A 60,466-nucleotide genomic window follows, 5' to 3' on the forward strand; every position below is an offset into this window, starting at 1 on the left:
TTCTGTAGGTGCAGCCAGATATAGAAAAACTAAAAAAATCTCAGGAAAATGATTATCGTGGCCGACTGCAGTACTCAGTGGAATATAATTTTCCCAAGGAGGAGGTAAGGAGAATTCAATAGAATCTTACCAATTATGCCCATATCACAAAGCTTACATACATACAGAAAATATTATTTACCCCACCACAATAATGCCTCCCAATATGATCATAGGGAGGCACCCTCAATGCATGGAAGACGGTAGAATTTACCGAGGCATTGATTGTTATTGAACACATTGGATCAATAATGACCTTAGCACAACATAGGGGACAACTATACACAATAGATTGTGGTCTGAACAATTATTCATGACTAATATGGGCAATAAAAATCCAGTGTGTGTACAGAGCTTTGGTCTTTGTGTTTATTAATTTTATGGCAACCTGTTACCTATTGTAAAAATTCTATTGGGATCTCGTATGAATATGTAGGATGGGATTGCTGTAATGAAAGCTTAGGACAATCACCTGTGTTAATGGTCTTTTGCCAATTCCATTACAGATAACCGTTGCAGTGAAGCAAGCTGCCGCTCTCAAAGCCATGGATTTGGGAGGGACATCAGATCCTTATGTTGTAGTGTATCTAACCAATGATACCCGCAAGAAACACGAAACTAAAGTGTATCGCAAGACACTAAACCCTTCCTTTAATGAGACCTTCTCCTTTAAGGTATGTGATATGAACAGGGGGATTGTAGGATACAGATGTAAAGTGCTGAAAATACATTTTGAAATGTATATTAATAAAACTAAAATACCTTTTTTCTAGCCAAATAATGAGCATTGTAGAATACACCTAGACTTGGTTTTGGCAATTCAAAAGTTGACGTGCAACAACTGCTAAGAAAATCCATTTACAGCTGTGAGTGCGTTTGGTGGGCAATTCTATGCCTTGGAACCAAGTAATGAAATTAGCATTAAAGTGGAAAGTTCCAATAACTTTGGGATTCACAATGGCCAAAAAGTTTATTTTTGGCACAAAAACGTCACTTAATATTGTAGAACACACTTGGTTTTGGCAATCAATATAAATTTACACACCCAAAGCTTTTTGGTCCAGGGGTATGATTGTCGCTTTGGTTATGAGAGGTCCCGGGTTCATATCCCAAACAAGGGTGTTATTTAGCATTCAGCATTCTAACATGACTCTTGTTTGGATTTATTTGAGTATGTTCAGCTCTGCCCTAGAAATCAGCAAGGGTGCACAGGGTTTCTTCTCTTTGGTCTAGATTGATTATTCTTCAATCGGGTGCATAGGATCCCAACTTGGAGGCCTGTCAAAATATTTTATATGTGTGACCAGCAACTGATGAAAAATTCAGTTTACTCCTACTACGCTGACCAGATCCGTTCATATTTCCTAGTTCTAAAATACCCTTTGGTGGAATGAAATAGGTTAAGTTGACATTAGAATGCTGAGTTCCTCTACTTCTGAGCTCCAGCCTTACCTTTAGTCTAGCATGAATGTATGTATGTAAACTTCTCATTATGTGAATTATAAACCATAGAAGGTCAGATGGGCAATATTTTCCAGCCGATAGACACCCAACATTGTCTAACTCCCAGCATACCAATTAGCCTTGATCTACATAGACAACTTGGTCTAAAAATATATGTAATTTAAATGATTAGATTTTATTTGATAATTTTATTAGCATGTTGATGACAAGGTAAAGGAGATATGTTTACTAATTAATTAAGAGGATATAAATTTGTGAAGAATGATTTAGGCGGATAACACAGACGTGCTAGGTTTCAAACACCAAAATGGTAGCTTAGGTTTTTCAAGCAAAAGAGAGGTATTTTACTAAAGTGAAATTAAATAAGGAAAAGAGAAGAAATGCTTGTTTTAAATATCTAATTGTACAGGGGAACCTAAAGTGGACTCAAAAATTAAATATTTTGTTTTGTTTTATCTAAGCAGTACCTATTGGTATTGTGTTGGAGTCTAGAGACTTCTCTATATACAACCCCATAGCTGTCTATCCGTAATGTGAGATCCAAGGAACTGCTGCTTCAAATCTTAGAAGATATGGGGTGACATTTGATGATTTTACTATTGCGCCCATTAATGGAGGATGCCAAGCCATGCCTCCACCAAGATGGATACTCTGAGAGAAATACTGCTAATATATGTTCTTTAACTGCTTTTTTGACAGGTTACTTTGACAGTTTTTAATTATTTATAAAAAAGTAAAATATTATTTTATTGACAGAAGGACAAGGAGAAACTGTGAAAAAATATATCCTAAAATATATTTAAACCAAAAGCATTATATATGTTGGTTTTGATAATTTCCAGCGGTACTAAAGAGAATGAGAACTGTACACAGAAAGTTCTATGGAGAAGGGAAGGGGGATTACTAGCAAGAAGAACCCAACTGTTTTTTTCTCTTTAGGAAATTACAGCAGTCATCCTTGGTCTGGCATGGGTCACCATGGCAGAACATTGTCAGGAGAACACTGCACATAAGCTAGATTTCCATCCAAGGCAATCAGAAATGTTTGTGTTTACATGGTTTTAAAGACAATGCATTTCTAGTAGGATCAACAAGTATTTTATTTACTTGCAAAAAGTTCCTAATCTGAAAAAAAACTAATGTAAATGCCATATTTATGGACTGCAAAGCTGTAATGTATTACATATATGTTCTTGGGTTTCGATATACCATAAAGACTTGCAGCATACACATATACAGATACAGTATTTACTAATAATTGTGGTGAACCCTGAAAAAAAAACAATAATTGCAATATTTATTATATTTGAGATCACGCAGGTGAATTCCTTTAGCCATTTCCTGATCTTCAGACAATAGGTAAAGTTTCTTTTATACTAAATCATCTACAAACAAAAGATATTCTGTGTAGATATAGATGGATGGAAGAAGGAATGAAGGAAGTGCCTATACATTGTTAGATTTTAAGACAGATTTCTCTTTCCTGTAGAAGAATGTATTTATGTAACATAAAATGACAAATGTACTTTTCCCTGCAATGCAGAAATAAGAAATCACCCATAAACTTGGGTACGTCAGATTTTGAGGTTTATCTGTCAGTTGTGAAAACTATAAACTGGATACAACGAAAGGACAAAAGGAAACTAACAGGTGTCTAAATCTATTCACAAGTGCCCCAGGGGACCTTAATCTAGAAGGATCCTAACATACAATGAGAAGTCAATAGCTGGATCACTGGTTGTTAGTGGGGTTCCAGGCACTCATTATGCTAAAAGGCATTGGCAAACACCTCTAGGTTCTGCCATTTTATCCAGAAAGTAAAGATGTTTTTCCCAATTCTTATAGCGTAAGGAAGAGCACAAAATAAGTATTTTATTTACTCAAAGTACTGGTAATATTCACTTTTTTGTTCACAGTCCACATAGATCAGCCTACCGTTGTCTACAGTTGACCAACTTTGAACAATGTCAATATGACTATTCCAACAGCAAGCAAATTTCTTACTGGGTGCAAAGGATATTTGTAGAACTTCCACAGCCTCTACAAGTATAATAATGGAATTTTGCTGAAAGGGACATTTTTATTTGAGTGTGGGAGTTTTGTATATTGCTATGGTATTGGGCAAGATGGTGGCCAGCGATTAGAATAAATTAAACTTAAAGCAAAGCAATGGCACCAGATTATGTGATTACGCTCAACAATTCCTTGCTTGGGAGTAATGTCATGCAGAACTGAATTTTTACAGCTTTTATTGTACATACAATGTGCATGCTCAGCACATGTATAATGTATCCAAGGAGATTTTATATCATTTGGGAACTATTGTGCTACTTCTGCTATTTCCATTACAAGTGGTCTACCCTTTGGATTTTACATGCATTATATATTATGGAGAATGCTCAAAGAGGAGTGAGATTCTCTTGTATGTTTTTCTTTTATGGGTTGGTCAGAAACCATCAAGTATAGAGTCCTCAGGAAATCTAAGACCAGGGTGACATTATTATTGTATTGATATTAATTGCTACAATATCATATCGGAGGACAGCTGTATTGGTTGAAGTTGCCTCTGTGGATGAATACAGATATATAATACTACATTTATATAGTTTAGTGGTGGGTCAGCCTTTCTATATAAGGATCTTCTGCCAAATTGCTTTTACTAGAATGCATTGGTGTGATCATTCGGTCATTTTTACCCTTTGGATATGTGAATTAAAAGCATACATGTGCATTTTAGAACAGGGTGGTGTAGTAATCCCATTTTAGGAGTAGAGAAAACTTAACAAAATATTTTCTGTTTCAATCATTTTTATTACATTTAAAAAAAATGGTATGCAAATATTTCACATAATATACAAATGGAAAATAAACAAAACAATTATACAGCATGGGGGGGTATTTAATAGCGTGGATCTTCCTCCAGCCTGATAACACTTTTACCGACCTATTATGGAAGCCATGGGCCAGAAACACCATTTCCAAACAACATACACCAGACAAGACATTGCTTGCAATGGGGTTTTGTGTGACATGGAAAACCCAGTTGTGTATAGTTGTGAACAAGTATTCTGCACAAATAGCAGAAATACAATGCCTCACACTAACACTGCTAAATGTGTTTCCTTCCAGCTTCCCCAGTCTGATATAGCAGAAACAGATGCCGTGATGCAGGTCTTTGACTTCAACCGTTTTTCAAAACATGATGTGATTGGGGAGGTGCGCCTTCCACTGAGGGACATGGATTTGAATCATGTCATTGAAGAATGGAAAGAGCTGGGAGCTGCAGGAAAATCCGAGGTAATGACAAATGCAGCAACGCTGACTAATGTAGTGAATGTTATGTGACCAGCTAAACATTTCCCTTACCATTCTTCCATCTCTTACAGTATGAAAAACTTGGGGAGATTTGCTTCTCATTAAAATACATCCCTGTAACTTCAAAACTTGTAGTGGTCATTCTGGAGGCAAGAAAACTTAAGAGGATGGATAATGATGGATTCTCAGGTGACCGAATTATGAATTATTGACTTATGTGCTATTTCTAATGAAAGCATACTGGTATAAAATAAGTAGTATTAACCAACATTAACAAAGTGAACATGTTTTGCTTTCACAGACCCATATGTGAAGGTGCAGCTGGCTTTGAATAAGAAGAAATGGAAGAGAAAAAAGACAGGAGTAAAGAAGAATACATTAAATCCATATTTCAATGAGGAATTTACCTTTGATGTGTCACTGGAGCAAATTCAGGTATAATTGGCATATACATGTTACAAGAAGTAAAACACATATTTAATCTACTGCTAGAAACATCTGTCTGCTATATTTTTATAAATTATTGTTAGCAGTCAAGACTCTTTTTTTTTTAAAGTCATAAACATACATCTTTATTATTGTCATCCTGTATTTATATAGCTCTGCTATATTACGCAGCGCTTTACAAAGTCCATAGTCATGTCGCTAACTGTCCCGCACAATCTGATATCCCTACCATAGTCATATGTCACTACCACAGTCTAGTTTTGGGGGGAAACCAATTAACCTAACTGCATGTTTTTTGGAATGTGGGAGGAAACCCAGGGAGAACCTGCAAACTCCACGCAGGTAGTGTCCTGGCCGAGATTCGAACCTAGGACCCAGCACTGCAAGGGCCAGAATGCTTACCCCTGAGCCACCATGCTGCCTTTTACAATATACTCTATACCAATGGTCACCAACCGGTGGTCTGCGGCTCTGGCTGGTGCACCTCCACAGCAGGATAGGGACGCACCAGCCAGAGCCGTGGACCACGTCTCCCGTACGAATTGTAGGCTCAGGGCAGTGGGCAGGTTGTGACTCTGGACACAACCTACCCACTCTGCCATTGCAGGCTCAGACCCGCGATGGGAGAGTGGGCGGGTTCTGGCATCATGAAGTTTCTTCCCCTTTGAATGACACATGGCTCCCCATGCATGCATAGTCCGTAGGTCCGAAAATGTTGGTGACTACTGCTCTATACTGCACAATACAGTCGGATGTCAAATTCTATATGTACTATAACATTTTTTTTTTCTTCCTCAGAATGTGGATCTGATAATCTCAGTGTGGGACCACGATAAAGTTAATAAAAATGAACAGATTGGAAAGATATTTTTAGGCTGCCGAGCATCGGGGAATGCTTTGCGACACTGGTCAGACATGCTTGCACATCCTCGAAGACCCTTAGCACAATGGCACTCTCTTCAACCAGCAGAAGAAGTTGACAAGGTCCTGGCACTAAAATCTCATATAAAACTTCCCCTTCCAAGGAGATGATAGAGCTCCTGTAGTGGGGTTCCTGAGTCAGGGCCGCAATAGTAAATATCGGGGTCACCTACAACCTAATAAATGAGCCTTTTTGAGTAACATTTTTGCATCTGGTGTAGCCTATTTTTGTTGTGATAATTGTGCAGCAAGATTATGTCTAAACTGGATTATGTGCCATAGTACACTTTCATTTTGGCCAGTTTGCAGTAGGCTGCACCTTTCACTTTATGGCAGTTATTTTGCACAGATCCCTCCCCCCCCCAATCCTCCTAAAGTAGATAATTTTGGTAGCTGTTGCATTTCCTATTTGGTACACCCAGTGGCTACAGCAAGGCAGGTCAGTCCAGGTTCTTCTGCTTTCTAGCACAACCATTTCTGGGGGACATTGTATAACAAGAACTACTTCCATCCGTCCTAGTTACTGTGCAGCATAAAGAAAAAATCCAACTCCCCTCCAGTCACTTTCCACCGGTGTTCTTCCTTCTTCAGTCCTTCAGCATTAGGACTAAATGTCCACTCTGGTCGGAGTGCAAAAAGGTTTCCTGACCTTAAAATCTTGGACTGTATCAGAACTTCTTTTGGTGCTGCCACAATAAATCTACCTACCTCTTGTACAAAGTTTCTCCTTTTAAGGTGCAGTATGTGGTCAATGAACTCAATGTACCCCTGGACAGGATACAACAGTCACCCTTCACCCAACCCAGAAAACTTTCCACAAGGTCATTTTATCATTTCCACATTAATTATATATTCTTAATAAATATTTGCAGAGTGGCAACTTACTGGTATTTTGGCAGGGCAATATAAATAGACCAAGCTCTAATATGTAAGCAGAATGTATTTTCCTATTTAAACATTGTCGGTGATAAACCTGGTTTCTGATCCTCTCTTAACAATAACTGCTCAGTTACCTCAATAAGTTATTAACTATGGCGGCCCAATCAAGAACCTGTCATCATGCCAAAATAAAGAAGTTGTTACTGTATATGTTATATCTTGCACAAAGTCTGTCTGATATATATTTCCTGTATATTTCTTACTTATATCCCTACAAAATGCAAGTAATGCCATGTGGACAAATGTTTACAATTTATAACATAGAATGAAGAAAAAAATATATTCTGTGAGCTTTAAAAGAACAATATAAATTATGGTAATATGTATCACCCTATATCTAAATAAACCAGAGATTTCCATCAAGAATGTTTCCTGTTTAACGTTAATGTTCATATATTTGAATGTATAACTCATAATAATCTGTGGGAACAAAAAGGACATTTTCTAACAAATTTTGGATTTGATATATTCCTTACATTTTTAGGATATAAAACTGAACTAAACATATAGGAATAAACAGGAATAAAGATGAAGTAGGTGGCAGGAGCATCCAATCATATCATCTCCTAATCTATAGAAAATAAAAACATATTCCGATTTGGTGCTATGGACATTAACTATTTTCCTAACTAGCTTTATATAAAATCATATAGATCCAGAAACTGTTCTCAACACCGCATCAAATAGCGTCCTCCCGGTATCCATCTTCAGCACGATGTAGAGGGAGCGCCAGGCACCGACATCTTCTCTATTCTTCCGTGTTCTTCCTACGTCACCCGATCTTGTCGCACTGTGCGTGCGTGAGATCGCCAATTTTTTTGGTGCAGTACCACGCTTTTATTTAAAAAAGGGCGTTGCACTTAAAAAAACGCCAACAAACATTTTTACTTTAAATAAAAGGGTTGTCTACCCTTTAATGTAAAGTAAAAATTCTGAGTTTAGGTACGCTTTAACTATGTAGATTGGGGGAAGGGGGATGTTAGAAAGGGGACAATCGTGTAATGCAATGAGTGAATAGTAAGCAACACTTGTGATTTCTGGCCAGTTTAAGGGCACACAAAGCTTGTTTTTTTTACCATTTGTACCCTTGACTGTACAAGGATCTTGTTTTCTTTTTTGGGGGGATTTTGGAGATTATTTGCTAATCCTGGCATGGATCCACAAACTGGATAATTCCATCATTAAATTGCTGACTTGCTGGAGGAAGATGTGGATGATGCTTAAGTTTTCCTCCTTTCTGATCCTAAAGAAAATTGCATATTCACAATAAGAGAGAAGGATACAGCCAAGCAGCAGTTAGGGTACATCACAAGCTTGCAGTGTGTGCCTTCTATTGATTAAAAAGTGTATTGTAAATTACAGCTGGTGCCACAAAAAGAATGATAAGCTTCCTCTAAGCCTGATTGGACCTCTGAATTTATAGTATTTTGTGCACCTGTCTTAAACAGAATTTCCCTGCCACAGCAAAGCAAGGGCAGGCCATTTGATTATGGATAATTTAATAACAGGTAAGTATTCCATGTTCAGCTGTGGTTTCTTTTTAGAATAACATATTACAGGATTTTAAAATATATAATATTTTAAACATGAGCCCAAACCATGTCTGTGCAGATTCTACTACCAAATGTTTGGCAGCAAACCAGTCCTGTTGAACTTTCATGAAACTTTCTGCTGTGGACATATTAGCTGTTGCACATTTGGTTTGCATCGTGCCCCTATCTTACACAATACCATTGTCAGAAGCCAGTCAAAAACACACAATTTTGGTCTACTGGTGATGTCATCAATGAACACTGTGAAATAAAATGCCAAAAACATAAACCAAGATGTATTTCACCTTGCAATGGTAATACACAGTAAGTGGGTTTGGGCATTGCTATGGTAAATATATCTTCCTTATTACCTATAAAGCTGCAGTGATGAGTACTGCCATATCCTTGCAGTGTGACATGTTGGCTCCATTTGTTACACAAGCCGGAGTTGCCCCATATAGATGTAGGGGTAGACAGGGATATCAACTAATGCTGACAGGGACCAAGACATCATCAGAAGTGCTAGCTTTAGAGCAAACTTTAAAGAAGAATTTCTGTGCATCACAGTGGTATTTGGCAGAGTAGGCAGTGGGAGAAGTATTACATTTTCCCTTTTACAAAGGAAATATTTTCTGAGCACTACTTTCATAACGAAAGGATCACTGTTAAGGCCAATGGGGTCCCGGTACATCAATTCTTGATCCAGTTTTGATGTTGGAGTTGGGCTGTAAAGCTGATCTCCAAGCAAACAGCTAAATACTAAAATAATTTACATGTAGGATCTTTCTTTGACCAATCAATTGTATTTCCACCCAGTTCTGATATTTACACAGCTATGCTCCACAGCACAGTCCTATCTAGAAGGGAAGGGGGACCTAATTTTTCACACCTACAGGTTCATACAGATTCTTTTAACCCCCAGGGAGAGAGTATCACACTGATGACAATCTCTGAGTTTGTTCTTACTGCTTAAGAGTATTAAATTTAAAACTAAAGATTTGCTTAAGCAACCCTTGCTGCTGTTGAGATTTGTAGGATAAAAAAAACAAATCTGATCAAATAGGAAAATATTTTTATAAACTGAACTTACAATAATATACACATTACCAATATGTTTCACTATTACTTAAGTTCACTTTACAACAAATTAGGTTATACAATAACATTTCCCACCCCACATCTCATGAAGAGTCCTCTTCCTCTTTATCATCTGCTTTTGGTCTGATATTTTTCCGGCTTCTTTTCTTAACCATATGAAACCCCAAGGAGTCAGATCTTGCCTGTTCTCCATAACCCTCAGCTTCGTCCAGTCCTTCATCCCCCCATGACCCTGACACGTGTTGTTGTTCTGCCTGTGTCTCACTTTTCTCGCTATCTTTCTGACTCTTTTTTTGGGGCTTTGTGAAGAGGATTCTTCCTTCCCCAGAACTAGAAGAATCTTGGTTGTAGGGGAGAGGGTTGGTGGTATTCTTCAAGACATCCTTATCTTCCTTTTTATGCTTTAACTCTAATAAGAAGCTAAGTGCTGTGTTTCGGTTAGTACGGTCACTTGTATCTGGAACATCCTCCAGATTGTACTTCGTCCAGCGCTCAGGGTGGGCTAAATAATCAGGAAGACGTGAGGCGGGAGCTGAGCGCTTTTTAGTGGTAACATTTGTGCTGCCAGTATTGCTTTTCTCCTTTTGTTCGGGTAGATTAGAAGCTGGAACTTCAAGATCTAAGCTATCACTAGCCCCTTGCTTCCCTTTGATGGTAAACTGGGAAAGGGATGAACATTTCTGTACATCTAACAAACCTCCAAATATGCCATGGCTGCGCTGGGAGAAACCTACGTCTGTTCCTTTCAAGGTGAAAGGCTGCAAAGGAGATTCATGCCTATGATCCTGTGCATTGTCTTCATCGTCATTATCTTCTTCCTCAGCACTAACAGACTCTACCTCTGCATGATCTGATAAAGCAGGGTCCGAGTCACTAAGTGACAGGGTGCCGGGATCCTGGGGACTTTCAAAGGATAATGCGCTGAAGGGTTCAGGGGTATCATCTTTTTCTGGAGACTCAGACATGGCTCAGGAACTGGACGATGATAATGGTGCAGCTGCAGAAAATAATGTTTTCCACACGTTTAGGGATTCAGATACCTGGAGGAGAAGATAATTGTTAATAGAGTAAATGAAAATAAAAAAAGGTATAAGCTTTATGTGTTATGTGCTATAACACCTTGCTAACGGGAACTTTCCTTACACTGGCCATTGGGACAAAATAAGGGAAACATCTACAATGCACAGTAATGAAAATGCTTTTATGTCCAGAGGCAGGAGCAAGTAAATACATAACTGCAGTTTATTCTAAATTAACCCCTCCCCCCCATATTAATTAGAAAAAACTAAATCCAAGTTCTCCCTATTGCTCCATGCTCTGCCCAGAGTTCTACTTTAAGTTTGTCAGGTTTTTAATTTCTGTACCTCCGTTGGAGCAAGTATTTCCTCACTCCTTGCAATGATTACATTTGAAGGGAAATCTCACCAATGGAGTAACAGGTAGTTATAAAAATCTAAAAGTTTTTACTCCCCCTACTCAAAGTTTTGATGTGAAGAAAAAAAACAAGTGTTTGTACATTAACATTTACTAAATATACATTGAAGGAAACAGAACAAACTCAAAGACAGCATTTTGTTTCCTTTCTACCTTATCCTGTGCTTGTGTAAGCTCCCCTTTCTCAGGGTCCGTATATTCCACCAACACTCTCAACGACTTCACCCTGCAATGGAAACAGATCATACTTCTATCATGTAATTATAGCATTTGATACAATTTAATAGGATTTTATGTATAATGAGCATTTCTATTAATTTTCTTCGTAGCCCAGTGTGCAAAAATAAAGTAAACAAAATGAATCAATGAATACATGCTTTGCTTGAAAAATAAGGAACCAGGTTACTTTTTTGATCTGTGGATGCTAATCAATCCCACTAAAAAAAGAATGGGCACTGGGGATGTAGGTGTGCATAGGTCCTTTATCCAAGCTGACTTTCCTAGGTATGATGGGGAGCCTAGGCGATCAAGAATGAAGGGGAGAGCAGAGCCTCCCGGGATACCTACGTCATGCATCCCAGGAGGCTCTTGGTTGCTCTTTCTGCGCATGCCTGAGCATGAAAGGAGCCCTTCCATCAATAGGAAAAAAATTGCCAATCTCAAGCATGCGCAGTGAGGATGGCAAGTTTTTTTCCAATGTACATCACCCGATCTTGTGCCTGTGGAGTGCTAGATCTGGTGATGTAGGAAGAAGAACGTGCAAATAGGAGGAGAAGATGTTGGTGCTCCATCTGCGCTGGGCCAACGTGGGACCCGATGGAAGAATTCCACTGACAGAACTGATCTGCAGGAGTGAAGGCAAGTGTGATTTTCTTGTTTTGGGTTTCTTTCCACTTTAACATATAGTCCTGCAGCATTGGGGACCGCCCAGAAACTTTACAGAGTGTCACAACAATCAAAACTACTGCTGGCATGGATGCATTAAGTGAAACTAAATTTCCACTTTACAAAATTAAGGATTAGGCAGGTGGCTATTGCAGAAAGACAGGCGATGTCCCTTCTGCAAAAACCATCCTATCTGTCTGATGGCTGCATGTGCAGCGTCAGCTTTGGTTGCCAGGAAAACCTGGCAATCCCAACTTCTCTGAATGTGCTGGGATGAATTACATGATCCCGGCATGACTAATCAAGATAGGAAGAAGAAGAAAGGAAGATAGCGGCCCCCTGCGATGGAAATAGGACAGGTCAAGTGGCTTCAGTTCTACTTTATTGTCATCCAATAACCCCCCCAACACCACCTGATTTCTCATTAGGAAAAATCTACTATGCATTAAAATTAATTTATTTGCTGTGTTCACACAGAAAGGTGTCAATGCACTAGTAGGAACAATCTTGGTACTTTTTTGTTTTTACATTTAAAAGTGATTGCAATTTCTGGAAATGGAGCATTAAAAACTTATGTGTGTGTGGCCGGCAATAGAACTTCCCTACATCTTCATTTTTAGTAGCTTGATCACATTGCTAAAACAGTAAATAATGGCAGGAGAGTGTTGATGTATTGATTGGCCTCCTATAATTGCTGCTGGTTTGTATCCACAATCAATAGGATCTACACGCCACTGTTTCATTTATATCAAAGGGGGAGATTAGTTCTAATTAGGTCACCAACTAGTGGTCCGTGAGAAAATTTTGGTGGTCCACAGAAAAATTTGGACATTATTTCCAATTTTTATGTTTTATTATTAATAAAACAAAAATAATATTCTAATAAATTCTTATATTCTGAATGACCATTTTCGCCTTTATATTGCACTAAATTGTACTAGAGACGGAAATACAAGGGAGGACCAGCGTGATGTCAGCGTAGCCTTAGGCAACCATTGCAGAGCCGTACGCTTCAGTATTGTTTCCATCATTACAACAGTCACCCCGCTCCGCCAATACCGATTCTCATCCGATTGTTTTATTTTATTTATTTCTCAGATGATCTTTTAGGTCAGTATGACCTTGTGTATTTTCTTTAACTATTATATTTAATGGTATCAAATAGTTTGACTTTGATAACTATCATTTCTTGTTTGGTCATAGATTGGAATGAAATAAACTCATATTGAGTGAGAAAAAGCAAACAAATATTTTATATCGGAGCCCCCACAGTCCTTGTCAGGCACCATTAGGAAGATCATTATTTTACAAATGTATTTATGTTTTTATAAAAATTCATATTATGGTCATAATAATGGGATTTAAAATTATGAAGTTAGTGGTCCGCGAGGTTCAAAAGGTTGGAGACCGCTGTCCTAATGAATTATTACACCTGGCTGACTGAGCTACTAGGAATCAACGTGCAGAAAGAACATAAGCCAAGTGATCGGAGTTCATTTTCATATTCACTCTTTTTCCTTTGATCTTACTTGTTTTATTTAAGCAGAACATTGAATTGATCATCACTGTGGAGCAATGCTTCCTTCTTAGTAAAATATACAGATCATGTACAAGATCTATAATAAATAATGATTTGGTACATCCCGGTATTTGTATTAGGATGACTGCAATATAATAAATATGGCTGGGTTTACATGTGAATGTATCCAGTGTTGGTGCCCCAATGCCAGGGAGACACGTGATGCGTGCATTGTGGTGCAAAGGTAACAAAAAGAATAAAAAAAAAATGATTTGTAGTAAAGAAACCTGTGAACGTAGTATTTACTTGCCATTTTAAAGCTGGTGACAGGTCCTCTTTAATATATTGCACATGGCATTGGATTATTAAGCTGCTTTGATATAAATATGCCATGGCATCAAATGAGACTTAGAAGAATGACAGGCGCCCCTAATTCCTGCACTTTGTGCATTGTTTACTCCACATATATGATTAGGACAATCAGTTTCCTGTTTACACACTGATATCAGGATGCTGCAAAACTACTCCCACCCACGCTGCCTGTGCATGCTAGGCCTCATCAGCTTCTCTGCTATATAATACTGCAGACTCCTCACTGCCCGCCACTCTGAGCACCATTTTACGTACAAAGAAGACTTACAGGCTGCCCGCACTGATCTGGATGGCCTTCAGCTCTGCTATAATCGCCTCTCTCTGCTCAGCCTCCATACTGCGAGGTCAGAGGTCACCCATTCCCGGGACTCGGCCGCATCCTGCAACAAATAAACTACATCTCCCAGCAGGCAGCGCGACACCTCCATTCGCAGCATTGGCTGTGCCACCCGCTTGTAATGAGTGCGAGCGCCACCTGCTGGCTACGAGTAGCAATGTTTGTTGGTAAAAGCTCTATTAATAGGTTCTTGCATTTGATATTTGTCATTGAATGACTAAACATATTTACGGATACAACATTTCATGTGATTACCTTCTTCAAGCAGGGAAAAGCATTTAAAACTTTCTAAAAAACTTGCATCTGTAAATATGTATATACTATGTTGGCGCTATAAAAAAACCTGTTTAATAATAATTAATAATATAATTTAATAATATTAAATTGGAGGTATCACTCTTGTTTTTGTGAATGTCTATGGCTACTAATAAATAGTATTGGGGGGAGGGGGTTAGGTATTTCTACATTAGAATAACATTTCTTTATGGGTTGTTATGTTTTATGGTGTATTTTGTTTTTCAAAAACGCTAGGCCTTGCTTTTCTGTTTATAAAATGCATATTTATATTATCTTAATGTGTATTACTTGTTCACAGAGTGGTTTTAATTCTTGTTTTTTAGGAGGAAGTACCTACAGACGTGACGCTGAAGGACGACAGCCCAACCACCATGTGGAGCTTTCTGACTGTGTGTCCTGCTCATCCCCCACAAGTCTTCATTTTTACAGGTTTATTAAAAGTCCAAAACTCAGAGAGAGAGCAGCAGTCAATAGATCAAAGTCCACTTCTGTATTCTCATATAATTACATGGATAATTTCTCCATGCCAGAGTAATTTTCTCTGAAAAAGTCAAAATTATTGCGGCCCCTTTAAATTTGACTTCCTCAGAGAAGCAAATACTTAAAGCGGACCTAAACTTAACATTTTTACTTTACATAAACGTATAGGCAACCCTTTTACCATTTTAATGATCTCATGCATGCAAGATTGGCAGTCTTTTTTTTCCCTTTTACAGCAGGCTGTCACCTGATCTCACACCTGCGCAGTGCGTAGTCCGAGTGACGTAGCCAGAAGAAAGAAGGAGAAGGCTGAAGATAGTGCCGGGATGTACAAAAATTCCAGAAACTTCCCCTTTACTGACGTCATGATACCAGAACCCGCCTACTCTCCCATCGCAAAGCTGAGCCTGCAATAGGATAGTGGTAGGTTCTGTCCTGAGACACAGCGCACTCACTTCTCTGAGCCTGCCATCAATACGGGACACTTCGTTTGTGGCTGTGTGTTATGTCACATACCGTCTTTTTTGCCATATAAGACGCACTTTTTCTTCCCCAAAACTGGGGGGGAAAAGTTGGTGCGTCTTATACGACAAATGTGTTATAAAATAATTAAAATAAAATACTCACCCGATACCCGATCCTGCGTGTGTCTCCTCTCCTCGCTGGCTGCAGCGTGTGCAGAGCGAAAGAAGCAGGCACAGCGCCCCCTGCTGATCCCTGCCCTAACTGCCGTACAGTGGAAAAAAAGGTAAGAACGGCACAGAGTGATCAGAAGGGGAATTTGAATGGCAGAGTGATCAGAAGGGGAATTTGAATGGCACAGAGTGATCAGAAAGGGAATTTAAATGGCACATGAGTGATCAGAAGGGGAATAATCTTTCAGAATCTTTTTTTTCTAGATTTTCCTCCTTTAAAATTGGGTGCGTTTTATATTCCGGAGCGTCTTATACGGCGAAAAATACGGTATATAATTTGTGACAGTTTATGCAAATATTGATGGCTTAAATTTGAAATGTACAAAGAGAGATAACACAAAGACTTGCAAGATTATACTTTTTAATAATAAGACAGATAAATAAAAAATGCAATAACAATTAATAAGCTATAACAAAAGATACTTAGCTGCGGAAGAAAGCTGAATTCTCCCAAGGCCGGAAATCAGTAACTTGGCAGAGGATAAAAAAACATGTTGCATACATTTAGTTCTGGTCAAGACTACTTAATTGGGTGTGGCAATGTGTTTTAAACTACCCAGGAACTAAGACAATGGCCAGTGCTTGACCAATGATCATCCTTTAACCAGGGTGACCTCATATGGGGTATACATTTACCAGTATATACTGGTAAAGCATTATTGTTGGTGAGACAAAATTGATATTAAATAAAATTGTGCTAACCCAACATTGGCTGGTATGCCCCCAAGCGGGGTCAGGAAAAGGACCCTGCTCGGGGTGCCCTGGCCAGAGCAGCCAGGGTGACCGCTGCTCTAGAAACCCTACTACGCCGACTCCTTGCCTATTTTAGGTAGGGAGTTTAACACTGACAGTGTTACAGTAAATATTGGCTTTTCCTTCTGTCGACCATTGTGAGTGGCACCTGTGCAATATTGCAGCGGATGCCCCACTGCCAGCATCTGAGGTCTTATATTGCATATATTCATGTATGCTATATAAATCCTGTTTAATATTAATAATAAAAATAATAATAATGTTAAAAGTGTCAATCTCACTATACATTTAATGGAAAGCCCCTTGATGACGCAGAAGGAGCAACCCACAGCCTCCTGGGATATGTGATGGAAGTATATCAGGAAGCTGCGGGGTTTCCCATTCAGTCTTTACTGCTGCAGTGGTAAAGACGAAAGCGAAGGGGAGACTGACAAAAATGTTAAAAAAAGTATTTAAAATAAAAATAAAGTATGGATGGTTGTTATGAGACAGAAACTCTTTCGAATTTTACTTCCTAACCAAAGACCTATTTATTGTTAAACAAACATTATCACCAAATTTATAGTTTGCCTTTTCAGAAATTCTTGATTTCTCAGTGATTATTATAGGTTTGAGTTGCCACACATCTGCCTCCAGTCCACATAAATAAATGTTGGTGACAAATCCATTTTAAATCCACATCCTGTTTTGTTATGTTGTGCATACGTATGGAAAAGAAGGCCAGATTAATGTGTCAGGTGTGTGGTGACTGAGTGGGATGCAGAACTGGGTAGGTCTGGGTGTTCCTACCTTAAATAGGCTTGGTGCACGTATCCACCTTGTATTGTGCACAAAGGGAAAGGTGAGATTTCAGATGATTTGCAATTAATAAAGATTAAGCACACGTGCCAAAATAACAGTAGATTGACAACATTTTTTTGATTTTCAAACATCCCTTGATCTGCTTTATTTGAATTTTGAGAAGGCAAATAGGTGCCTATAAATAGGTAAGACGTATCACTGCCATTTTCCCCTATAGATATAGTCTGGATACTGTAAAGCAGGTATGGCTGCAGCCCAAATTTATTTATTGCTTTGACAAGTTTTGTAGTAGTTCACTATCTACTGTGAGGTTTATATTTTTCCGCTTTTTACAGGTCTATTATAGCTTATGGATTGAATGGTTTGCTCATCAGACAGAGAGGGAAGAGCTAGATCTTTGGCTAGGTACACACGTGCAATAATTATCGCTTGAAAACGAACAATCCATGACTATTCCTGATTATTTTGAACTACCATTTACTGCACAGTTCTGTACATGCTATAACGATACAATCGTTCAAATAGATTCCACCAGTAATATACACACTAGGAACGTTCATTTGAACTATGCAGAAAGTGACATGTACAGGAGAAAGTGTATCACAGAACAATCCACGATCCCTGAACGACTGTATACACAATAGATTACGAACGATGGTCGCCCAATCAGATCCACTGGAGTGGTCATTCGTCTCCAGCGAGATTCCTCATTCATCGGCGTCGTTGACCAGTCGTTGTGCACTTTTTTGTTAACAATTATTGAACAGTCTGTCGTGGATCGTTCGTTTCCAATGACAATTATTGCATGTGTGTATGCAGCCTTTGGTAGCAATGTTTGTCTGTCTAATCCAATCACTAGGGGAGTTGCTCAATGATGTTGGCTGTAACGGAAGAAGGAATGTTGGGGAGTGACCATGTGGAGGAGGCTAACCTCACCTAGTAGTGAATATTATTATTATGAATAATAAACAGGATTTATATAGCACCAATATATTACGTAGAGCTGTACATTAACTAGGGGTTGCAAATGACAGATGAATACAGACAGTGACACGGAGGAGTGGACTCTGCCCCGAAGAGCTTACAATCTAGGATGTGGGGGAATTAACACACAATAGGAGGTGAGATATGTAGTGATGGGAATTAGTGATGGTTTCAAAAGACAAAGAAGACGGGTGGGCAAGTTTGAAAAAAATGGGTTTTGAGTGCTCTTTTAAATGAGCAGAAAGTAGGAGAAAGCCGAATGGGACAAGGAAGACCATTCCAGAGAGTCCAGGCAGCTCTAGAGAAGTCTTGTATCCGTGCGTGTGATGAGGTTATGAGTGAGGAAGTCATTAGTAGGTCATTGGAGGAGCGAAGAGAGTGGCTGGGGGAGTTTTTTTTTTACCAGGTCAGAAAGGTAAGTGGGACAGAAAAGTAAGTGGACAGGAACTGTGGAGGAATTTGAAGGCAAAGGACAGGAGTTTGAATTTGATTCACAGGAGTTGTATTAGAAGGGCGTAATCAACAGTGTCAAAAGGGGAGGAAAGATCAAGGAGAAGGAGGAGGGAAAAGTTGCCTTGAGACTTAGCTCTGATGAGGTCATTGGAGGGGGTCAAGGAGAGGGTTGGTATTCAGGTAATCAGTGAGTCTTTGGTAGACAAGGCGCTAATAAGTTTGGAAACATATAGGAGAAGGGAGATAGGACAGTAGCTAGAAGGTAGGGAGGGGTCTAGTGAGGATTTCTTCAGAATAGGGAGAATTATGGCATGTTTGAAAGCAGAGGGGTAGATACCAGGAGAAAGGGAAAGATTGAATAGTTCTGTTAGTGCGAGCACCAGGGAGGAGGAACGGACATGGAGTAGATCAGAGGGAATTGGGAATATAGGTAGGATGTACAAGTGTTCCTTATTAACAAATGAACAGTGGTAATATAATGCTGAATAGTGCATGCTGAGAAATTAGAGACTGCTCTGTGACATTCAATGAAACTCTTATAAGTTATTAAAGAAGGTGAATTGACTAAGACTGAGTCTCCTTCTAAAGAGTATTCAGTAAGGGTTTAGATTTATTCACTCTGCAACATTGCTAGAAGATATTCAATACTGAATGGGGAAATTTGGGACCCAACTTGCTCTTTGATGCACTGTGGAATTGCTCTTAGGAGGTTATCAGCTACTTACATTGTAACCACTTTACATAAAGCATTTGCAGTTGCCAGGTTAATACTAATGTACTCAGAACCTTGATCAGGAGGTTGGAGATAGGCAAAAACACTCGTAACAACAAAAATGCTATTTTCATTCGTATCCTACAACCTAATTCCACCCTTCCAGATTTCCTTTTGAAACCTCTACAACAGTTTTTCTTGGCATTTTTAACATGGAGAACTCCCAAATAACATTCAGTTGTTTTTTTTCCAAGGAATCCCTTATAAAGCTCACAGTATATTAGTGTGTGCTGCTTCCTTTACCTTTTAGATTGTAACCTCTTTTGGGCAGGGTCCTCTCCTCTTCCTGTGTCACCATCTGTCATTTGCAACCCATTTAATTTACAACGCTGCTTAATATGTTGGCACTGTATAAATACTGTTTATTAATAGGTAGTATGGTTCAATAATAGCAAGAAATGATCACAATTGTAATGAGGCCAGTACTGAGGAAGTAAGGAGCCTAACATTGCTGACCTTTCCTTCTGTCTTTCTAAATCAGGGGTCAGCCAGATTCAGCCGGGCCTAATCCCGTCCGGCAACCCATGGTGGAGCTGCAACAAACTACTGGAGCCGGAGCTGCATGCGGCTCTTGAGCTTCCGTGTGGCGGCTCCCTTCCCTTTTTACCGCGGCCAGGGTAAATAGGGAACATTCCCTCCCCTCCATATGCATTACGGAGGAGAGGGATTTCCCTTCAGGGGGGCGGGTATTTGAGTGAGAGTTGGGCCTAGTGTGCTCCTGCCTACCCCTGAAATGGCCTAGTGGCCAAAAAAGTTTGCTGACCTCTGTTCTAAATAAATGGTTTCACATTCCTGCAACATGAGCAGACCAGAAATTCTGACTTCACCTTGCACTTTCCTGATGTGTATGCTTTTGCTGTATAGGAGAGATAGCCAGAGATTATTGACTCACATTTTCAGAAAAAGGTCAGCAAAGGCAGCCTCCATAGTTATATCAATACAGGTTTACTTTAAGTATGAATTGTAATAACTGAGCTTTTTCATTACTACAGAAAATATAAACCAGATGATGTCCAAATCTCATATCCTCCAAACAGTTCTCAATTTTCTGACCTGAAAGTCAAAGGTTTCCTGCAAGCTGTGCAACATAGCAGAAACTGATTTCATATTTATTTATAAAATATTTTTTATATATATAAAAATGATATCAAACAAACTTTGTTAATAAAAAAATAAAATGGATCAAATGCTATTATACAGAATTACCCCTGCACCATCTAAATAGGGTGCATGTAAAATCAGTCATCAATGTGAGATAATTCAGTTGTGATTTCCATGCAAGGTTCAACAACTGGAACATACAACATTTTGTTTAATTTAGGAATAAAAGCAGCAACATTTTTAAAAACGATCATTTTAATATAAAACATATATACAAAATACCAAATCATATTTGGTTAAAGTTTTACTTCACAGTCTCTCCAGGCTACTCCCAGTGATACATCTGTTTGGTGGTATTGCTAATGACAAATCTTCAAAAACCGGTTCTGAGCTTTTGTGGTATTTCCACTGACATTTTCTTTTACCCCTGAGGCTTGTCATTATTGTGAATGACATTCTCTGTTCATCCCATGGTTTGGTGATCTTCACACCTCTGTTGAACGTTCTATCAAGCTTAAAAAAAGGGGAAACAAAACAATTACTTTTTATCTTAGGTGTTGTGTCCGTAAAGTTGTGGCTATTAAATAAGTTGATATGAGATAGCCTGGGAGTCTTTTTACTAGAAGCTTTAGGGTAAGCAGGGCAGATCTGGCATTTAAAATTACCTCATCTCCGCTAGTAGGTCTCTGTAAGGGTGGGGGGAGCTGTCATGGGAAAACTCATCACTCTCTTCTGGCATCTCTCTGTGGGATGGAGTAGGGGAAAGTTAGTGGCCCTGGACAAAGCTGTAATACATTGTACAGTGGAAAGCTTTATTATAGATAGAGGAATAATGGAATGGAGGAATAATGAATGGCAGCTGTTCCACTTCCAGCTTTGTGATGCTCATTTTTATCTTTTGGTGCATTGTGTAGACGGATCATTTTTTTTAAATATATAACCTCAGAACTAGTTAAGAGTAGGGGATTAGAATGAGTTTAAGGGTGAGGCTACAGGGTACCGTTGGGTTAAGGGTTCAGGTAAAAGGGTAAGGTTAGGGGTCAGTTTTTAAGTTCAAGCAAATTCCCACCTCCCAAAGCAACCCCCTTTACATTATATGTATCTGGTTCTGCCCATCTCTCTTATTCTAGCCAATGAATGCAAAACAACCTTGTAACGGACAGGAGAAGGGGCATGGTGCAGTTAGAGGGTAGAAAGTGTTTGTCTTCACTTGCACCCCAGGTTTTAGATTTCTTAAAAAACAAAGAAAACTAAATGAGGATGTGAGCAGGTTGCTTTATAAGAAGAGGTGAACCACAAACATTTTTGAGTTTCAGAAGTCAAACTAAAGTCATCCCCCACCGCAAATTTTTATTTTTTGTAATATAATCTATGGGACTCAATCTAAAGGGATGCAGATTTTCTTTGAACAAAACTGAGAATGCACCAGGTGGTCCTGTCTTATTAGGTGGTCGTGTTATAATGAATTAGATTTAGAGCTAGAAGTTTGCTAAAAAACTTGCCATGTTTATCCAACCAGTAGGGGTTGCTTTTTTGAAAGTTACGTAAGAGGTGTTAGGTTATTAGATTGGAATAGTGTTTAATTTGTTTTTTTGGGTTAGGCTATGTACACGTCAGATGATTTTGGTCCGGATTGTCACGGATGTCTGACGTGTGTACAGAGGCCGCCTGATGTTATTCATGGATTCGCAAATGATGGAAGACGAACAACTGTAATAGAAGTGAAGGGAGGAGGGCGCAGCAGGGTGCCGGTCACATTGCACCCCTCTCCTGTATGTACAGCGCTCGTTCATTCATCTTTCAATCTTTTCTTGTGAAAGATCATTTCCAACTACAAATATCTAATGTGTGCCTAAGACATAGATTAAGGTTAGTAAAATGTTAGGTTTTTGGGTTAGATAAATTATTGTATGGCAACACTGATGTGTCCCCCCCCCCCCATCCTAAAAAAGAAAAACACCAAAAGGATATTCTCTTGCCAGAAGTCTGTTTTGACTAACATAACATGATACAAATATTGTAAATGTATTTTAACCCAAGCACTCTGGGTGCATATAACTGTCTGGAACATAATTACTTAAAAAGCTTACATGCGCATGCCACCACTTTGTAACATGAAATTGTGGATAATTACCCAAGCTCGTTTAACAGCTGTTCATGCTTCTGTTCTAGACTTTTGTTCTTCACAGCCTGGGGAACATCGGGTACAAACCAGGCAGCAATAAACTTTATGCATACTGCCACGTGCTATAAGGGTAAAATAGAACATCATAAGGATACATAAAAAAAAATTACATTATAATATGCTTAAAGCGGATCTCCAGTTACCATAAAAAATACTCTTGGAGTGGGGATCACCTGTATGAGTTCAAAGACTGTTTTTGACTCGGGGGGGCATATAAAGAAGATATACTTACCTTAGCTTGCTCTCCCTCTGTTGCCAATACTCAAAATACTCAATAGTTTATATGTATAACATAATAAATATAAGACTCCCAAATACTAGCTTAAGGCTGATTATATTATTTTAAAGTGACCCTGTGTTCTACTGGACCGATCACCACGTTTTTAACATTTTACAAAAGGGTGGCTATCCCTTTTATATAGTTGTTTTTTTTTTCTAATTTTTGGAAAGGTCCCCTCACCTTCCTTTAGTATTTACCGCCACGGCAATAAACGTTGAAAGGGAAACCTGCGTTTTCCTGAGATATTTGTGTCACATATTCCGAGAGGCAGTGGGGTGCTCCTTCTGTGCATGCCTGCGCTCATCATTCTATCCAGAGCTGGTAAGAAGGGGGAAGCCAAGAAAGCTTGCTTAACTTGTGGAGGGATCAAGGGGTTTTCACTGGGAAAGGTAAGTGGTATATATTTTCCATGTCACTTTATGTTAAAAGAAGGTCAGTTGGTGGATTTTAACAATATACCCAGAGTGAATGAGGTCCCAATTACAAAAAGAACCTAAATTAGAAAGAGGCACAGAAAAGGGTTGTCCGATGGATAAATATAATAGAGGCATTTTGTAATATCAGCTGTTAGGCATATTTGTCTGTGAAATACAAATAATTGATGTAATACTACTTACCTCAAACACAATGACAAACACAAGTCTAGCAGCAAATATATGCCAGAACTGTACTGAGAAGTTGTATTCCTCATCAGATGTACGATAATCGCGGTACCTGCACAAAGAGGTGCAGATGAGTAGATCAAGCAGAGACAAAATGTGATTTTTACCCTCAGCACTATACACAGGATCAGGGGTTAATAATATAGTTACCTGCACACAGTGGTATTTGGGTACAGAGATTTTGAGACTTGGGTCAACTCCTCAAAGTCACTAGTGCGGAAGGTGGACAGACTCTGATTAACATATCCTGTGAGACAGCTGAAAGAAAATGTAAACCATTTATAGATCACACAGTGATCTCATTTACCAAGAATTAGAAACACAATTTGCACTTCTTTCTGCTAGAAATGGACAAACCCAGAGCTATGGCCTTCTACTAAAATTCTACTTTCTACCGCACTTATTTGTAAGTTTATCTGTGCTTATTGTTTTTCTCCTGGCAAAAGTCTTATATGTACCTATTGATCCTGCTAGTATAGTCTACCTCAGCATGGGCAATCTACGGCCAATGGACCATATACGGCTTGTTGGACTTTTTTATTCCACCTGCTTTCACATAATTTATATCAGTTCATACAAGCACTCCCCATCCATCTGATTGTGGCCTGGCCCCTTTGTTAAATTTTAAAACTCATTGTGGCCCCTGAGCCAGAATGTTTGCCCACCCAGGTGTGAGGTCCTGGTGGAATTTCTACAAAGGACATGGTCTACACAGATTTAGCATGTTTTCTATATGATTATTGGTTCTTCTGGGTCAGAGGTCAGCAAACTCTGGCCTTTGGGCCGGATATGGCCTAATGCCCCCTGGCAGATCCAGCTTAAGCCCGGGCCGCCACTGGCGGTGGACCCGGAACAAAATACCGGAGCGGCTCTTGAGCCTCCGTGTTGTGGTTCCCTTACCTATTTTTCCGCAATCGGCGTTAAACTCTTCTGCCGCTGGGGAAAATAGTGAACATTCCCTCTCCTCAGTATGCATTGCAAGGGAGAGGGATTTCCCTTCAGGCGGCGTTCCTGGTGGGAGGCAGAGTTATTAGGGCGGGACTCGAGAGAGAGTCCAGCCTAGTGTGCTCCTGCCTACCCCTGAAATGGCCAAGTGGCAAAAAAAGTTTGCTGACCTCTGCTTTAGGTGTTCTCATTTATTACCACAAGTCAATTTCACAAATATACTTAATTCAGCTTGCGAGTAAATTAGACAAAAAGTTTGGGTATGTAGAATAATATACAAGTCATAATGTTTTCCAAGCCTGAAACCACTTAGCACAATGTTCATCAAAGAGCACAATCTACTATACTACCAATACAACAAAATGATGTGATGTGGCAATCTATTCCTTGTTATCTACATGTATGTATTTTTTGCAGGCTATACATCTTACTCAATATTTGTATCTCCACTTGCGCACGGTCCATATTTGTACTTGTATACCAGCCGTGGAATAAAATCAGATGTGATGGCAATGACTAAACCATTAGTAATAACAGACAGAACTCCAATTGCTTCTAGGACCTGCAGCCAGATACCTAATGAAAAGAAAACAGAACAGTGTTAAGCGTTTCTGCGATATGGATGACGTTTATAGTACAAAATCAATGTTGAAATGCCAAATCTTATTCTATCCATAATTCATCACTGCACCTTTAAATTGGAATGGCCAGAATGTTCCAAATGGGTAAAACTCTAACAATTCATGGTAGACTTACAACTTTCCCTGTGTTGTGTCACCCAGATATCTTATGGCTCAAACTACAATGGGCTACCTCCCCTAGCCAAAAGGTTTTTTAATGGGCAATAAATCAAATGTACAAACAACACTGAATATGGAAAGACAAATATTGATTACCAATTTATTCTTACCAATATCATTTGCTTTTCTTGGTACCAGTCTGCGCTGTAAACGAGTCATTTTGATGGCATCAAGTCGGATCTCCAGAATATTGTTGATGAAGGCAAGGAGAGGTGCAAGAGGGAATGCAGCCACAAAGATTGTAGTGAAACTGTACTGAATAACTAACAAAAGATGAAAAGGTTAAGTGAAAGACAGAAGACAGAGCTGGAACACAACAATCTCAATATTTGCTATGGCACAAACCTACCCATTTCTAAAAATTCATCAAATAGACTGAAGATGTGAACTTGGCCCAATCTGTAATTGTCTCTCCAGGACTCCATTGTGCGGTCTTCAGCACCCTGTTCACTATGCACCCTGCTCCTCTTATCCTTCAGTTTTCGGAACTTGTAGGTGATGTATCTACAACCAGGACAAATGACAGATATTTAGATTATTTATTTACCAAGCAAAAATAAATGGTGTGTTTAGATTTCAGTGAAGTAACAAAATATAATTATAAAAACATCATGAAAAATTCTTTATAATGAATTAGTACTTTGCAAATACTGTCACACTGTCACAAAGCATGTTGCCCTTTCTTCTTCACTTTTGCCCTTAAGGGTTATTCAGGTTATAGATGGGAATGGGAAAGTCAAACTAACCTTAATGCTGTAGGTAAGGCCATATTGCGCACAGAATATGTATTTAAATTGCAAGATAACAAGTATTTTATTTTAGTCTATCAACTCTCTAGGCATTTCCAGAAGTTGCTGAGCCTACTTTACACCACTGTCTTTTCCATGTATTTTATTAATACTGCTCGCTACTTTTCTAACTAACAAAACATCAAAGATTTACATTAAAGAAAGGAGTTTAGGGTTTTTGTCCTTTTTGAGTTGTTTTTTGCTAATGTAAAATATTGCATGCTATTGTCTTTCAGAGTCAGCAGGTGGAGCTGTAGGCTCATTTTCACACTTCCAGTGTCGCTTTTGCTTCATTGTAGTAAAAAAACTTTACAGAGGGCAGCAGCTCATGCTAAAATGTATTCATGATGACTCAATCTCATCTTGTTGAACACCTCCAATCCAGGTTTTAACTTTGGACAACTTGACTAAAGGAGATTTTAAATGCAGGGTTCTCCGTTTAAGCTGTAGTGCCCCAAAATTCCTATTCAATCAGTAGAAACAGATACTGATACTGGAGATTATACAAAACACTAGTGAGACAGTACTAGTGCATTAATACCAAAAGGAGCTAGTGCTGGCTGTGGCACAGCATTTGATAAATATATAAACTTGCATAGAGATTTTGGCATATCAACATAAAGAATCAAAGAAATATGCATTAGTATTACAACATTGTCTAAACATCACTCACGGGGACAGAAATTCCACACAGTTACTAAGGGTCTGTTTCAGAATCATGATGATACACATCTGTATGAACAGGTCAGTGATGCAGCCACTTGGGTGACACTACAAAGAAATAATGGAGTCAATATGCTGTCCACTTACTTCTACATATATAATTGTATTATCTAATTTACTTACTTCTTCCAGTCTCCAGTGTCCTGCAATGCGCACATACTTTCCTGGATGCCCATTTATCCTGTTTTTCAGAAAAGACACATGGAATTAGTTCCTATTCTATAATTCAGCGTTTCCTAATTGGGGTTCTCATTATGTTAAATAGTTGATTACAAATTTTTGGGGTTAATATAAACCTTTTAATTTGATTGATGTTAAGGAAAAACTTTATAAAATAATTACTCCATATTCTTTCCATAAACATAGAAAAGGTGGTAATCAGATGTCAAGACATCACTGTTCTTTTGGCAGCCACTGAATACTGCTTTTTGTATAGGGCAGTCAACAGCCAGGCTAGTTGACCTGAACCTGAAAGTTATTTTCATGGTACCCCAACTTAAAAAAAGTAAGCTTTTTGCTTTTGACAAGGTTAAACATGCCAGTCACTGAAAGTACATTATATTTATATTAAATTGGTAAGTATGCAATAAAAAAACAGCTTTAATGTGGTAAGAAAATCGTACAAGGTTCATTGTGAATGCGGTTACCTTCCCAGGAAGAATGCCACATAGAAGAGAGATGAGAAGTGAGTAACAAACTGAAATGTGAACACTTTGGAGGTGAAGCTGTTTTCTCTTTCTGTAAAAGTCCTTGGTTTCTCTAAGGAGGAGAAATATCAAATCAGATGTGTTATTTATTCAATATTGCCTTTGCTTTACATTCTTTACTGTACTACAATCTTTATTTGCCTAGTGGTTGTGGTGTCCATTTTTTTTTTTTCGTTTGCATGTTTTGGCCAAATCAATCAATCAAAGAGAAAAATGTATTATGCAAAATTCCCACCAGAGTACCTCAAGATCTAAGCTTTATAACCCTAGGTTTCTACAAGAGGTTTCTAGTTTCTAGAGGTTCTGCCACCTTCACCACTGCATTGGATTTTGATCTTCTTAAAGTGTACCTATACTCAGAGTTTTCACTTTACATAAAGGGTAGAGAACCCTTTTATGTAGGGTAAAAATTCAGCTTTAAAAAAAAAAAAAAAAATGGTGCAGCACCCTCTAATTCTCGGATGCCTAGGCAGTTGAGAATGAATGGGAGCGCAAAGCCTCCCAGGATACCTACGCCAGGCATCCTGGGGGGCTTTTGGGCGCTCCTTCTACGCATGCCCGAGGAACCTTTTTGCTCAAAAAAAGCAAAATTTGCCAATCTCACGCATGCGCAGTGAGATTGGCAAATTTTTTTTTCAACCTACATCACCCGATCTTTCGCCTGGGTGACGTGGGATGAAGAACCCAGAAGAGAAGACGAAGATTGGGGCGCCCAGGGTGCCCGTTCCAGGACAGTTGCCAGGATGACGCGGGACCAGATGCAGGACACCCCTGGAGTGATCAGTCTGCCCTGTGTTTTTTTTTTTTGTATATAGAGTATAGTTCCTCTTTAATAGTCACTGCATTAGTCCCCATGCAATCTACCACAGTACTGGATTAATATTTCTTTAAAGCGTACCTAAACTCAGAAATTTCACTTTACATAAAAGGGTAGAGAACCCTTTTACGTAGGGTAAAAATTCAGTTAAAAAAAAAAAGGGTACGGCACCGCTCCCCAATTCTCGATGATCGCCTAGGCATTAGAGAATGAATGGGAGCGCAAACCCTCCCAGGATACCTAGGTCACGCATCCCAGGAGGCTCTTGGGTGCTCCTTCTGCGCAGAAGAAGCCTTTTTGTGGGGAAAAAAAAGTTTGCTGATCTTATGCATATGCAGTGAAATCAGCAAGTTTTTTTCCAACCTACATCACCCAATCCCGCGCCTGGGTCGGGATGACGTAGGAAGAAGAACCCGGAAGAGGGGACGAAGATGGGGGCCCCCAGCCTCACTGGTTCACGAACGGATGCCGTGACGACGCGGGACCCGATGGAAGAGACCTCCAGATGGATCGGACTGCCCTGTGGTATTGAAGGGAATTGGATTTTTCTTTAGGCACTTTTGGGTTTATTTCCCCTTTAACAGTGCCTTGAATGAATACAGTTGTGTGGATTGATATTAGCCTGGTATCCCTTTTTTATTAGTGGAACATTACTATAATTACATACATTATTGGGACTGTACAAATCAAGACTGGCCACTATGACTCACTAATCCTAAACCTCAGTGACAGCATTGACAGGTAAATTATTTTGCATAGTCTCCATCACATTGCCGGTGACAGCACTAAAGCCCTAGCTGTCACTTTTCTGCCTGCTGGCCAAAGTAGTGCTGTTAGGAGAGGCAGCCAGCAGTGCTTTTTAGCCATTCATGATAAAGCTGTACAATGCAAATCACGGTACTTTACCCTGTAAAAAATAGTTTTCTAGCTGGTGTACTGCAACATTGTTGGAAAACATTTTCCATTGAACACAATGCACAGCCAACATACAGCCAATTAGGCCACTTTCATGTCATATGTTAATAAAATTATCGACAATGGTGGAGGTTTCTAGAGTTTGTATCTGTGCACATAACACTTCACTGGTCATCTTTGCATTTGAAGGAACCCACCCTGGGGACCCTGCATGGGCCAAGTGCTCTAAGCTCATCACTGTAATAGGAAATTTCTGAACTGACCTTATGAGTAAGGGGGTCACTCTCTCCTGGCCAATAGTGTAACTGAACACTACAATTTTCATTGTTTGTGCTTGACTATTACGGTAATAATTTTATACTTTAGCTTACTGGTTATTAGTGAAAATCTTTTTCGTGTATAGAGACACTGGATATTGATTAATAATTTATTGTTTGAGTAAAATACTCCATAAAACATATAAAATTTTCTTGTTTCCTTTAACTTTCTGTAGCCGGCTGATCCCAGTTATGTATAGTTTTTAGCAAGGGTCCTAAAAAATTTTTCTGCAGTGATAAAGGTTCAGAAAAGTATTTTAATGATGGTGATGACTTCTTTCATTCACCATCCTATTGTATTCCTAGTATGACACTAGTATTGGGCCATCTGCCCAACACATAAACTCGCACTTTTGAAGGAAGAGTCCGATTGTACATAGCCATGCACAGACTTGTCTATTTCAACTATTACCTCTTACATAAATAAAAAAAATGACTCACCGAGATTGCATAAATGAGTAGATACAACACGATTCACCTGCACAGAGAAATGAACACACCTCATAAATATTACAATACAGTAGGGTAGCATCATTAACAAAGCAAACCTTACATGATGAGTAGTTTAGTAATTGAAGGGCAACTTCGGTAACAAGTTAAAGCAATCTGTTTCACCATGTCAAATTCTATTCTAATCCCTAATAACAAATTCATATACTTCAATGTAATCTGACTCAGCAAGGAGTGCAGCCACATGTCACAAAACTGTAAACTCCTTTACTTTAAGAGGCAGCATTTTGAACCAGTGAACACTTGGGTTGCATTCTTCTCATATTTAGATCCAATGAGAAAAAAGTAAACACAAAAAATGTTGATTTTTCCAGTGTTGAACTTCAAGCCAACTCTAACGTATATGATGTAAGCAAGTGATTAGAGCTTTTCATAACTGTGAAGATGTGGAGAGCCAACTTTCAGCATGGACATGTTAAGATCAAAGGTGCAACAAGACCTGGAATGCCTTCAACAGTGCCGACTACTGAAATTGTTGATCATGTTCAGAACCTGATTTTGACAGATCATCAGATATTATCTAAAACAATTGCTTTTTGCCATCAGCCAAGGGGATATCAAAATGTTTAAATGCCGATGAAAAAGAGTTCCCCATAAGTGAACACTTGTTACCATCAGATAGGCTACTTCATCAAATCTATATTTAAGCTAGGATCCTCCAATTTTGGCCGATCTTGTTTGAAAGCTTGTGTAAATCCATTAAGAAAACCAAAAGCCATATCCATACCAAAAATGTCTAAGATTCCCAAAAAAACCTCCCTACATTGAGTTAAGGGCGCATGACCAGGACTTTTGAGGACTGGAAAATATGACCCATACTCTTTCCAAAATTTCACTTAACACTTCTCTTATGAAAGTCATGTAAGTAAACGTTGTACTAGAATATACAACTTATCCACTTAACTTAAATCAATGTTCCCAAACTGCGTTTTAGAGCATTATTCAGTAGAATTGACTTACAGAATTGAATTGATTGTATTGGCTACTGCATTATATCTTCCTAGCAGCTCGTATCACCATATCCAGATTCTGGAAAAACTTGTTATAAGTATTGAATATATCAAAACCAAACTGGACTGGATTTTCACAAATAATAACCATTCGTATATCCCTAAAAAGACCAAATTCTTCTTCGTAACAAAGACAAGAATCTGACTCATTCCCCTTAGGCCAATGGCTTGGTCTATTCCTAGAATAGCCCTGCTTGTCAAACAAATTCTACTTCTCACATCGCTTTGTAGAAGATTGACAATGAGCATGGGCTCTCAAAGTCCTGTATTACATGGACCGAGGAAAACGATTCTTGATATTGCTACCTTACTTGTCTGTTTAAAATTAAAGGATAAAACGGGTGTAAGAGATCAGTGCTGGTCTTAGAAGAGCGGATCACTAGCCATGAAGATGAATTTGGTTCTGTATAATCTAAAGGCTTACCTTGGTCATGATCACAATGGTAAGGTAGTGAAGTACAGCTCCAGACATAACCGCAGCTGTGTTAGCATGTTCCTTAAGTAAATCCCAAGAAGAGCGCATGAAGGCCACAGTCACCACCACACGGTATACAACCAGGGCTTGTTATCCAGGTTGAGTTTCAGGAATCGGTCAGACATCCACGAGGAGATGGCCGACAGGCAGCATTAATGAAAACAAGTCAGTTTTTACTTTCCTATTCTATTGATGGGTGTATTTTTTTACATAGTGTGAAAACCATTAGCAAATTTAACATAGTATTCAAAGGGGCTGATTTTCTAAAGTAATTTAGAATTGTCACTTAGCATTGAATTATCACTCTGGAAAAGATTTTTCAGCATATCGAATGTAGTAAAAATTCACTTTGCAAAGAATACTTAATCATGTACAAAGAAAGAAAAAAGAAAACATGACCTTTGCTTTAAAGGATTGCACGAGTACAGTTTAAACTCCTTTACAAAATCATGCCCATAATGAACATAGACGTGTATTCAAAAATCTTTACCTCGTCCTCATCCCAGCTGTACAGGTTCCACCAAAAAACATCTCTAGCCCTTTGCCTCTTCCACAGTTCCAAGAAAACAGTAGCTAAGGAAAGACAGGAATGAGTCTGTAAGACTTTATATATATATATTATATAGTACATTCATTTATTGAAGAACTTTATTTGGGTCAAAAGTGTAAAAATTCAACCCAAACGAGCACTATCGCATTAATTAGGAAATATCTGGGTCTATGTGCCCGTCATGCATCTGGGCAAAGGTCAATGTACAAAATTTGCAATCCCCACAATGTTAAGCATAGGCAGATATATATATATATATATATATATATATATATATATATATATATATATATATATATATATATATATATATATATACATACACATACATACACATACATATATACAGGTATGTATATTCTATTAAGCTAGAATATGAAACATAGGCTTACATTTTTAATGCTGGCTATACAGTCTGCAATATTCTAGCAACATTTATTTGCAACAAAGACAGAGACCCAGAAACCTTATTGCTACAAAGACTCATTCGTGCAGAATAACATTTTTGACATTTGTAACAATACTTAGTGGACATGACATAACGCCTACTAAGGCATAGGGTCGGTTTTATTTGCATTTGAAGTAAAGGGTTTAAATACCAAAATTGCTCCCTTTTTAAAGTATTGATATATTTTAAGAATGTTCAGAAGGAGAGATGTATGTTTGTTATACTTACCCCAAACTGCCATAAACATTGCAAAGAATACTGTTCCTTCATTGTCGAATAAATGTGTCACCTATAGAAGAAAAGCTTAATGAGTAAAAATCTTCTTATATTTGCATTACACATCATATCATCTGGTGCCTGTCGTCAGTTTCTAAGGGTTCTCAACTCTAAATGATCTGAGCTCTATACTTTTTATGGCTCTGAGATGTCAGCTAACCAAATTCCCAAAGCCACAAAGGAAGCTGATGATGGAAGATGTAAATTATATCCCAGTCCTTTTGCTGGATTTAGGCATGTCCCATCATTGGATCTTACCTTTGCATATGTGCAGGTCTCGGACAGTGGCCAGTAAGGGCAATTCTGATCACAGAGCGGACACATCAAGGTTGTGTTGGCTGTGCAAATCTCCTGGCTAAGAAAGAAAGATTCAAGAGCAACATATCAGTGCTTCAATACATCCATTGATAAAGGGAACCTAAAAAGAAATGATTGCATAGGAGAGGTCGGGGAAGTCTAATTACCTAAGCTAATTACTAAGCATTGGGTGCTGCTCTCAGTTTATAGAAATGTGTTGAGAGAGATCTTTGATATTTCACTGCAGCTTTTTCACTGACATTACATTCAATGTTACTTTACAACTTAAACTCTTAGTATATTGGAACTCTAACTTTATTGCCTAAGAATTAGGACCATTTGTTGTAATAAACCAAAATGTCAATACATATTACATTGCTCCAAGACAACATACATCATTTATGAATTGATTGATGGCAGGCTTACCTTTTGTCATTTCTACTAAATGACTACTTAATAAACTACCTAATTACTTCCACTGTCTTCTGATCCATAGCATGGAGAATAAAAAGTCTGCTGGGAGAACAATTCTTTTTTGCAATTATAATGATAAATTGGTTGATATAATAAAATTCCTTTAATGCGATACTTATCCAACAGGGAGGAAATAGAAGTTCATTGTAAAGGTTTACATGAAAGTTACCATTTTTTTCTTCCTCTTGGATTAAGTAGGAAAGGGTCCTATGACGTTTACATTGCTATCTGAATATCTGTTAGCGAGATTTCTCTCTCGCTTGCTGTTTTGTATGACAGACAATATAAAGAAATTGATGCATGGCACCAGTCCATACCTGATTTGGCTTGAGTTGAAATGTACAAATCCATAAAAAAATACTATCATTCCAACAAGAGCTGCGGGCACAAGCATGAGGGTGTACCATCCAAGCCATGCAAAATACAGAGCCACCTTCTCTCCAAAATATTGTCTGTAAGAAGAGTAATTAAAGCATGACACAAGATGTAGATGTCCTGGTTTGATCAATATATTCAGACTGATGCAGGAGTGTAAACAGATATAAAAAGTCCGCCATGTAATACAAATATGCATTAAAAAGATTTCTAAATAGTGGGCTAATTCTATCTATACATGAGTGTCCTATATTCTCAGGAAGATTTGGGCAGGGAAAAGGTGGGTTAACCTTGTAACCTAACAATACATGTCAGTATTTGTGTATGCTTTGAATTCACAAAGAGCTGGGTAATGCCAGAGCAAGGGAGAAGGAGGCCGCCTTGTGCACTTTAGCAGTAGGAAAAGGTTGCAAAAATAGCAGGACCTGTTCTGATAAAGTAGTTTCCATCTCAAAGGTGGGTGCAGCCTGTTTGCTTTTGGTGCTGAAGGACCCTAAAAATTCCATTAAAGTCAACTATGCTCACACACACACTATGTATCTGATGGTAAAGCTAAATCAGATCAGATAGGGCAGAAGAACAAACAAATGATGCTCAGTGGTTGGAGGTGTGATCACAGGTAAAACCTAAATGAACGTTTGGTTATCAGTTAAAGTCTTGACCTTGCTGTATTGATTTGTTTGCAGCAAAGGAAACTATACTGTCAGGGGCTGGTTAGGGTGTTTAAAAGTTTGTCTGGGATAAAAAAAAAATAGAACCAGAATTTAGATTTTTTGTAAAAGTAAGCTAGTTCTGCATTGCACAGTGCACCCAGTCCAATGCTGGAAATATGGATAGAGAAGGAAGAGAAGTGAGAGCAAACAACTCACCATAGCACTGCTGCTGCAAAACACTAGTTTGAGAATATTGGTGACTGCTATATATTTAATTTACAATGAAGAAAACTGGGGTCATGGACCTTGCTTTCCTGCCTTGAAAGTGTCCCTATATCCAAAGGCTGACTAGGTCCAATTACAGATCTTTTGGTCTTCTCCAGAGGACCTCACATATCCTACATTATCTCTGATTTTGACTATCACCAATGCAAAGAATTACAAACATTACTGAATATCCTACAGTTTGTATATCCCTTAATGTTAAATTATTCATTCAAGTCCATCCACCAATGCGATCTTTAAAGCAGAAGACAGCAACGGTATAGCAAACATGTCAGTTCAATCCAGTAATATGAACACTGCTGGAGTCTCTGTTTTATTCTCAGTTCTACACTAAATATTAGTGATATTGGCCCCATGATGTCCATTTACCCATCTTTATGAGCTACTCTATCCAAAAACAGCATTTTTGTTTTCCCAAAATAGAATTATGAACAGTCCTAAACCCTGTTGCCGTTTTATCATATGCATCCCCCACTTACATATATAACAGCTATATTACAACAAAACTGGGAAACTAGAACCCCTCCATCACCTGATCTCTCTCACAGGCTGCGTGTAGATGACATCCCGCCATCTTGCCCACTTTTCCTTCAACTGCTTGCCGAGAGGGTCATCAAGCTAAGAAGCAAAGAACAATAACAGTCTTCAAATATACAATGAAGTATAGGTATACACCTTTATGTGACTCACAATGTGTGTGTTTATTATACTTCTACAATATTACACTTACAGCATGAAGTGGGAAAGCCGTCTCAAAAACACCACTTTTTATCAAGTCATCTAGAGTTTCTGAAAAGAGAAACACAAGTCATAGTAAGATGTTCATACCAATGATCCAAATCCTTACCAGTGACATCAACATATTTGTGATCTTCATCTGTGTGCAAAACCTCAACTAATATTGGCTTGTGTTTTCATAATCTCATTTTTAGGGATGATCAAGGTGTCTCACGATATACCCAGATAAAATATACAGATTTATACTGGGGTAAGAGGTCTTCGTGCATTTAGTTTCCAGGCTGTTTTGGGCATAAGGTAACAATCTATAGGACGCCTCCAACCCCGCCATTAGGGAGAACAGATGATGGGACATGATTTTCTTGGGGCATTCTTATAAAAAACAAAATACAAGCATCACCAGAATCACCTAAATCCATTCCTAAAGCAGAACTGAAGTTCCACCTTGAACCCTGCAGACTAAAATTAGCCTAAATGAAAGTTTACAGAGTATATCATACTGACCCAGCTAATCAAGATGGCCAAATAACAAAATCAGCAAGAGGAGAAAAATGAAGATGGTAGTGTCTGTGATGAAATGGGGACAGGTGAATGCATTACATAATCTGTGATCTGGCAGGTAAGGTTTATTTGGTCGCAAGTTTTTATTTCTAGAATTTATTTCTAGTTATTGGGAGTATATATATATATATATATATATATATATATATATATATATATATATATATATATATATATACACACACATACACACACAATCAATAACTAGAACTACATTCTTATAATTCACACAATCAATAACTAGAACTACATCCATATATATAATATTTTTTATTTTTATTTATATATACGGAACTGGGTTCTGGTGGTTTAAGATGTTCTTTTAGCTGCAGTACAGGATTTTTTTTTTTATGTTTAAGTGCTTTAGCAATTTGTATAAAACAAATATTTTTTCTTTGGTTTCCTTACCTGCCACGCCTTTGGTTTCAATGCTGGTTTTGTGAAGAATGAAATAAACAATGCGGATCCTATAAAAGGAAAGAAAAACTAATATTCAGCAATACATTTAACCTGGGTACATGCTCTTGGGAGAAGAATAATACACAACAAACAAATAAGAATGTGTACCAATTCCACCTTTCCAATAGAAACAGAGACCCAAAGAAGGAAGCAAATTTATAAGCTGGAGGCAAGCAGGTTTTAGCCATTTAAAGTACCAGTATCTTTCTTGGAAATTGAGCTAAATAGTGGGCACAGGACACTCCTATAAAAACAAAGGGAAACCTATAGTCTGCATGCCAACAGCACCAACACTGTATGATAATCATTAGCATTATTTAGCTGCCCTTATAGCTACCCTAACTGCACTTGTTTATTTGATTTGAATTGTGCTCTCCAAATTTTGACTACATTGCATAGTTTTTGAATATAGCATTCACACTAAAATTGCTAGGGAAACGCATCTTGGGGAATACGTAATTTGGTACTTTGGTTTTCACTACCATTATTTCACAAATAGAACCTGAAAAATCCTATTGTATATTACATCTATCTACTTTATATATATGTAACTTTCACCATAACCCCTACAACCATTTTGGGTAATGATGTCCTGTCTCTCAGCTATGGTACCCCCCATTTGAGGGTAGAAATGGGGCCCATTTTGTATACTAAAAGGGAACCCAATGCCATTTTTTCTTTAGGTTTATTAAATTGAGCCACAAACACATAACCATGGTGATGCTAATATCAATAGGATGTAGTATTAGCAATGAGAAGCTAATAATGGAAACTATGATGCAAAACAATTTTTCACATTTAAAATTTGGAAAAACATTTTTAATATACAGCAGGTTGCTCCATGATATTTAACAATGGACACAGCTACTGGCAAACTAAATAGGCCACAATAGAGATCAGTGGTTTTTAAAACAACATTTTTACCACAATTTACATATTGGGGGTACATTACAAGTCTATGGGGGCTGCTACAGACACTTTTCTGGCGATCATGGCTGACTATTCAAATTGTAAAAACGGCAAACAGATTTAAAAAACTTGAAGAATAAGTAGGTTTGACCTGTTAGCAGATCACTACTTCTTTACAATACCCCTCTGGTAAAAAGATAATGCAAGCTATTGTAATGCTAGCTAGAGACGTGACATAATGGCCAAAAAATATTTAGATTTTTCCATCCAAACATGCATATTTTTGCACAGAGCAGAAGTCTCCGGTACAGGCCTCATTTCTTTGAAACAACAACTATGCCTGGAAAAATCAATTTAGCAGTCTAGTAAATTTTAACCAAATGATATTGTCACTGTGCAAATAGAAAAAAGTCAAAAACTGTGCAAAGTGAACTAACAGACTGCAGAAAATCAGAAATGATCATTGTAGTGGAGCGGACATCAGTAAAGTGAAATGAGAGTTGGTGCCCTAGAGCCTCAATACAAAAAGCCTAGTAATGGAGTAAAGCACATATTGCTTTCACCTGCTTGTTTCAGAGACATGTTCATTATTCAGATTCTGGTTGCCTTGGTCTGGGTTCTTCAGTAGTCGGACATATTTTCTAAAGATGTCCGGAGGTGCTCTGATGCCATAAAAGATCTTATTTCCGTCTCTAGATTTCTGTAAAGACAAAATGTCCATCAATTCCCATAAATTAAATCTGCCATTGAGGACTTTCAGAAGTTGGCGCCTCTATCATGGTTTAGAAAATACCAATTACCTAATTGTGGAGGTGACCCTCGTGCTTTAGTTCTTTGAATCAAGGATTGGAAACCAGAGAAGACCAAAAAGTCAAATAAATATCAGAAGTCAATATATGGATAAATAGTGGCCAACTCAAAGTATAGCTGGATAAGAGGTATGGCATTGTGCATCTTTTTATCATAACTGGCACAGCTTGGTTAAGTCATCCTTAGAACTAGTAGATGTTCACCTATACTCTGTCATGTTTAATGAAGGACTTGGATAGGCAATTTTATTATATACATATATTTATACACACACAGGTATATATAGTAAAGTATATCCCTGTGCAACCGCTACGGGTGTTCTTTGCCGCACACAGCAATTGCTCCGCCTGTATTTTACAAAAATGGAGCCTATAGTGTGCAACAGAGATTTCACTAAATAACACTCCATGAGAAAAGTGGATACGCCAGCCATTCCCAAACAGGGTACTGTGGGGCCCTAAGGTTCCTTTTAGAGAATGCTGGGTGTTCCCTGATTTTTGGTAGATCAACCTCTCATTTGATGGTGCCTGCCTAGTTCTAGGGCCAATGCCACATGATAGAGCCCACTGCAGGACAACAATGATTGTATTAGTTTTCTGTAAATGTGGGATCTTGACCACAATTGTAAAAAAGTGCATTTATCCCACGGACCAATACAGAAGTATTCTTTCCATGGATTCCAAGTAAATTGATTTTAGAAGGTGTTCCCCAAGACCTAAAAATTATTTGAAGGGCTCCTTTGGGGAAAAAAAGTTGAGAAAGGTTGGTGAACACCATTCATGAAATAAATGAGGTTTTGCTTATTTTTTCAGAGTCCAGAAGTATGTGAAGCACTGAAACTATTTATAAGCAAGCCCCTTAGCTGAATTTATGTATCTTTTCTTTTAATCAGCAATATGGGGCCCCTAAATGATTTACAAATCTCTTAGTCAGCAGATACGGGCGCTTATTCCAAGCAAACGTAAAATCAACAAATGTAGAATGAAAGCTGTAAATAGAGCAAAGAACAAACTATTCTTCACACTGAAAATATTAACCCCAAGCTAATTTTAATTCCGACATACCAATCATGCATTTGAACAATCACTGCTTCTCTGTCTTACACAGTGTGATGTAACCTAACCTTTATCTTAAAGCGTTTCTGTTCAAGTTGGGACATGTACTTCCGCCTCTTCTCCTCCTCCACACTATCGATAGACTTGGGTTCGCATACCAGCACAAAGTCCCATTTTATGTCCTGAATAAGAAATACAAACATACAGAGCTCATGATATCTAGATAATATACCTCTGTTAAGATGTTTTCAGGAAATAAGATTCTAAAACACAGAATGCGCCATGTTTCCTTCACTTTAATACTCATCCTAAATTAATTACTATCCATACATGCAAAAACCACCAACAAATGACAGAACGTCACAGTTTTTGCAGCTGGCTTCCCAAATAGGGGAACGTTGGTTGATGTACGCGTTGTAAGCTGTTTTTTTTTGTAGCCCAAGGAAAATTCAGAAAAATATATGTTCATGTTGGTGTGTTACAAAGTAAAATAATCCTTTTGTAAATTAAGGAGCACTTGACCAGGGTAGTGCGGATCCGGTGCCCTTGCTCTACTCCATCTCCCCCCCATATGACCACCCACCATTAACCAAATTACTTTTAACCCTCAACCCCCTTTCTTAATTACCCCAATACTCCGCTTGCCAACCACCCCTTACTACCCCTTCTTACATAAAACACCAAACTCCTTCTTGGACCTAAAATTGGCTGGCAAGCAGCCGTTTTATTTATAAACAAAACTAATTAACGTACATTTGCATAAATTACTATATATATATATATATATATATATATATATATATATAGGCCTTTCTTTATAGTAGGCATTAAAAGTTGATTCTAGTTTGATAGATCCTGCCCAACCTCTGTCCAGTATATTCAAGATTTCCCCACTTTTTCCCTGTTTAAATACTTTTATTTATTGAATTTCTTTTTTTTATTGATGGAGGGGGGGTTTAGCATAGCATGTAGGTGTTACCTAGGTTTTACTTAAAAGGAACGAACCAGGGAAGGAAAAACATAATGAGATTAAACTTTATCTTTCCCCAATGGGAGGGGGGGCCTGGGATCTTCTGACATGGGAAGCAAACAGAACCATCTGACTTTTGAATGAGTAGAACAGTTTTCAGTTGGCTGGAGAAAAGTGCAACACATTGAGTTGTGGCCATGGTGAAAGTTGGCAGCCATGACCTATATCTGATGATGTAACTAATTTATTTATGTTCTATGTATCATGGTCAAGATGAAAAATGACTGATGATTAGAATAAGCTTGTCAAGCAAATATGTTTTTCTGACGAGCTCTACTCGGAACACAACACATTGGAGTACATTTAGATAAGCATATGTCAGCTGTATTTATACACAGAATATAACAAGATGTTTAATAAATGTAGTCCTTTATTCCTGATAGGTATCCTTTGGGGATATTCGGTCTTTACATGTTACATGGAAATTTTACATTTTATCTAAACATATATTCAGTCATTGTTTAAAGACATGAGAACAATTCTTGCTGGTTTCCCATACTATCATGTTCTAGCTATAGAAAAACTACTGTCCAGGTCATATCCATTCTTCCCCCTCTTATTGGTGGCATGAGATAATGTACAGATATTAACATTGCTCACGTTGACAATCAATGGTCTGTAGACACCACAGAAAAGTACCCAAGTACAGCATTCTTGGCCTTAATACTTGGTAGCTGAAAAAACCCTGGTCAACCAAATAATATATTTATCTATACATTAGGCATGCCAATACCAACCAATCTACAAGAAATACAAGGAAAAAGCGGTGTGGTTGCCAAACTAGAGTGAACGAAAGCATGAAAATTAGAGTGAACGAAAGCATGAAAATTTGAATTCACACAATTGGGCATTTTTATCTTTTAAATTGATGTGTGTAAATAAAGTCATTGGCAAAGTAGGAAACCCACTTTATGAGTTTTTTTGGAGGTTATTTATTATATTTCATGCATTTGAAGCAGTATTATAAAAGTCTAGAAGAAACCCTAGAAGTATCAAATATACAGGGGTTTGTACTCACAGCAAAGGCCAAAGGATCCAGGAGCAGCAGATGCTCTTGCCATGGCGTCCCAGGTTCCTGGAAGATACAGAGAATAAATACCTGCACATATCTATTTCACAATATATTATATGCATGGAATGTTAATTGTAGGCCACAAAGAAGCTCAAACAGTGACCGTATGCCAACCTCACGTGACATTCAAGTAATCTAACTATGAAAGAAACAGAGACTTGGTGCACATGGAAGCGAGTCTTTCTAAATAACTTGTAGGACAAAGTTCTCTGGGAGAAACATGGGTGAAAAGATGCAGAAGTGCCACCAATAGAGTTGGTGTGGGTGGACACCAGCATGCGAGAGGCTTTATTTGTAGGTTTCTTACTCGCTACGCTGTCTGTCTTTGTGGACTTTGTTGCAGTCATGAGTTTAATTAGGGTACAGATTTTAGTAAACACACAATGCCAGATATTTTGCACCTTTTACTTAACCTTGGATGCCTTGGGCACCTTTGCACTACTATTTGTAGGGGTTAGGTAATTTGATAAATAAATGTAAAATTTGAACCCATGATTATAAAAAAAAAATATGGATTTTTAAAGAATCTATAAGTACTTTTCAGAAACTTCTGAGAATGTACACATATCCCATTAAACTTCTTGAGACTGGTTAAAATACTTTTATTAATGAGAAAGTTTATGCAAATTAAAATACAATTTATTATCCAATATATAATCTCAACATACTTCAACGACTGAAGCAAAAAACTCAGTTTTGGGCACAAAGGCTTTTTTCAGACACTTAGTCCCGATAACACCAAAACATTCCAAATTCTGGAGTTTCTGATTCCCTTAGAGGGTCACAAGGGATTTTTTTCTTGCAACAAATTGGAGACTTTGCTCATTAGGTTTTTTCGCCTTCCTCTGGATTAACTTGTGGGTTTTGAATATATAACCATCCACGCTGACCCCTAATAAACAGTTTAATCTATAAATGTTGTCCCTTGAAGTATGTAACATTCAAGCTGCCATACAACCCCTTAAAAAAGTATGTGTTGTATAGCACTGCATGCAGAGTAAAGCAGTACAGAGTAGGGGATGTACTGCACAGTGTACAGAGTAATATAAGGCTGCAGAGCTTAAGATGTACTGAATGGTAACGAATGTAATAAAGAAAGTGTACTGTATGGGGGGTATGGTAGTACAAAACTTGTGATATACATGATGGCATGCAGTGTTAGGTTGTACAGAACATGCAATATACAGAATAGTATACAATGTGCCATATAGGATTAGAGATGAGTGTCACTCTATATGGGGAGAACACATGAAAGGCTTATACAGAGGCTGACAGAAAACAAGCAGGCAGGTGTAGTAATCTCTGCCATTATGGCCATACCTATATCTATAATTCTACATTACGGCTTCAGTGCAAGAAAGATACCCTAAAAGATCTGTATATCCAACAGCCATTGACATTTAGGAATCTCACCATTTAGCTCAGTATATCACCACTCATACTCATTTAGAATGGTATGCACCTCTAACAGAGAAGAGAGCCCGCTTTATATGTAGCCAGTATTAAGCCCATACCTGCATTTTACAACATTCCAGCTCAATAAGAAGATCTTACCACTGCCAGTAAAAGACATAGCTGGCTATTCCAGGAAGGACTAGTATTATGTGAAAGATAGAGCTTGCTTCTGTAGGAAGGACCAGCGTTAGGTCTACATTTACACCTGAAAAACTTCAGGCATGGTTCTGGGATGCAGCTTAATTATAACAGGGCCAGTTTTCCATCTGGTGCTATTGCAAAAAGAAAATGCCCCAACATGAGTGAGATTGAACAATGTCCAGGCTTAGAGTAAAAATGACCTAGGGTTGGTGGTCAGTGGAAGTAAAAAATGATCTAGCATCTTTGCTTAGTAGAAGGATTAATACCAGGAAAGCTCTTCATCTGGACCACAGTTTGGAGACCACATGATTAAGCAATTGGTAACTATTGTTGAGCTCTGGCCTGCACTCATGGCCTACTTTTGGTTGCTGAATCTTGCCATCACAGTGATTCTACCAAAATTTAACTTAGGAACCAAAGATTTTATTGACCATTATAGGTTTTGGGCCTTTTATGGTGACTTAGAGGCTTGTGTAAAAGTTCATGTAGTATTTTCAGGTGCCTCTTATCAGATCTGCCGGGATAAGCGTTATAATAAACTTACGTTAAGCACAATGCCCAAATGTTTGCCCATTTACTAAGCCTAAGGCTGTGTACACACATGCAATAAGTGTCGTTGGAAACAAACGACCCACGAAAGATCGTTCAATATTTGTTAACAAAAAAAATGCACAACGACACCAACGAATGAGGAATCTCGCTGGAAATGATTGACCGTCCCTATACTCTATTGTGTGTATGGCCGTTCAGTGATCATGGATTTTTCTGTAATCGTATCCAGTGTGGATATTATTGGTGGATTATATTTGAACAATTACAGCATGTACAGAATTGTGCACAAAATAATCGTGAATGTTCGTTCATTTTCAAACGATAAATATTGCACGTGTGTACCTTGCCTAAATGCCTGTGATGCCTAAAGAATAGGGGGGGGGGGGGTACACTGGGACAGGAAAGTACAGGCATTATCAGAAGTTCTAATCCTTTCTCACAATACAAATAATTTGTTTTGTTGGTGGCTCTGTTGGAGAGGTTCCATTCATTTTCCTGGAAAGCAACATTTATTTTGTTTTTAACTTCTTACTGTACTCTCCGAATAAGGCATGTGTAAGCGTGTGCTGCAGGAATGTTCTGTTTGTTGCCAAGTTTTCATTTAAATAATCTGGAAAAAAGAAAAATGTAGAACCAACTAAAATGTGGGACGCTTGACTTTTTCCCCAGTATTGCAGTCATTCAGAGTGGCAGCTGAGTAATTTATGGATTTATGGAGTAGCCAGGATGATAAATTAGAAAAAAAAGCAAAACACCTTAGCTACATTTCTGGATTTCACTTAGCACCATTTGGGTATAATGTTAAGGAGCATCTTAATGACAACATTGCTTCTTCACCAGATTGGGTTGGCATGGGTCCTCAATGTTCCTTGTCTTCTGGGATGTCTCAGAATACAATAAAGCTTTTCATCAGCAAATATAACCGTGATTATTGGGGCCATTTATTTAAACATCAGACAAAGCAGTCACCAGAATTTCGGAACTGTGCAAGACCCCTTTTTCTAGGTACTAGTGATGACAGCATCTATCTACTAAATTTTTTAATTGCCCTTTTTCCCTGACATACACCAACCCACTTTCCCACTCTACAAATGCATATTGATGTGACCGGGACAGTGCTGGATGTAAAGAGTGGAACCATTGATCTTGGTAAGCATGCATCTGGGAAGGTTTAGTTTAAGTAAGGGGAAGGGACTAAAATAGATAACTGCACTCTGCGCCTTGTAACTTGAAATTTCCAACCAGCACTGGGACCTCCTAGGACCTGACTATAGCTAGTGGTACACTGATATGCACTGCTCCAGATTTTGCATTTCCAGGCTTTTTTCTTGTCAAGCAGATAAAGATTTAATTCACCAGAATCAAACATTTTACTGATTGATACATGCAGTTTTTTTTTTAACCACAAACAAAATCTCCAATTGAATTGCCAGGCGGGAACACTTGTTACAACCATTATCTAAAGAGATCCCATTCTGTCTGATGGGTTTTTAATATGTTTTATATGAACAATGCAACCTAAGGGGGGACAATACCCAAACATAGGCAGAAACATTAAAATCTACCATCTGAAAGACAAAGCCAAATTGAAAGGAAATTCTATTTTATACCATTGTCACCAGAACACGTGTCCCCGTTAGGTCTCCACTTACTTTATTATTTGTCCATACTAAGGTTTTTTTTTTTAATATTTGTTTGCTTACTGAAGATGGTGGATCTGTCCCATTCCTAATTAGCTGTAATGTTGGGAGTGACGTCAGTGTGGGACTTTCAAACATGTAAACCTTAAAGTGCTTTTTGAAGAATATACATATTTCTATGATGTTCTGCATGCAGGATAATGAATGAAATTGTGATTTACTGTACGTGGCTGAAAGATTCACTTACATGCAAAGTAATTCTAGGAAGATGTGGACTTTAGTCCATGCCGATTAGGAGTTTTCTGTTTATTTTACTGGTGATATATCACTGTATTATGACTCTAGCAATAAAAGACTATCGTCATGCTGAAATAAAAGAAGACTGTGTGTGTGTGTTGAAGGAGCATTGTAACTACAACCATTTTGTAACTTGTCACCGCTAAAATTGCTAAGCAGTACTGCTACCTCCTAGTACCTGGTAGCAGACTGTAGCAGGTTTTGGGAGATCACCCACTAGTTGGTACCACCATGGATATATAGGTTGGTAAAGATGGCATATGGTTACTATGAATCATTCAAAAGAAATTGGCACAATTATGGCAGCCTACTATGGGACCCCAAGGCAAGAGAGAGCCCCACAAGAGAAACTGCTGAAGCAACTTAAAACACTGAACATCAGTGTACATGTAAAGATAACACAGGTATAGTATTGTAGGTTTTTGGTTTTATTCCGTTGCCATAAAGGGAGACAATTGTTTGTGATCATCTTTGGTGATAAATATAGCGTTATTAGAGGCGTCCTAGGATATCCACTGTGCTAGATCACTGAATGACCAACCATTGCCATTGTAGTCCCTGCAGCAGTGCTGTTCCTGCTCCTCTTTACCCCTCTAGCATTTTCATAGAAGATTCTGCATGGCTATTCTTAATTAGGGATGAGCGAGCAAGAATGTTAGGTTCGATCTCGCTGCGAATCAGGCCTTTCTCGCGTACCAAAAATGTAAGCGGAACGGCTTTCTGATTCGCCGAGAGGTTGAGCTCTTGCCGAACAGGAGGATTTCCAGGGCTGCATCATGCAGCCCTGGAAATCCTCTGCGATTAACGGGCACTAGAGATTAAATAACCTCTAGTGCCCCAGGGATCGCAAACAGGGGAATTTCCCAAGGCTGAATGCAGCTCTGGGAATCCTCCTGTTTTAATTTCCTCGTCCAATGGTTTCGGGAAATCAGTTTTCTGAAATTTCGCGGAACCATTGGAAGGTCGAGGAAATATTCGCTGGAATGCCGGAGGCATTCTCGCTCATCCTTATTCTTAATGTCAACACATTGATCGCCCATAAAACCGTCACTGAAAATGATCATGGATGATTGTTCTGAGCAACACTAATTGAGCGTCTGTATGTATCTTTAGGCTAAAACTTCCCAGGGTACATCTGAAGCTGAAAATTAATAAGTCATTTGAGACTTGTAATTCTGACAACAAAAACAAGCCAGGGTTTTGAACTTTGAATAAGGATTTTAGAATAATTGTGGTAAGGAGCATCAACAGTTATGTAATAATCAATTTTCATAAAAAGGTTGGCTGGGGAGATGAAAGTTGCAATATACACAAAGGGCTGAATATGCTCCAAAAAACTCAGCTGATGCTAAACAATGCTGTTAAGCTTTTGAGCAAATTTTACATATAATATCCATGAACCGCTGCTCTTTGGCAACTTGGATCCACTGAGCTGGTAGCAGGTAACATTCTAGTTACTGCAATAGCTCCTGCACTCCCTGTCTTTGATTTAGGCATATTTTATATTGAGATCAATTAATATACGACTGTCCTAAATGACACAGTTAGGTACTACTCAGGAGGCTGCTGGGGAAGCCCATGAAACATAGTATTGGAAGTTTGCACAGATTTGTAATAATTTAAAACCAAATGGTTACATTATGAAAACGATAAAAACTAAGAAAATATATTCTAGTTCTGCTTTAGGTTTTAATTTTTTGTGCGGAGTTCTTCATTCTATAGCATAATGAAGAGAGGGCTTACTATCCTTTGTATGAATTCTTTATGCTACATAGGGTTTTCCTGCTCTCCGGAAGCTAGGAGGTGTTCTGAATTATAAAATTAGAAACATCCTATTGTGATCAGTTTACTTTTACTGTGTATACATGCAGCAATATAACCACAGTGGTAAACTGAAATTAAGAAATAGGTTTATGTTAGTCCCAGTCACCACAACAATTCAGACTTCACTCAGCAACTGATCTGTTTGCCCTTGGAAGTAAGAAGTGGCTCTGGATAAGTTCATCCTATTTGGAGCTCACACCCCCCATGTGACAATGCTGGGTGCCTGAGCAACCAATTGGAAAGCCCCAATACAGACATCTTTTGAAGGTAGTATATATGTTTGACGTCTCTGTGTAGGAAGGTAGACACAGCCAAGTTCAAGACTAAAAAAAGAATGTTCATTGTTTAATCAGTAATCTGAAAGAGCAATGGCTTTAGCAAGCAAATAATAACCATTTTACAAGCTTTTAGCAACTTTCTTCCTTCTAGCTACTATCTGCGTGAAAAAAATAACTTAAATTTTCATAACAAACATGTAGGGGCTGCCACTGTTGGACCTCTTTGATAGTGCTATTTGTCAGGCTTTATTTTTTTTTTTATTCACATGCCCATAAATGAGTTTCATAAAAGTGTCACAACTCCTTTTCCATATAAATGTTCCAGGTCAAAGACTCAAAAACATTGAAGACAAAGCTTCCAGGTGGAAAACTTAACATTCTTAAAGGAGAGCTAAGCAATGGAAGTCCAGCTAACTTTTCCCATAACAGGGTCATCTTAAAAGAAGCAGAATAAGTCCGCTAAAGGATAGGTTATAGATCAGGTTTTTTTCAACTTTTACACCTGAGGAACCCAAATAGTTTTCAGGTTTTGGGCAATCGCAAAAAAATAATTTTTGGGGCTCAATGGAAAAAGCCTCTTAAAGTGTTAGCCACTGGTGGCTTGAGAAACACATATATGAACACCTAAAAGCCATTGGAGTCTTGCTTGCCATGTGGTGTTGGCCCCAGAACTATGCAGATGTCAATACATTGGAGATCAATGAGGTTTGAGGAACCCCCTTCCCCAGGAACTCTAGGGATCGTGTTGAGAATGGCTTCACTAGATGTTAAAGCGATCTGTAATAGGCATATGGCAGGATAGAAATACAGCTTACTAAAATAATGTGCTTAAGACCAGCAGTGAAAAAAGCTAAACTCTAGAAGCTGATAAAATAGGCAAGTGGAAGGCCCTCCTATTGTGTGTATATTCCCCCACATACTAGATTGTAAGCTCTTCGGGGCAGGGTCCTCTCCTCCTGTATTACTGTCTGTATTAGTCTGTCACTTGCAACCCCTATTTAATGTACAGCGCTGTGTAATATGTTGGCGCTATATAAATCCTGTTTATTAATAATAATAATAATATTAATAATAATAAAAAGGCAAAATATTACTCCAACAATAATGGGACAAGATCTTTCAGCACCTAAGGTGAATATGCCAGAGCTCTCTCAACATCTGATCTGTTCCCCTTATGGACCCAATATGCCATCTTTTGCACTGCTGTGTGTTGGTAGCCATCACGGTAGAGGCAGGACTTTGCTTTCCCATGTTAGACAGAACAGTAAGACCTTACGTACACACGTGCAATAATTGTCGTTAGGAAACGAACGATTATTTGGAACGTTTGTATAGTGCACGATTCTGTACATGCTGTAACAGTATGATCGTTTTATTATAATCCAACAATAATTTACACACTAGATATGATCGTTTGAATGATACTGGAAATGACGTGTACTGAAAAGCAATCAACGATCACTAAACAACCGTACACACAATAAATAGTAAACGATCGTTGCCCAAATGGAACCACCGGAACGGCCATTCATTTCCAAAGACATTCCTCGTTCATCGAGCGTTATTGGCCTGTCGTTGTGCACTTTTTTTGTTAACGATTATCGAACGATCATTACTTGATAGTTTGTGCCCAACAACAATTATTGCACGTGTGTACATAGCCTTGTTCTGAAATAATAAACATATTGATCGAGAATTTTTAGTTCCTTTTTAACATATATGTGGCATCAGCACTGTGATTAGGATCTGAGATCTTCCATGTTGCTTAGGTACGTATAGGCCACATTTTCACTGACTGATGGTTGCAAGGAATGTTCCATCCCGGACAACCATCATCCAATTGTAACAAGCAGGATTAGCAGCAGGATTTAGGACCCCAGTCATGGCAGGGATGTCTCCCAAATCTTCATCAGCCAAGAAACACTTTTTAAACATTATTTATTACAGTCTCCAATTTTAAATGGTGGCATGTGGCTGTCAGGAAAGTGGACCTTCCAGAGGGGGTACAGAGTACATTTTAATACTGTCTATTGCATTTTCAACTAGTGTGCCATGAAAGATCTTCATGTGTACCGTGGGAAATTATCCAATTACCATTGTCGAGTGTCTGTGCTGTAGTGACTGGCAGAGTAATGTAATACTCTTCCATGTCAGTGGGTGGCAGTAGGTAGCCTAATTGCCTTGTTTATTCTTAGAGACAAGAAAATTAGCTACAGAGTGTCATTTTGTAACATTTTTGATTTGTGGTGTGCTGCAGGATTTTTTTCAATGTAAAAAATATGTCACAGTGTTGATAAACACTGGTCTATTGTACCATTTTTACCCCATGCACACCAATGCAGCAAGTTTGCATTCATGTGTTCCTGTGATCCGATTCATTGCTGAACCACACCAAACTCCATACTAGCTTTCATGGTGTGACCGCTTAGGTACAATAAACATGATTTTTTTTCTTTACTATTTTTAAAAGTACAGTTTCACTTTAAACTCTGCCTATGTGTTCGACCTGTGTGTAGCATTTGCATTGCACACACCTTAAAAAAAAATCAATAGCAAGGTATATAACGTGACTGAGGAAAAAAAAAGTTTTGCAACCCGGGAAGAATCAGGTTTCTAAAGATCGACCTGAAATAATGCCATGTGAGTCATTTTTGTGTATCAGAGTTACTGTGATACTTTGACTTTAGTAATAAGTGCAGGTGCATTTACTAAGCTCTTACATGAAGCAGGTAGTGCAGATCATGTGCCTAAATGTAATAAAGTGAAACTCCAGCCAAAGGTTTAGGATAGCATAAAAAAGTTTGAATATACCAATTTTGTTTGGCCTTTATGGGGGATTTCCCTGCCATGGTGGGAATACCCCTATCATCAATGAGTACACAGCAATAAAAACCTCATCAAGGCTCTAAAAATATATAACAGCCTTGTCCCCATCATATCCTGTATCATTGATCACTAAAGCCGCCATAAATATTTCGCTCTATAGTAAAGAAATAAAGTTTTTATCATGACAGATGGTGGGAGAAATGGTTTTGTATGTGGATCACAAAAAAAGCAATGGTGCCAACCCACATTTATTCAGATTGCTTTAAAATACTTTTAAATAACAACTTTTGTGCTTTATTTTTCGAACAAGTAAACCTAAAGCAATCTGCCTTTAAAAAAAAAAAAAAAGAATGCTTACGATGGTGTGTTTTTCCATCTGTGTGATGGTACCTACCTCTCTATTATAGGACTCAGCAGGTACTTAGGTGTTGAAGGAAGGAAACCGTAGCGGCGTAGGGGGCACAGACATCTGGGACCCCCAGAAGCTTTGAATACTTAAGATAATTATTCGGACTACATAGCTAGACATAGGACATGTGGGCCAATACAGAATACAAACAAAAATAAAAGCAAATCTATTGCAGATGCCTAATATTTGGATATGTTCAATTATATTTTAGCATGGGAATGAAACCCTTGCTAAGAAATTATAGCCGTCAGGCACCACCACGATGTAACAAGAGCAAATACGATTTGCAAATTGTAATCAGAACGCACAAAAAAAAAAAAAAAAAAGTAAAATGAATACACATGTGGCAAGCAGGTATGATCCTGTTTGGTCTGATGATTTTTTATCAAAAATAGTACCAAGTCACTGACGGTTCTTGTAGAGTGGCAGTCAGTTTGGGCTTATTTACTTGGATGGTGAATATACGGTGCAGAGACGATTACCAGGCGCCCCACTTCAACCATTTGCTCCATGGTATTTTCATTGTTTCAAAAGGCATTTACAGGCTACAGCAAATACTTAGCCTTAGTGCCTTTTAAATGTTGTGCAGGTGTTTTGTAAGGTGCTCTCGTGCAAGTCTTTTAAATTGGTTAGTGCACCAATCATAAAAATTGGCACAGAGTGTCTCACCCAAAACTTGGGGGTTTAAATAACCCCATTTCCAGAGGTACAATAATAAGACAATCTCATTCAATCACAACAAGTTCTTTCACTCAAGTCCTGCTTTCATAACAAAGTTGCAGTGTCAGATCTTACCTGCATCCTGTTATGTCACTGTGCTCAGGTGTCTCGGAATTCCTGAGAAAAGTCGCTTTCCCTCCGAAGTATCAGTAGAAGCCCTGCAACTTCACTAATAATTGTTTGCCCGCTCTTCCATGTCTGTGCTGTGAAATATTTGTGATCTCCAGGTGACAAGAACTGTTACATTCCTCACTGCTCCTTCCTGTCCATAGGAATGTGTTTGGTCCAATGTACCATCCCTCTGTGTACCAGGGCACAGGTGTGAGGGATCCTGGAGTCTAATGACCGCACACTTTGCTTTTACAACATTTTCTGGATTTCTAATATTGTTAAATTGCAGTTTCCATTGTGTAGAGTCCCCAGATAAGTTCAGACTTCCGTGATTGTTGTCACTCCTCCCTGAGTGCCTGGGGCTGAAGGTGGGGAAAGCAGAGGTGTCTGCTGTAGATCTACAGGTAAATGGCTTAGGAGAAGGGCCACTCCCAGCAGTACAATCAGGCCCATCCCCACCTCTCACCTCACAACAATCTGCTCATAGCAATGACTGCTTTTTTTTTTTTGACCACCTGCATCAGGTATCAGACTTAACCAGCAGTTTCAATGCACTTTTTTACGATTTACGTTGCCTAAAAGGGAACCTTTAACCAACAAACAACCGATAAGATGCACTGTGCTTCTTTATGTAAAAGATAAGTTTGTGTCATTTCTTGATTAAAGGTCATTTAAACTTAATCCTAAGAATAACAATTCAATAATGTTTAGATCTTGTGCAAATCTTAGACTAGCCAAACACTACTCAACAAATAGGACTGATTAGGTTAAAATATCAATTCATTCAAAAATGAATCAAAAAGCTGCTTCTATTTTTATTGATCATTTTTACTCAATATTTGGGTAGAATGTCAATTAAAATTGCCTGGGCAAAGCATTTTTTTAATAAGTTTTTTTTTTTTTTAATGCAGATCAGTTAAACAAGTGAGTTTTACATTGAACACTTGCTGATCACAATGGATCTACCTATATAAATCTTTATTTATGAAGATTGATATAGATATATCTATATAGGACTTTTTCATAGCATGGATCAAAATACCACTAAGACTAAATTGCATAGCATAGGCAGTAAATTACACAATCTCATAATCGCCCAAGACGAGCATGAGCACTTCGGCCAACAATCATCTGACACGATTATAACTTTAAGTGTACCTAAACTCAGAAATGTCACTTTACATAAAAGGGAAGACAACCCTTTTATGTAAGGTAACAATTCTGGTTGTTTGTTTTTTAAGTGCAACACACTTTTTTTTTAAAAAAAGGGTGCAGCACTGCCCCCTAATTTTGTGAAAATGAATGGGAGCGCAAAGCCTTCCGGTTTCGGTATACCTACATCTCACATCCTGGGAGGCTCTTGGGTGCTCCTTCTGCCCATGCCCGAGCATCTCAGGCATGGGCAGAAGGAGCCTTTTCGTGAAAAGGGGAAATGTGCATGCATTCCCCTGCACGCATGTGCAGTGAGATTGGCAATTGTTTTTCCAACCTACGTCACCCGATCTTGTGCCTGGGTTGGGTGATGTAGGAAGAAGAACCCAGAAGAAGGGGTTTAGATGGCGGTGCCTGGCGCGCCAGCTCAGAGACGGATGCAGGGATGACGCGGGACCCAATGGAAGACACCTCCGGACTGATCGACTGCGCTAAGGGATTGAACGTGGATGTATTTTCTTTTGTTTTGAGCATTTTTCAGTTTACTTCCTCTTTAAATGGGCTTGTGCAATCAGAATTTATTGTTATTTGTATATTGGGTCCTGCTTGGGTTTGCACATGCACAATGTGAGATCAGGTGCTTGCAGAGACCAGGAAGAAGATGGCAGCAAACCAGATGCTGGGCTGAAGAATGGTAGACAATAAACTGACATCACAGGATTTTCTGGGTATAAAAGTGGGTTTATTGAAAACTTTGAAGATAAAATTTAAGGGAATGGAAAACTAGAATAAATTGTGGTAGGTCTGTTTTAAAGAAATGTTAATTATGTTCCCTATATAGAGGATCCTTTACTGCCACTTCTGATCTGGTTCTAAAAAATAAAGCTTGCCTGGTTAATGTCCTGATCCTTTGCCTGTAATACTTTCTGAATCACTGACCCAGAATGGGGTGCCGTTCAGATGATCAGCTAAATGCCACACTGCTTGTCACACAGTTATCTGCATTCTTGTTTCCGGTACTGATAAAGAGGGCGGGTGTCCCCAAACCACAAAACACGATTTTTGAAAGCCAGGCACCTTGGGTTATTATATTAAACAGAAAGGAGAGAACAGCAGAGGATTTGATGTGGCTCGTTTATATGTGATTGTACAAGGTATATACAGTGGTAAAACAAAGATGAATTACTTATATCTAGACAGAGACCATGTGCAAAACCCTAATAATTTAGAAGGTGACAAGGCCTATACTATACAAAGTACAACTAACTTGATCTTATGTTAGAGCGGGGGTCGGCAAACTATGGCCTTTATGCCAGATAGGGCCTAGCCGGTAGTTTGTTCTGGCCTAACGCCCCAGGCCGATCCGGGATAATGCCGACCGGCAACGCGAGGGGGCGTTAGGAACTACCGGGGCCGCCAGAGCCACCTCCATGCTGTGGCTCCCCTATTTACCACAGCTGGCGTTAATACTGCCGACACGGTAAATAGGTAAGGCTCCCTGAAGGGAATTCCCTCTCCTCCGCAATGCATACAGAGAAGAGGGATTTCACTTCAGAGGCCGTTACCTGGTGGTGGGCGGAGCCATTAGGGCAGGACTCAAAAGTCCGGCCTAATGTACTCCTGCCCACCCCATACATGGCCTAATGGCCATAAAAGTTTGCCTACCCCTGTGTTAGGGTGTTTCAATATATTGGCTGAACTGGATCCCGAGTCCCGTCGCGTTTCGCTGGTTTAGGCTTCCTCAGGGAAATAGTGGGAAACCAGTAACAATACTAACAAAAACTAAAAACATACAGAAACAGTAATTATAATTAGGTCAGTAAGACATTCAGTATCAAAAAGTGAACATATATATATATGTCAACATTTCTCCTGTGGACCAAAGAAGTGAACTCACACACAACATATAACATGTAAACTTAAGTGTTCCTGTAACACATTTGAATTTTCGGGAATATTGATTTACTGTGTGACTTCAATACTTTCTTTTTTCATCAATTTTCTTCTTTATCAACAGTTTCTCTTTCTGTTCTGTAAATAATAATTCAAAGTAATAAAAACAGTTTTACAGCACATTTATATTTGCCTACCAAACAGCAGGTTTAGTTGTTTTATGGCCTTTTCAACAATAAAACGTGTTAATAAATAATTTATATCTGATAAGTGTCCGCAATGATCAGTACACTATCATTTTTTATTGTACATAGGAAAAAATTACAGGTTGGATGGATCATCACTGAGAAATGACCTCTTCTGCATATACTGATAAAAAACAACCCAGAAGCTCATATCTAAATCCTAGACCAAACATGTCATATAATTCAGCTTACAGGTATGTAGATAGGGTCACTGCATTTCTTTCTTTTTTTTAGGTGCTCCTTTTGTTTTTACCTGATGATTCTGCAGACTGGGTACATCTATTACTACTTTGTACCTCTGGCTGCAGCCATGGTTGACACAGGGGCTAGGCTCATATCTTTCAGCTTTGTGCTTGTAAAGGAGGGAGACCTTAAGGTGGAGAACATATGGAGCGTACAAAGAGCATAGTGGCAAAACTGGGTATGGTTACAAAAATGGACTGAATTCTCGAGCATGGCTTTAAGCAGACCTATCATCACGTTTTACTTCATTTAAGGTAAAAAATGTTTTTTTAACCTTTATTTTTAAATATTAAGGGGAGAACCCTTCCCTTTAGTTTTTACTGCCGTGGCAGTAAAAACAGAATGGGAAACCCGCAACCTCCTGGGATACCTACATCACATATCGGGCTGCTACCTCTGCATGTGCCTGACTTTCTTCTACTGTAAAAATAAATGTGCCGAACTCATGAATGCACTTTTTTTTACCCTTGTTTCACCCGATCTCACATCTGCGCACTGCGAGATGGGGTGACATCAGTAGAAGCACCATAAAGAAGAGGAAGCAGATGATGGCCGCGCTCGGTGTCCAGCCCTTGCCAGGACGAAGAAGTAAGGTGCGACCGACTCAACTAGGATTGTGGATGTATCAACAACTTTCCACCTGTTAAGGTAAGTGGTGTTTTGTGTTTTTTAATTTAGTGACAGTTCCCCTTTGAAGGCTAAAAAGGCGTAAAACCTACAGTATCATTAAAATAAAGAAAGAGAGCTAAGACTTTTTTTTTCTGAGCCTATCATAAAGAAGAATTTAACTTTTAAGCAGTTGCAAGCTTCACAGCAGCAAAATAGACTGCTATGTAATACAATGATAATTGGTTCCAACTTTTGGTGCCATTTTCTTTATATAGGGCTATGTAACACACAACACAGAATTTCACTCAGTCAGGAGTATATATTGTGGTATGTTGGAGCACAGAGACCTATAACAAGAATGCTGCGGAAAATAAGTGCTATATGAGCAGGATGGTGTGGTACAGATAAATCTGTGGATAGGATGTGGAATACTGATTTACAAAATCTATAGGCAGGATCTTGGTAATACAAGAGGTCAGCAACAGACTGTATTCTTTCTAAATAAAACATGTCAGCCGATTATGGTGTCACGATGGACACGTACAAAGGCTGTAACAAAACTGATATAATAACTCACTTTTATTTATATGAAAATTTTCATGCTTGTCCCCTTCGATATTCTCTCCATTCACAATTAAGCACTGATGCAATTTTGTTTTCCACTGGTGGAAGGTGTGAAGCAGATCAGATTCAAGATATCTGATGATTTTTTCGTTACTGCATCCATTGACACAACAAGTTTGTTCCTTTAATCACTAATTTCAATTTAGTAAAAAGAAAAAAATCACAGGGTGCCAAATCTGGTGAATATGGAGGATGTTTCAGCATAGTGATGTGTTTGTCAATCACAGAAAGTGCTGCGTGAGTGGGAGAATTGTCCTGATGAAGAATAAAACAACTTTCCCACATTTCTGCCCATCTTTTCCTGACTCAGCTTTGTTAGAACTTCCTCATAATAAAGTATGGTCGCTGTTGCGCCTTTTGGAACCCATTCTGCCAAAATTACACCCTTCATGTTAAACAAACACGATGAGCATGGCTTTGAATTTGGACTTGCTTTGATACACTTTTTTGATTCTTGGTGATGAAATTGTTTCCATTACTTGTCTATTGTTCAGGATCATACTGGAAGATCCAGGTTTCAAATTTCTACAAAATGTCAGCGCATATTTCCTTGCGGCACTTTTTCCTCTGGTGTGAAATTTTACTAAAAATATCAGATTGACGCATTGCTCAACCTCTAAACTTCTTATGATTTCAGCACATGAGGGAAACACAACGGCATTAAAAAGTGACTGACAACAAATTAAACAGCAGAGAGTGCCGGCATTGTGCATGGAGAAGTTTAAACATTCATGGCAAGTGCTCATAATCAGTTCTCCCTGCTCGGTTAGTAACACAGTCTCATTATTTTATAGACAGACCTCGTATAAATACCTGTACCTGGCAGGTATAGGTAACATGTAGTGTCATGACTCCTAATACAGAGAGTGGGAGGATGTTAGATTGGCTGCATAGCTATGCTAAATACACTAAATGTGACTCTCCCCCAATGTAATCGGCAGCACTAGACTGGCAGACCTGCACAGTGCAAGCAAGGCTAAGATTATAGGTCCACCATTAGCAGAATGATACTGCTATGAATAATACTGCCTTGCCATCCCTTTCATTAACAACTAATTTCAATTGCATAGTGCTGTGTGGTGCACTTGTATAATTAGCATCGTTATCTATATCATTTCTATGGGTCAGTAATTAAATACGTGAGCTGGCAACGCTAAAGAAGAATGACACACGTGTATGAGAACTATGCCAGTTGAGGTTAAGTGGCCGGTTCATTAGAACTGTACATACATAGGGGACAGTTAGTTCATGCCAGTTCACTTATTAGAATGTGAATGAGTGGGAGGGTTCAAATGTTATAAACATATTAGTCCTATTGCTGCATTAGGAGACATTAAATTCTCCTAAATCCCAAACATGCAGTATTTCACCAAATATAAAATTAGGTAGGTCTTTGGAGGAGATATCTACAATGTGACCTGCTTTAGGCTAAAACAGCAAGTTATAAAATAAGAACAATTTTATTACCGGAACTAAGCATGTCCAACACAAAGTGTGTCAACAGGTGTTTTTTGGTAGAGGAGACCTAATAGAAGACTTATAGGGCTCTGTTTATAAAACAGGGAATCTGACATTCCCTTAAACATAACCATGGCAGTAATTAATTCCCACCAGGGAATGTTTGTGGGAGTGTCAGATTCCCTGATTAATAAGTCGAGCCCATAGACTCTCTAGAATGGGGGAGCGATGGAGTGGAGTCAGGCATTTGGACGTTTAGTAAAGATAAGTGTGCATGGGCATCACCTACCTTCTTAGCTGTTGCTTTAAATTTGGGGGTGACAAATCTCCTGTGAATCACATCACAATCATATTGTGCTCCAATTAATTCTGAGAACAACCCATTGTATTCTACCTTTGCTTGTCCTACCTACCTATTATCAAATTCTTGATTAAACAGACCTAAACTCAAAAAACAACAGCTCACAAGGAGGTAGAGCTAACTGTCAATAAAATAAAGCCCTGGTCCTGGTAGCTTTTTGTTTTAGCTCTACACTGTACAGCACTGTGTAATGTTGGCAATGTGTCCTGCATACAAAGCCAGCTGCTGGAGATAATGTCCTACATGTGCAGAAGTTCCATCATCAATGGCCACCCAATGGTGGAAGATTGACGTTCACCGTGGAGTCAACAAAGGACACAGGGGTCCTAGACCTGTCATCGCCGTAGGGCAGCTGCACATAGGGAAGTCAGTACCACAGATTATGTCAGAACCTCACTATCCACCAACAAGTAGAGTTCCTCCCTAAATAGCTAGACCTGTACTTTTTCATTACAGAAAGTGGGATGTATCTTTGGGACAAGGTGTTCCTGGGTAACTTTCATAAGGCCCTTTAGGTAGAGGTATTATGGACTTACAAATTTAGAGACACATTCCTAAACTCCCATTTAAGGGAGGCTCAGGATTTCCTGCTTGTAAGTAAAGTGTTGAGGAGGGGATGTTCTGTAGTCCTGTTCTAGTGTGACAACACTACCTCTCTATAGATACAGCACAGTATAACTACACTCTCATTAGAACATAAAGTGTGATCAGATAGACAGCTGAACAAGTTGAAAAACTTCTAAAAATAAAACTAAGGCAGTCACCTAATCTACAGATTGATATACTGCAAAACATTTAAATGTAGATAAACTTTAGCTTCAATCACCATTCTGGAAGTTTTTTTGGCACGTTACAGCTCATGTTTTTGCTGCCTAAAACTTTTTTACTCTCTCTCATAGTAAAGCCTGCTGATGGTGAATTGGGTGTGGCCGTTTGTGGTTTCTCCAGTGGTTTTACACTATTGCACTTTACAGTGGGAAAATAAAACTGTGTACATCAAGGAAGCCACACAACCCACAACACACATTTACTCCCCTTTCTTCTCGTGATGAATAGAACTGAAAGAAAGGTTGTCTTTTTTCGGAGCTCCACACACTTTTATGTGTTGTTACTATTACAATACATACAACAAAAAACATAAATATATATATATATATATACATAATTTATATATATATATATATATATATATATATATAATATAATTTTTACAATGTGTTAACCTATTACCTTTACTCTAGTGTCTATACCCTGCCCATTTGGTGAAGCCCACCTGTGGCTGGGGCATGGACTGTCACACCTTGTGTACCAACCCATTAGCAAATTCACTACATACTGTAAAGAAAGCCATACATAATAGACAAAGGTGTAAAACATACCTAACATCCAATTTTTCTTTTTTGGCACCTAGATGCTGTCTGAACTTGTGAGTTGAACAAGTTTCAGCATGCTTAGTTATGTCAGTACCAGTGAAAAGAGGGAAATAGCTGAACCCTACTGGTGCAAGTCAGAGCTATTACCAGGTACAGATCCTAAAAAGGGGCATTCGTACTTTTATTGAGTAAGAAATGAATCAAATAATAATATGGAAGTAATAAAAGCAAGATGGTACCCAAATGTTTGTTGGCCAGATCTTATGCAGTCATTTAGCATCCATATACATGAGATTTTAAATGAAACAACTCAGATGCAGTTGAACTGCTTTAATTCAGCTTTAATTCAGTGGGTTGAACGACAAGATTGCATAAAATGTGAGGAACTAAAGCATTTTTTTAACACAATCATTTCATTTCAGTGGCTCAAAAGTAATTGGACAAATTAAAAAGCTGAAAATAAAATGTTTATTTCTAATACTTGGTTGAAA

At 38.5% G+C, this 60,466-nt stretch overlaps 3 protein-coding genes across 4 annotated transcripts in view; 1 reads left to right on the plus strand and 2 right to left on the minus strand.

Annotated features, from left to right (window-relative positions):
• The window catches only part of SYT8 (synaptotagmin 8), a 29,738-nt gene extending 22,247 nt beyond the window's left edge, over positions 1–7,491 (plus strand). For both annotated transcript variants that reach the window (XM_072421724.1, XM_072421725.1), the window contains exons 4-9: positions 9–104; positions 546–713; positions 4,633–4,800; positions 4,890–5,007; positions 5,120–5,253; positions 6,064–7,491. In XM_072421724.1, the coding sequence (XP_072277825.1) occupies positions 9–104; positions 546–713; positions 4,633–4,800; positions 4,890–5,007; positions 5,120–5,253; positions 6,064–6,297 (918 nt within the window). In that variant the 3' untranslated portion in view covers positions 6,298–7,491. The remainder of the gene's footprint in view (positions 1–8; positions 105–545; positions 714–4,632; positions 4,801–4,889; positions 5,008–5,119; positions 5,254–6,063) is intronic.
• A 2,221-nt stretch (positions 7,492–9,712) lies between these two features.
• TSSC4 (tumor suppressing subtransferable candidate 4) lies at positions 9,713–14,382 on the minus strand. The gene is made up of 3 exons (XM_072421727.1): positions 14,234–14,382; positions 11,343–11,415; positions 9,713–10,795 (listed from the first exon to the last, which is right to left on the minus strand). Exon 3 carries the CDS (start codon positions 10,718–10,720, stop codon positions 9,839–9,841), a length of 882 nt encoding a protein of 293 aa, XP_072277828.1. The 5' UTR covers positions 10,721–10,795; positions 11,343–11,415; positions 14,234–14,382; the 3' UTR covers positions 9,713–9,838.
• Positions 14,383–19,079: 4,697 nt separating this feature from the next.
• On the minus strand, positions 19,080–52,445 carry ANO9 (anoctamin 9). Its single transcript, XM_072421728.1, is given in 24 exon segments — positions 19,080–21,151; positions 21,304–21,381; positions 22,773–22,885; positions 23,721–23,817; positions 23,916–24,023; positions 25,142–25,286; positions 25,621–25,773; positions 25,860–26,014; positions 26,972–27,069; positions 27,145–27,202; positions 27,669–27,780; positions 30,219–30,255; positions 31,722–31,948; positions 32,193–32,345; positions 32,999–33,059; positions 33,305–33,401; positions 34,135–34,269; positions 35,663–35,748; positions 35,861–35,919; positions 36,838–36,896; positions 38,361–38,497; positions 39,731–39,844; positions 41,711–41,767; positions 51,982–52,445. Coding segments are annotated over 24 exon segments (2,373 nt in total). The 5' UTR covers positions 51,988–52,445; the 3' UTR covers positions 19,080–21,123.
• Between the last annotated feature and the right edge of the window lie 8,021 nt (positions 52,446–60,466).

This window comes from Pyxicephalus adspersus, chromosome 9 (assembly GCF_032062135.1).
Source record: "Pyxicephalus adspersus chromosome 9, UCB_Pads_2.0, whole genome shotgun sequence".
Classification (NCBI taxonomy): domain Eukaryota; kingdom Metazoa; phylum Chordata; class Amphibia; order Anura; family Pyxicephalidae; genus Pyxicephalus; species Pyxicephalus adspersus.

Bases quoted from the DNA above. Each gene is read 5' to 3' on its own strand.
- TSSC4 (XM_072421727.1), bottom strand. From the start codon at position 10,720: ATGTCTGAGTCTCCAGAAAAAGATGATACCCCTGAACCCTTCAGCGCA.